Source organism: Hirundo rustica, chromosome 8 (genome assembly GCF_015227805.2).
Source record: "Hirundo rustica isolate bHirRus1 chromosome 8, bHirRus1.pri.v3, whole genome shotgun sequence".
NCBI lineage: Eukaryota > Metazoa > Chordata > Aves > Passeriformes > Hirundinidae > Hirundo > Hirundo rustica.
The window spans coordinates 16,960,972-17,032,591 of NC_053457.1; the positions used below are offsets into that span (position 1 = coordinate 16,960,972).

Sequence of the window (71,620 nt, forward strand, 5' to 3'; positions counted from 1 at the left end):
TTTCCCGAACCCACGACGAATGTAAAAAAGACGCTTAGAAGGAGGAGAACATCCTCAAACTACTCCGTTGTCATCGTCATCATCATCATGTCCGTTTGATTTAAAAACAGCACGATAGGGAGCACGCTCTCTCTGAACGCTGTCTCCTCAGCTTTCTTTTTTTTCCTCCCAACCACACGGCTCTGTACCCTCAGATATGCAGGCTACTGCTGCCGGTTTGAGTTGCCCTACACGTTTTGCGTGTCTCCAGCGAGAGGGGGAACGCTGGGTGAAGAGAGGGCTGCGAGCGGGGGAACACGGGGGCTACGGGGCTGAACTTCGGGAAGGAATGAAGTAAAAAGAAGAGAGAGAATGAGAGAGTCTCCCAGGCAGCTCGATCCCATTAGCTCCGTCCTTGGGTTGCATATTTATACGGTCTAGGAGGTGAACAGATGGACTATCAATTTAATTCCATCTTCAACACCATCAGAGATTGATTTTCTACTCGCTTTTAATTTTGCCATAATTAATTAGATCATTACAACTGTTTTCTATTGATCTCCCTATTTAAACCTCAGATGCAAAGGGACTTCGGCAGATCCTTTAAAAACACAGAAGGGAAAAGGAACAGAGGTGTTTGCAAACTTTCTGAAGGTTTTGTTTGGTTTTTTTTAGGTTTTGACTTAGAAAATTTTAGGTGCAGAGTAGCAAAAAACTGCCTCCGTGGTTTTTTCGTTTAGGAGGCCTTTTTCGTTGCCTTTGTAATTTTCTCTTACGTTTTGGCGAATCTTTGTCATATTTATATGTAGTATACAGCATATATAATAGATTTAATTGGTTCGATTATGAAAACATAAGCTTGCACGTGTATATGCATATATATATTCACACGCAGCGTGTTTAATATTGAGATTTACAGAGGTGGTGAACACACATTTATATATGGGGAAACTATCGACAGAAGAGATGTGGTTTTCTGAAGGGCGAATATTTTTATTTGCCTCCCGTACGTGTCTCTCTGTTTGTGCACTTGAAGCCCTCTCTAGGTGGGGGATATCTCACCCTGCGACTCCATCAGAAATGACAAAGGAAAACCAGCGCTATTAGCTCCGGTTCCTAGCCTCGGTTCCCAGCGCCCGCCGCAGCCTTTCTTTTCCAAGCCTCCCCTGCAGCAAACAACTGGCAGCCGGGGCAACAGCACGGCTCCGTGCTGGCAGTCGGCGAGGTTTGTATTTTGAACCTCCGCATCCTTCTCCCCCCACCAAAAAAAAAAAAAAAAAAAAAAAAAAAAAAAAAAAAAAAAAAAAATCCCTAAATTAAAAGCTCTGTTTATATACTTAATTTGAGGGAACCAAACCGCGTAATTGTGCTTTTACCGCGAGCGGCAGCGCCGAGGAAAACCTCTCCGGCGGGGTTTGTTTGAAGCTTTGTTTGCAAATCATAAAATTGCTGACTGGGAGACGGGGGCGATCCGGAGACGCGTCCGTCGGCGGAGCAGGTTTGGGGGGCTCAGAGGCAGTCCCGGCCCCCGCCCGCCTCAGCCCCGCGCTTGGTGCCCGCAAGGCGCTGGGCTGCCCGAGGGGCCCGAGGCGGGGACAGCGCAGATCCAGAGCCGGCACGGCGAGCGAAGTTTCCCGAGGTGGGGAGGGAGTCGGTGCAGGAAGAGTTTAAGCGATGCCCTGAACTTTCTGCGGACGGGGGGGAGCTCCGGGACTGGGGCAAATAGACAAAGGCCGATGGAGGGGCTGGTTCGGCCGCCCGGGGCGCCTGGAGGGCGGCGAGGCAAAGCGCCCGAGGCCGCTGGCGGTCGGAGCGGGCCGGGAGGGAAGGGAAGGGAAGGGAAGGGGCCGCGGCTTGGCCCGGCTCTCGCTCGCGTCTGCGGGTTCCGCTGCGGGTCCTTGCGAAGCTCCCACGGTAAACGCGTTGGGAACACAGCCTTTCAAGGGGTGCTGGAGCGGACACCCGTAAGGAAAAGGGGTATTTAGCAGGTGAGATAGCTAAGTGTTAGAGGGGGATCTGGCAAGGCGAGGAGGGTGTGCGTGGAGGAGAGCAGAAGCAGGCTGCCTCCTGCCAAAGGAGGGAGTTGGGGGTGACGGTCTCATCCCTCCCTGCTGAATATTCAGCGCCCCCCCGCCTTACCTGCTCTCCCTGAGCTCTGAGCCATGGCTCCTCTGCCTAATGGCCCGTCTCCCCGGGACGGCTGCAAGCCAGTAGATCCGCCGCGGCCTTTTCTTCGTTTCTCTCCTCCCCGCTTGGGTGTCTTGCTTTCCCCCGCTGACTTTCGAGATCTAGGCGCAACCACCCAAAACTAAACGGTTTAGATAACAACACACACACACCAGAGCACCACCACCACCACCAGGAAAAAAAAAAAAAAAAAATAGCCAGCCACAGAGAAAGAAACGCCGCTCTACTGAGCCGGGACAGGCTAAAAGGAGGAGAAAATAAATAACAATCAAAGCAAATACAGCGCTGCTGCTTATAAAATTGGAGAGGGGCTCACCTGCTCCAGTCTACCAGGGCTGTGCAGCCAGGGAGGAGAGGGGTGCGGGGGGTCCCGCGGGGATCCTGCGGGAGGGGGGACAACGCCTGGACTTTGAATCTGCTTCCCCTTGCCCCCTCCCTCAAGCTGGCTACCTGTAGGGAAGTCTTGTTGCAACAGCAGATTAATTTGTTGTCTTATTACCATAAAAATGTTCTCGGAGAGAGGCTGGCAAGGGAGAGGGGACGCGGGACAGAGGAGGAACTTCCTCCAAGTTGAAAAGGGAGGCGGTGGGTTCAGGCTGAGGCGGGGGAGCGCGTCGGGGACGGGCGGGGGATTGGTCTGGATGGTGGCGCAGCCCACCCGGGAGCTGGTAGCTCTCAGTTCGGGGTCCGGACAGACTCCAGGTGGGGTGGCGGGGGACGGGGATTCCGCCGTTTACTTTGGAGGAGACAGAAGCAATCCTGTGAAGTATACCTCTGTGAGCGCCTAGCTTTTCCCCTCTGAGAGATTATTTATCCATCCGTCCATCCATCCATCCATCCATCCATCCATCCATCCATCCATCCATCCATCCATCCATTTATCTGTCCACTTGTCTCTTTTCTTGATATCACGACCATGTTTTGATAAAGGCTTTGTGACCGAAAAGAAATAAATAATAAATAGAACAAAGATCTAAAGAAAAGAAGAAAAATTTCCAATGCTAAAGACATCACTGAACGAATATTTTTCTTTCTCTCTTTCTACTCCCCCCCTTCTATCTCCCCATTGATTGAAAGTCTCTCTCAGCTCCAACAAGGAGTCCCAGGAAAAATGAACCATTCTGCTATCGATTCTTCATTAAAATTACATTTCTGCATTTGCTAAATTGGTTTTAAAAAGCTTCCCCTGTTATTATTGTCTTGTCAGAGCCGGCGGTGCTGGGCAAACAGTATTTAAAAGCTTGGGACCTCTCCAAGATGAGGCTGTTGGGGGTTATGTGTGTGCATGTGTTTTTCTGAAGTGTTTAGGAAAATGTTAACAACGCGGACTGGTGAAAAGCACGCCCCAGACAAGTGGAGAACTGTAAAAATAAGGAAGGCGGAGGGAACGCTTTCCTTCATATCACTTAAAAATCATCGATTGCCTCTTCAAGCAAAGACAGAGAAAAAAGTTTCATTTTAAATATTAAAATGGGGCACCAAAAGTCAATAATTGCAGCAATGAGTATTAGCCTCAGACGCCGTCTCCAGCCCTGTCTGCAGCAGCCGCCGAATCTGTCTGGAGTGGATCCTCACCTCCCTGCAGCCCGACCCCTGCTCGCAGCCGCGCTCAAATGCTTCCTCGGTGCGATGTTTAAATAAGTCCAGCTAGCCCTGACACATGCACCGGATACCTCCGACCTTACCCCAACAAACCCCACGGAATCCCCGTCCTCCCTCCCCAGACTGGTGCGGGAGAAACCCAGAAGGGACTCTGGGAGATTTACTTTGAATTCTGCAAATCTCTCTCGAAAGAGCAGGGAAGCAGAAATGTCTTCCTGATGTGTTTATCCCCTAATCAGTTCATTAGTTATAAACAACATGACATTAGAAGTTAGGAGGCAGTTGATATTAATTTTTATTTAACTAGTTGATGTTTAATCCGTCACGCCAGACTGCTTAGAGAGAGCTGCCTGACACAAACCAGTTAGAACTTCATACACCGCGATGATCGGCCGGGCATTGGGACAAACAAGCGGCGGTGGGGGGGCGAGGGGCAAGGAAGCAGAAGGGAAGGGAGCAATGGGGAGAGGGATAAACCCAGGAAAAGGGAGGGGGGGGAAGCAGGAAAAGAGACCGGGAAATTCCCCCTTCCCTGTATAAAATGTTTGTGTGAATCGTCAGAGAAGGGAAGGGGCGGAGGGGGGGAGGCGGGCGAAGCATGAAAAATATCGTCAGGAGGCTGAGCCGAGCGGGCCGAGAAGGGCAGGTGCCCATGCCAGCCGCCCCTGCGGGCTATGGGGCGGCCCGGGGGCTTGGGGCGGGCTGGGCGACAGGGCCGGGGCTGCCCGGGGGTTCAGCCCCTGGAGGGGCGGCTGTGCGCCGTCGGGCAGAGCGGGGGGCACCGCCGAGACAGTCCTCTCTTAATTAAAAGGGGCACAGGTTAATTAGCACGAGGCTAGCCGAAGGAGAACAGCAACACATGGTGGAGCCGAGATAAACGGGAACCGGACTTTTTTCCGGTTTCCCGGTGTGTACGAGTCCTCTTCGGTGCCAGTCCTTCTCGGTGCGACCCTTAACCAAAGAGCGCAGGTGCTGCTGCAGATAAAGAGTGAACAACTATGGGTACCTCAGCGGATACACGACTCTTCCTGCCTTAAATCTGTGTTGAAGTATAATCTAAGGCGAGTCTAGAATTACAGACTTCCCTGTTAAAATTTCTTGTTTCTTCCCTTGCAGCAAACTGGTGCTCCACGAATGGTTATAGCGTAGCTGATTGGCTCCCCGCAATCTCTGTATACGCGCTCTTTACCCTGCCGACACGTTGGTCGCCCACTCTCGCCTTTGCTCCCGAGGGAAGCGCCAAGCTTTATCCCAACACCTTCCCCTTCTGTGGCGGGACCCCCGGCGTTTCTTCCCCTGCGTGAGTGCTGCTGTGCGCCCTTTCACTCAGCGCTGTTTAGATGTATTGATGCCAGCTATTGTGACCGTGTCTGCACCTATTTCACAATTAAAACATTTCTTGGCCAACCAGGAAAAGCCTCGGCAGCAGCTCGGTGCGTTCTTGCCCCGGACACCCGTTCCTCCGTGCGGCAGCAGCCGTGCGACTGTGACTACGGGGAAAGTGTTCTACGACACATATTTTAATATCAATTTCCATATTAATCAATCACCTCAAACATCTATCTGCTGGATAAAGGAAATAGTTCGCATTCCGAAGAAAATTGCCTGCTTTCCTGCAGTTAATAGTTAACTCCGTAACAGAAAGTTCCCAGGGAAATGCGGAGGCAGAGGGAGCGCGGTTCTCCCTGCTCCTGGCCAGCACCGGCCGCCGCTTCCCCCGGCCGCGGCCACTCGTACCACTCGGGAAAATCCCCCCGCTCCTCCACTGCGGGCTCGGGCTCCGGCTGCCTGCACCTTCAGGGAAGAAAGCAGGACGGAGTATTGCAAGGACTCCTGATGGGGCTGTGGTGGGCAAAAGGGAGACAGGCAGGCTCTTTCTCCCTAGTCCGAGACAGAAAGTGGTGCAACAGGTAATAGGGCAGACACTAGCCACACGGGGAACAGGGACGATTGCTTGGCTGTTCGGCTTGAGAGCATTGTAAGGATATGGATGCCTTTCCCTTTGTCCAGCGTTTCCTCTCCCTCTCTCTGAGGCAGGGTGTGCTTTGAAGGGTGGAGAGGATATTAAAAAGAGGACCTATGGAGGAACGGGCAAGGGAGACGCAAGGACAGAGGCTGGACCCCGGCCGGGGGCTTCGGCACTCGGAGGCCGCTCCCTGCGGTTCGTCCGGCCGGCAGCCGTGCACAGGCAGATCCGGCCCTTTCCCGAGACTTTCGGAGTGACTTCAGAGTTGCGGGTTGTTCGCGCCGCTGCCACTCTGCCCCGCACTGTTGCCTCAGTGTTGGGCTGGCCACCTGGTGCTTTTTCATGGTGATGGCGGAACGGGGGAGGACAAAGGGAACGGTGAGAGGAGCAGGGCAAGGAATGAGCCTCTCCCCTGTTCCGGGGCTGTCCGTGGAGGTTGCCAGATGAGCGGGAGTACTTTGAGCTACCAAAGTTGCAGGGATGCTGCTGGCACGGGGAAAAGCTGCCTTTGCCGTGGCTGAGCTGGTGTCAGAGCAGCGGATTGGGAAGGGGTTTGCGAGAAGTTTGGGGTGGGTGGGGTGAATTCCTGGAGGGGTGGGTTAGGGCTGTCGTGGGATGGGATCCGCCCGGCCGCCCGCGGGACGCAACCACAGGAGCTATCGTTGCCTTCGGGTTTCTCCGACGGGGTGTCCCGGTGGTGGGAGGTGGGCGGGAGGGACGGAACCAGGGGTAGCTGCGCCAGGCGACGTCGGCGCAGGGGCCTTGGCGTGAAGTTGCCGACCGGGATGCGGCGCAGGGACGAACGGGCTGGGCGTGCGTGCCGGTGGCGCCCCGACGCACGAAGCCAGGCCGGCTGCGGGAAGCCAGATCCCCCGCCAAGATCTGGCCGGGAACTCCTGCACAGGCTCGAGGGCAGCCGGCAGGAGGGCGCAGTTTCGTTGGCTCGGGGCTCCCGACGCCCCAGCTGCGGGGCGGCCCCGGCCCCGTTCCCTTTCCCTGCCGGGCGGCCCGGTTCCCTTTCCCGTCCCCGTCCCCGTCCCGGTTCCCGGCCGGGCCGCGCGTCCCGCCACAGGGGGCAGTGCAGATCGGCGGTGCCGGGCACGGGGCCCCGGCCGGGGGGTGCTGCCCCAGCCCCGGAGCCGGGGAGTGTTAATCCCTCGCTGCCCTGTGGTGACGTTTAGATTAAAAAACGCTTCCCAGAGTGTTTCCATTGCCCCGGCTGGTGGTCCGGCTCGGAGGCGGTGGCTGACAAAACCAGGAGAAGTCTCCCGGGGTCGGGGCTACCGCACCCCCTACCCGGGGCTGGGGGCGAGCGGGCGGCAATGCTCTCCCGAGAGTCGGGGAGACGTCGGTGTGATCTCTTATTCCTTCTCCAGGTAGTTCAGCACAAGTTTCTATCTCGAGGAAGGGGACCCGGCAGCCAGACGGCCTGCGGGCGCACCGTGCTTAGGGACAGCCTGGTTCCTCAGGGCCCGGGCAATCTGGAGGGTTTGGGGAATCTGGAGAGTCCCAGCGTGGATTAAGATAGAAATGAGGGAGATGGACACGTAGGCGCGGGGCTTCTTCTCGCCGTTGCCAGAATTGGAGAAAAGGAAAGGAAAAATGGAAGATCACGTAAAAACCATGACAGGGTGCGGCAGCGGAACACTGGAATACTCCCTGTGCCAATGTGCCAAAGAAGGTGAAAATAAAAAGCATAGAACTAAATGAGAAGATGAAAATTAGGATAAATGGGTAGACAGAGAGACAGACATTGACCTTTACTAATATTAGAAAAAAAGGTCTGAATAAAGAAAGGGATGTTTAATTTGATAATGAAAGGAGGATGGATGGATGGATGGATGGATGGATGGATGGATGGATGGATGGATGGATAAATGGACAGGATGGGCGAAACAAAAAATATGAGAAGGGGGAAACAACCCCCATCTTTCTAGCGTTTGTGGACAAAAATAGTGAATGAGGGGGCAAAGGAAGAGAAAGGATAAGAGAGAGAAGGATAAAAGGAAAAGGAAAAGAAAAAGAAAAGGAAATAAGTAAAGAATAAAGAGGCTTTTAAGAGCCGTCAAACACTCGGTAGACATGAAAATTAGAACAGAAAAGCTGAAACATTTACGGCAGCCTGCGCCGAGGTGATTTCCCCATTGGCATTTTATGGAGCTCCTAAATCTCAGCTTTACGCTGTTTTGAGCTGTAAGAATTATTTTCCGCCGCCTTTTTCTTTTTTAGGTTCACTTCCAGTTTCCATTGCGAGTGCCCCGGAGCAGCCGTCCCCCGAGCAGGCGCCTCCGCACCGGGCCGACGGGCAGCGGGCAGCGGGCGCTGGCCCCTCCGCACCGTGGGGGACGCGGCAACCCCCGGCTCTCCAGCCCCGGTCACCCTCGGCAGCCCGGGGGTCCCGGGGGTCGCAGCAGGAGCGGCTCGCAGCTGCCTCGCAGGCGCCGGTGTGGGCCGGTGCGCAGAAGCAACAGTTCCCGGCACGTCGAGGGAAGAAGGGAAGAACCAGCTTTTCCCCGGGACACAGCTTTCCCCAGGTTGGGGAGGGAGCAAGCGGCGGCGCGGTTGGGCTGCCTTCTTCCGCAGCTCTTGCCGGGCGCGGGGCGAGTGTTGGGGAACGGCTAAGGGAAGGACAAAAAATAGACCTCGAGGTGCAAGGAGTGAGGGAGCACTCCCTTCCCCGACAGCCTGCCCTTACACCCCGTTTCCACGTCGGTGGAAAACTCCAAACCTCGGTGGAAAACGCCAATACTCCAGGCGCTAGTAATGATAAGAGGAACAATAATGACAACAATGATAATATGCTTCCGTATATTAAAGCACAGAAAATAAATATTCTCCTACATCCGCTGCCTCCCTGGTCCCCGGATCTTTTGAACGCGCTGAGTTTTCAGTATTTTGGAGGCTGGAGTAGGTTTGAGAGAGGAACATTGAGTGTAAGAGTAAAAGCCGGGGTAGATGTAACTCGTGTGCCTTTCACCTTTTCCCGGGAACAAAACCATTGTCCTTGTGACAAGAATCTCTGTTATGGTCTGGGAGCTGTAGAGAAAAGGGAACTTTGCGGGTCTGTCTCCTAACTCTGCTGCCGGCAGCTCCCTCCGCCTCCCCTCCTTGTCCCGCAACCCCGGCAGCCCCCGGGCTCTGAACCAGTTGATATAAAAGTGTGTGTGAGGGGGATAAAAGTTCCAGTCTCTCATGAGGGGAGAAGGCTGCAGGGGCAGAAGCAAGTTAATTTCCAGCCGATTTCTCATTACTCTTCTTAACGCCTGTAAGGGAGAGAAAATTAGGCACACAGCACACGTTTTGGCCACTTCATAAAAAATGCAGATTTGAGAGATGATGTGAAATGTGCCCTCGAGTCAATGATTAAAGATAGCTGACTACATTTTTTTTTTTTTTTTTTCTTTTTTCTCTTTGGAGTTGAGATGAGAAATGCCCCTGGGCTCTGTAGGTCCAGGAAGGGTCCTTTAATAACTGATAAATTGGCCCAAGAACTCCCTCTTCCCTTCTTCCTCTCTTTCCCTCCGCCCCTCTCCCCCGGTCCCCCCCCAGTCCCCTCCCCGCCCTGTACCCTCCACCGTCACACGTCGTCGACCGTCAGGGGAGAGATGCAATCCGCTGCCCTTCGCCCGGCGATCAATAGGAATCGCTCTCGGGGGATTATTTCCCGAGCGGTCCATGTGTGTCTGGACAGGGCCAGGCTTGACACCCCAGCGAGAGAGTGCGGAGGGGCGCGGCCACTCCTCCTTGTCCCACTCGAGTCAGTAACTTTCGCTCCCCACCATCCCCTTAGCTTGTCAACTTTGCCTGCGAGCCAGCCAAGAGACAGAGGTTCTGATTCAACAGCGTTAAAGATTTGCACTTAAGAATACTCGATAGAGGAGATGGCCATTCTGAAAAGACGGGTTTTCCCGTCTGTTTTGAAAGCAGAGAAAGTTAAAGCTAGATCTCCACGGGCGTCTCTGGCAGTTGTCATCTCTCCCCGTTGTCAGAAGTCGAGTCTTTTCTCCAAGTTTTTCTAAGAAACTTTTGGCATCGATGGATGTCCCTGTAAAGGGGGAGCACTCGCCTCCTCCTGCCACGGCCACTCCTAAGAGGACAATGAAGCGTTTGCCGAGCCCTGCCAGGAGGAGGTTTAAAAGCACAATGAAGGGAAACTGTCAGGAAGAGCCCTGATCTGTCTCTTCCCTGCCTGGCGTCGGAGGTGACAGAACGCCCGGGCTGCTGGCTTCTAGGGCTGGCATTGTCGGTAAAAACAGGAGCTGGGACTGCTGAGGGTGGGGCGAAGGAGAGCAGTGCCCTCCAAAAAGGCACTTCAATTTCTTGCTCAAAAGCATCCTTCCCTGCGGTCCCCATCACAAACTTGAGAGGAAGAAAAAATAGAAAGGGAAGGAAAGATAAGAGAGAAGGCATGGGGGGGGATAAAATCAAAGCTTTCCAGCCCGCTGGAAGAAGAAATGTGTATTTCTTTTTTCTAAACACTTCTAATTTTTCAAACCAATTGAAAATAATAAAATGTATAAAGAAAGCAGGGATGCAGTTTTCCAGAGCTCAGCTGCTGAATAACTCCTCATCAGCCGAACCTATTTCTTTGATTAATCCCGAGGTCTGAAGTGGAAGCAGTTCCAGTGTGATACCTTACACGCCAATATGCTTCTGCTTCCCTACTTTGTTAGACTCATTTATGCGCATTTTTAAACAATAATTTCGACTTCTTTCCCCTTTAATAAATCCATTTTTTGAAGCGGTACCTGCTTTCTAATTGCCCTGAATAAATACTTTTCCCCCCATCTCCGGTTTCCTATGTCCAATGGCACCCCAGTGGGAAGGAGGTCGCAGGCACCAGGCCGGGGGACTGGACCACCCCAGCTCCTGACAATTTCCCCCTGCTCGTTAGTCAAGAACTTGTAATTGTAATTTTGTGTGCGAAACGGTGCGGACCGACATTCACTGTCTTAATGGGACTTAATGTAACTGCACGCGATCCTTTATGCAACCATATATATAACGAGTGCTCTCATCGCTAGACGTATTGCCAACTCTCAGATTCCCTGTGTAACTATAAGTATATACGTTATGTTCACAACTGCGCACACATACCCGAAATAGATTCGTCTGTGGAGAGGAATATGTGGCAATATATAAGAAATGTGTAATATAAGCCCGAATCTTTATATCAGAACGAAGAGACTTGATTTTTTATATATTTTATTGCATATAACTATTTCTTTTGGAGACAGCTAGGGAGCATTTAGTACACGGCGAGATGCACCTGTGTGGGGATCCGAACGGGAATGTTCCCTTGCGCTTGCATAGCCTGTGCTTATGAACATATTTCTCATGTATCTCTCTCTCCCTCCTCCATTTATAAAATATCAATGTGATGCTTTAGAAAAGCTGCGAGCTCTGCACAGTTCTTTACCCTTTTGCCAGATGATGCCGTTGTTTATAAAATCGCACTTCTCTGCCAGGCGGCTTGCACCGTCCGTACTAATTCACACTACCGAGTCATTTATCCAGCTTTCATTTCTCCCTGAATTACCCGTCTCGGAGTCAAACACAAGCACCAAATTCCTGCCTTTCTGATGAATGGACAATATTGTCCGCTCTTTTCAGGGCGAGAGAAAAATAGCTCGGGCAAACGCGAGCGAAGCCGGGGCTTTCTCGGCGGCCGCCCCGCAGGGAGCCGAGCGGGGCCGGTCCCCGCTCCTCGGCCGAGCCAGCCCCGCGCCGCGCGTGGGTGAGCCGCGGGTGCGGCCGCGGGTGGGAGACGCACCGGGGAAGGCTCGGACGGGGGCCAGGCTACCCCCGGCACCGGGAGCCGCTGCCCCCGGCACCGAGAGCCGCAGCCCCGCCGAGGACGCGCCTGCCTCCGCTCCCTGGCGTGCGGTGCCTGCGTGCGGTTTTCCTGGGCTGGCTTTGGGCTGCTTCGCAGGAGGCGCTAATTAGAGTGTAACTGCCAGGTCATTGATTTCGTGTTACCAGAGTTGTTGTTGTTTTTTCCTTTTTTTTTTTTTTTTTTTTTTTTTTTTTTTTTTTTTTTTTTTTTTTTCCCACACATGAAATATCAGCCCAGCTCACAGGCAGTAAGAGCTGGGTTGGGGATAGTCTCAGAGATCCCCCAGACCCAAAAACCCAATTAACCTAATACACGCACAGTGCTGGCTGGGGAGTTTCAAGCTCCAGACCCGCGGATCTGTCTGTTTTCCCTTTGTTGCTTTGTTGTAAGTCTCCTTCTGAAGACGGTATCTGAATGCAGGGAGCATTATCAATGACTTTTAAATAATAACAAAGGGGGAAAAAAATAAAAATAATCAGCCCCGCCTCTTCTAGTTTCAATTACTCTAATTAAAAACCCGAAAGGCAATTCCTAGGCAATACCTAATAATAGAATTAGCAATCGGATCCATCATTTCACACGGGGATTTACTTGCAGGGGTTCTCTGCGAGCTCTATTAATAATAATAAAAAATCCTGCTAACCCTCTTTTTAAAATTAATAACTCTGTAATTATAATAATTTTATGTGCCTTTTTATAAGAAGAGGTTAATGTTGCCACAGTCTGGGGATGGGAAGGATGAAGTGAAGCGAAATACTGCTGCTTAAACTGACACCTTCCTATTTTATTAGGAGACATTATTATTATCAGACATCTGCAGGTAGAGAATTAAAATTAAAATCGCTTTCAACAATTCAATACACTTTTTATCAGCCATCTATCTGAAAATCATGAACATTCATCATCGGAGGCATTCTCCCTGAAAACAAGAACCCATTCAAATTTTATACAAATTATCATATTTATCATAGTCTGAAACTCTGGAGTAACATCTCCACAAACTGTCTGCTAACTCCCCAGGGAACTGAATTCCACTCCGCAGTCGCTCAGAGCAATTCTCGCTCCCTCTCCCTCTCTCCCGGCCCTTTCACACTATCTGCTTCCCGCGACTCCGCAGCCCCCAGAACAGAGGGAGCGAGGACGCAGAGGGAAGGGGGTGGGGGGAGAAGGATGCGGCGACAAACAACATTAAAATAACACACAACAAGGGGAAATGCCTCCCTACGTCTTGCAAGAGAAGGAAGTTTCGCCTGATGTAGGAGACTCTAAAGATAAAAACCCTCTCTGCTGATTTTGGGAGAATGGCATCCGTTTATCTTTGAGGTTGAGGTCTTGGGATGAGACCAGTTTTAGGAGCAGAATATTAGTAATAATAGCAATAGCAATAGCAATAGCAATAGCAATAGCAATAACAACAACAACAACAACAACAATAATAATAATAATAATAATAATAATAATAATAATAATAATAATAATAATAATATCTGATCCTTGCCAGTTTGGTTGGAGTTTTTGGGTTTTTTTTTCCTGGGCTTTGGTTGTTTTGGATTTTGTGGGGTTCTTTGTGGGGTCGTTTTTTGTGTGGTTGGTGGGGTTTTTTTGGTTTTTGTTTTTTTTTTTTTAATCCCCCTTGTAGAATTCCATCAGCGCGGGGAAAGACATTGGCTGTTATTTGTGTGGGCACTAGGTGCTGGTGACAAATGACACGAATCCGTGCTTCCTGTTTGCGGGTTTGGACGAGACAAATCACTTCCCACGCTTTGCTAATGACATAAAGTTCATCAGTGCTGAATCAGGGGCTGGAGCCGCGCCGGCTCCACGCCTTCCTGCACCCCCTCCGCAGATGCGCTGCTCGAGCCGAGGGACCGGCGGCGCGGAGCGGCTCTGCCCCGGCCCCGGGCCCCGGCCCCGGCCCCGCCGCCCCCGGCCCCGCGCATCTCAGCACCGCGGAAAGAAAGTAGTTCCAATACAATGTTTGTTAACTAGGTTATCTAGGCTGTAGAAGATTTTAATGTTGAATTTTATAGCTTTACCACGCTCTACCGTCCTTGTGAATATTGTAATATTGCATTTTTTACAAGTTACTCTTCTGTTAATGTTCCAGCTAGTAACTTTTATAATCCTCCTCAATGAAATTTTTTTGTATTCTTCCGCACCGTTAACCTCAATGGCGGCACCTCAGCCCCTGGCAGGAGGCAAAGATGAAATGAATTCCTCTTTAATCAGAAATAATAATAATAAAAACACACACAAGGCTCCCTCTGCCTTTTATTTCAGTTTTTCTTTTCGGGGAGGGGGCGATGCCTTGGGAGTCCCCCAGGCCCTGTCCCCTGCCGCGCTCCCTGGGTGTGCCTCTGGCCGAGCTGGAGGTGGGCCGGGGGTGGTGATGGCCCAGCCCTGGTCACTGCTCTGGGCGTGGGCGCTACAGCCCGCCCAGCTCTGGTCCCTCTGCCCCCCACCCCGTCCTTTGCCGCTCTATTCTGCTGGCAGCCTGGAAGCTGGCAGTGCAGCAGGTGTGAGCAGGAGGCCTTCTCAGGGCTGTCCACAAGAAGGGAAAGTTAGGCACTTATTTTCCCTGGTTTTCGGTAATTCTGTTTGTGGGTTGATTGAGATGTTCCACAGAGCAGCAGCTTTAGAGCAAGTCCTGCTGGTGTCAGTCAGCTGAGCTCGACTGGCTCTCTGGTTTCTGTTGGTCGCAGCTGGCCTGGGGGTGCCCAAGTCCTAGCTGTTTGTTTTGCTGAGTAGTCTGAGATGCATCTAGAAGAGGTACATGTTCAGAAAATGCACTCGGATGGTCTTCTAATGAAATAAATCCCTTTGGATGAAATAAACCTGGAAATCACTTCCCCCTCGCCCCCACAAGCTCTCCAACTTCTAGATGCCCATAAAAATTAATCAGACTTGCAAGCAGAAATGATCATCAACCAGCAGAAAAAGGAATCATGAAGTAGCAATGAACTGAGTGCCTGTTAGCTGAGGGGCTGCATTTTGAACAAGGATTGGATGCAGTTATTTCCCTCGGTTGCTAGCATTTAAGAACTTCGGTTCAGCCCGAGTCTTGTGTCAGTGAAGTACTGGAGGGGTTTCTGTATTCGTTGCAGGGCCTATGTGAGGGCTGCCTCAGCCTTATCTACCATCTGCCTTCAGAAGCTGCCCTGACAGCTCTTGGAATACTGTCCCCAAAATCACCCTGACAGTAATTTTGCTCAGTCCCATCTCCTGGAATCAAGTGATTAAACCCAACTCCCAGCTTTGGTGTATTTTCAACTAATACCGTTGTGAGGAAAAGTCTAGCTCAAACCTTAGCAATAAAATGAGAAGGATGTAAAGTTTGTAAATTTGTTTGTATCTCAAGCTATAACTGATTTGTGAACCGATACAGGGTTTGGGGATGACAATGGGAATCTTGTGTACTTTATGAATGAAAACATTTTCCTTTTTTAAAAACACACAAGATTACTAGTAATTTCTGAATATAATTTTTCTCTTAGAAGTCTATAGCGGGGTAATCACATAAATTCTTATGGTCCAGTGTTAAAGAATAACCTGAAACCAAAACACACAAATAAAAAGCCCTTAATTTTAAAAAAATATTTTTAGTTATACTATTCCTTTTTAAATTTATTTTTAAAGGTGAACAAGTCCAATAACTAAAAGTTTCTCTTCAAAAATAAAATGGTTCATGTAGGCTGGATTATTTTAACAGAAATGTCATCATTTAGGTAGTTAATACTCTGGTGTCACCTCGGAAGGCAAAGATACAGACTAGTCTTTGCTCTAAAATCTTCATTTTGGAAAAAATTTATCTTCAGAGCACACATCTGAGAACCTTGTGGGGTGCTTTTCAGAAATGCTTTTCAAAACACAGACCAGATAAGTAGGAAAAATGTACAGTGTTTATGTGTTATTGGTAAGAAGCAAAGGCAAAAAATGATGGAAGGTGCAGAGAAAAAGAATAGCAGATCTGGGAACCAGGTTATTGCTAATGTGGTAAAGAACTATTAAACAAAATGTTTAAGTTGTCTCCTCAGGCTTGGACAAAATCAAGAGCAGGTTTGATCTTCTCTTGCCTAGAGACCAACAGGTCACACCAGGTTTCCTGAATCCCACAGAGAAGCAGCTCCTCTTGGCAGAAGCACTCTGGCAGTTCCTGAGTGCTGTTTCTTGGGATGTCTGTGCAGTGGCACAGGCTATAGAGCGCTCTGTTCTGAGCAAGGCTTGGATGTCAGGCTGCTTGCACCCTACTGGGACAAAGTGCCTTCTCCTGAGAAATGGTGTCAAATGTCCCTGTGGACTTCGATGCTCTGACCAACCTCACCTGTGGCCTCCACGTGCCTCACACCCTCCCTCCCATGGGCTGGGTCTATTTAAGCTCAGACCTGAGCCTTGCCCTGTTTATGTGGTAGGTGGACCTGTTTTCCTGACCCTTTGGGTAGACTGTGACCTTGCCTTGTAGGTAGCTTGTTTCCTGGCTGTCCCCCTTACACATCTTACAGTTTACCTGCAGTTATGTCTGTTAGCTGTGACTTCTGCGTGGTCTTTAGGCCCATGTTGCAGCATTTTTTCCAGTCCTGTCTGACCCTGTCGATGGAGCCTGCTGGCAGCTCCTGGCTGTGCCCAGGCACTGTGCAATGCTCCCCACCACTGTGTGCCTGTGCTGGGGCTGCCCTGGGACCCTGGCTTGCACTCCCTGAGTGCTCAGCTGGCCCTTGTTCTTCCCTCACAGATGTCCTTGCTTATCCCACAGAGTTACTGCAGCCCTCTTGAGGTCTGCCTTTTTTTGAGAGTTGATGCTGCAAACAGAGGCCTGAACGCTCCATCAGGGGATTACTTCAGGTTCTTGATACTGTTTGTTTGTATCCTGGCTGCAGTCAAGAATTAGAAAGATAATCTAAAAGCCTATACTCCTCAGTGTTTTTCACCATGAGAGCTCAATAAATGCAAGGTAAGAGTTTAATATTTTGGGGAATGTTTGCAGTTAAGATGTGTCCCTCTTCTGTTGTCTGTGAAATCAATATTTAAAACCTTTTCCTAGGATCAGTGAAGGATTCCTGGTCAGACAAAATTTGATGGAGAGATTAAGAACATTCCTTTTCCCTTCTTCTTCCCTTTCTTCCCTTTACAGTTTGTATAATTTTTTTTCAGCTCAACACCTTTGTAGTCTCTGATTCTTCTTTACAGAGACTTTAAACTTCTTTTTACTACCTCTTCTCATACTTAACATCGGTGTTAGGATATCTTAGTGCCAGTACCTTTTTTTCCTGAAGCTTTTGAAAATACTCCAAGAATGCATTGCTAGATGCTTTTCTGGTATGACCATGTTTGCTCTTGTATGAGCCCTTATGGCCAAAAAACCCATATGAAAATTTGCAAGCCTTGACTTTAATTTGGTGTTCTCTTAGTCTGGGACAGTACCCCCCCCCCCACATGTTTGCTGTGGATGTGAAACAAAGTTAACTTGAATATTTTTTCATTTCAACAATAAAAATACAGCAGAGTTTTTTTTCTCATAATTATTTTATTTTTCCTGAAACTCACTGCTCCTCTTCTGAAAAAAATTATAGGCAATTTGAAGCTAGCTTATGACTGCTGAAGAGATTTGGATACAGATATGCCAAAGTGTCTTGTGTGTAAGTGCTAGCAGTTTTGCACTTAGCACTTCATACGTCTTGGGGCTAGAGTTAGGGAAAAGAGAACGAAAGACATAATTCCAAAACAAGTAAGTTCATACGTGTAGCTTTTCCGTAACTAGCAGATCACTGACTGGTGAAGAAAATATACTTTCAAAAAAGTATGAAAAATTCCCATTGAAAAGATCAGCGGTGAACTAGCACCTTTGGAGAGAGGAAAACCTTCTTCCGGGCAGGTGAGAATTCAAATTCACATCAGTGATTGTGTTGATGGTGTAAATGTGTGAGTCAGAGACCATGATGTCCTCACCCTGTCTCAGTTGCCTGGCCGCCTGTGCTAGCGCTTGCACAGATCTGCGCCGTCACTTTGGCGGAGGCTGGCAAGAACTGGGTGCCTGCTGGTGCGTCCTGAGAGGAAAACTGTGTGTGTTTGCCAGGAAGCTGGAGGCACAGAGCTGTGCAGGGTGGGAAAGGGGAGAGAGTGCAAGCAGGTACTGCTCATCCGGGCAAAGCAAGCCTTACCGCTGTCCTCATCTGTCGTGCCGTGAATTCAGATACTGGCTGTAAGGTCACTCTGCACAGCTCACTGTGGGCTCCTGATCCCTTGCCTGGGACCTGGTACTGCTCTAGTACAAGTAGCAGTGGTGGGCACTGGGAGTAGGGCAGAATTTTGTCTCTTAAACTGGTTTGTGTGGAATCTTTAATGTTAATTATAGTAACAGATACCTGCAGTTTAGGACTGTTCCACATTGCTAACCTAGTGATGAACAGCAAAGAGAAAAAGAGTTTAATCTTTAGTAAAGAGCAACTCTTCCCCTTATAGAAATGTCAGCAATTCATTTCTCAGTAAGGTTGCTTTGCACACACATAAATTAACATGACTTAAAAGTAATTTCTGTAGGTTTGCAGTGTATTTGCAGTCTCCGTAAGCATGTTCAAATATGCACGTTGCATGCATGTCTTGTACATGAGTAAGTATTAATTTGCCTTAGCATGTCTACAGGGCTTTGCATATGGTATCTGTGCTGTGGTGCATGTGAATGCTTGGGTGGTGAATGAATAGGAGAAGGAATGCATCTCTGCAAATGAAGGCATCATCAAACATGCACACATGCCTGAGAGTGAGGTGAGAAAATGTGTGTGCCTATGTGATAAGTTCCTCTGTGTATCCTGGGACACTTGGTGGATGCCCAAATGTAGGCAGCCTGGGGATTCTTATATGTGGACACATTTGCAGGTGTCTGAGTCATGAGTAGGAATGTGTGGGGCACATGTGAATATAAGCCTGCACATGGATGTGTGGGTAAGGGAGCAGAAGCAAGCTGCACATCTCCTCCTTTTGAGTACAAAGAGAAAACTACAGTATGGGGAGGACCTTGGCTGACAGTCTGGCAGAACCAGGCATGTTTGCAGAAGATGAAGCAGAATAGACAACATGAAAGTTATTTTTGTCTATCAGCTGAAGCTTTATAGAGACATCAACAAACTCTTGTCTCATGCCAGCTTAATTCCTAGTTAATCAGCAGTCTGCTTGGGCAAAGGAAGGAACTCGCATCAGGGGCTGATGATGAGCCAAACTTCCCAATACTGTTTCGGGAGCCTGCAAGGAGCCCTCAGTATTGCTCTGCCTGCATTTGGCTAAATTGCTAACCACTGGGTAATGCTCTGGGATAGCTGAATGCTTCACCAGTTGTGTTCTGGTGGAAACCACTCCTGCATAGGGAATATGGGTTGGTCCTTTGGGTATCCCTCCTCAGGTGGTAAGCGGAGGTTTTTCTTTACTGTGTGTGATTGGATTCCTTATCCAGGAAAGTTTTGAGTGACCTAAATAATCCCAAGGCTTTCATCCTCTCTCGGGGCACTTTCATACGATATGCAAGCTGACTTTTGCTTGCTTCATTTCTATTACATTTAGTGAGATCTTCCTCTATCTGTGGTGCTCTATAGAAATACTGCTTCTTCCTTCCCTCATTCATGAACAAAACCACTCTTTTGCTTATGAGCTTTGTATATTGCAGCTGAGGGCCAGCTCACTGTCTTTTCTAACACGATTTTCCCATCTGCTTTGCTGAAAAACCACCTTTCTCTTTTTTTTTTTTTTCCCTAGCTGGTTTCTCTAATGCCACCAGAGTGGTGTGGGAAAGTATCTGCCTGCTCTGTGACTGGCATGTGTTTACCACAGACCTATAGCCAAACTAACTAAAGTGCTGATTGCACAGATCCTGGCCACCAGCCTGATAGTTACTTTCTGAGTGCAACTGCCACCATGTTCAAATGTCCTCAGAGAGTAACAGGAATCAGGAAATTCTCATCTTTGGCTGCTTGAGATTCAGCCAAACTGGTTACCATGGGGTGCAATGTCCTTGGGAATGCCTTGACCATTGGGGTATTTCAGGCAGATTCTGTGCATGTCCTTGTCCTGCAGTACTCCATATGAGGGCCAAGTCATCCAGGGCAAACATTCCTCATTTCTTAATGCTTCCCACAAAAAAAAAAAAAAAAAAACAACAAAACCCAAAAAACGCCCCCACCCAAACACACCAAAAAAACAAACAAACCCCCCCCCCCAAAACAAACAAAAAAAATCCCCCACAAAAACCAAAATGAACAAACAAACAAAAAACCCCAACAAACCTCAAAACAAACAAAAAAAGACTAAGGTGCTATGAATTTCTTAGGTCTTGGAAAGTACCCATGGGTAGTTGTTTTATATGGCTGGTGTTCATGTCTTGTCTGTTTTCATACTGGGTTTTTATCATAATGAAGTACTGTGTGATTCAACCGTCAAGAATTCAGGTAACCTTCAGCACATCAGCTTGCCTCCAGCTTTGCTAGGCAGAGTGATCCCCTTTGCTTTTGGATGCTGAGCAGGGTGGAGTTTATTTCATTCTTACAAGGGAAGTGATCATCACAGGCTGGGTGCTGTGACCATAACTGTGGCAGAAGAACTTGTGTTAGACCATAGACATAACACAAGAGTCTTCACTTGGCCCTGTCTTCATTGCTGAGCTGACAAAGCAGAACATTTGGTATCATCTACTAAATTTGATATCCTTTGCTCTGTGTTATTAACAAACCTGTGAATTGGCCTGACACGAAATTCTACTATTCCCTTCCCCATGCTGATGATTATTATGTTACCTTACCTTTGTTTTACGGGCCATCAGCCAGGTTTCTGCCCACGTGATGGTGCTCTGTGCAAGCCCATCTGGTGTTGCTTTCCTACCAGGGTTTTGCCAGGCCGTTTTCTCAAGGCTACGACAATACTGCTGGACTTCCACTCTCTTTTCCTGTATTGGTACAAGTTCATTTGTGTCCCAGATCTTTCCCAGCTTCCCCAGTAGACTGTCTGCCAATGGAGTTTGTCACTGTTACCACAGTTCGGCCAACAGCTGTGTGCAAGGTGCTGTAGAGACTGAGCACGTGTCTAAAAGCACTGAGTGGAAGTGGCTTGTATTGCTTCCCCTAACACACTCTGATTAAGAGTTTCTCATTTCTGTTTGCTAGAAGGCCAGGGTAAATACTTCTACCTTGCTTCTTTTCAGTCAAGTACTCCAGAATTAAACACCTCCATTGCTTTCTGAAGTTCTTTAACAATATGTTGTCTACTCTGGGGTCTTTCTATGTAATTTCAGCTTCTTTGGCCTAGGGAAAATGGAAAGCAGATCGTGAGAATACTTTGATGGAAAGCACCTGGCCAAAGCCTGACAATAGGAGAACAGCTGATGTTGGCAGGAGGAATGGAAGAAATTATCTGGAAATGGGCTCCTGTTCTCTTCAACAGAGCAGTATTCCTGCTGGGTTGCTGGCCTTGGGCAGGTATTCCTCCTGATGGAGCCAGGCTAGCCAAGTTGTTTCCATGGCAGTCATCTGGACTGCATGTCCACGCAATCTCCTAAAGTCTCCACCTCTCCTTGCAGACTGCTCTGTGAGTATTACTGGGCAATATACTAAGAGGAGGCAGTATTATTTCACATGATCTTTTACTATGCTGGAGGGGAGGGTATAGATGCACAGTGACCTGCAAGTCTGAAAGACTGCAGTTACCTCCTGGAATCAAACAGGATGTGACATACTTTCCGGTTTGGCTTGGAGAATCTGGTGGCAGTACAGATGAAGCTGCAGCACTGTGACCAGTATATGTCGATTACTGACTCTCTGAAGTTTGGCAGTATTTATTTATATCTCCTGTGTCATTATTTATCCCCCTAAGTACAGTGCCTTTATATTCTGCAGCACTCACTCCCACTCCTTTTTTATTCTGCCTGCCCATCTGCAGCTCTTTGCCCCACCCCAGCAAAATGTCCTGTTGGACCTTTTCAGCCAAAATGCTGGATATTTGAGGCTCTTTCTATTGCTAGCAGAGCCAGAGATGTAGTCAGGGAACCTAAGATCTGACCTAGGATTCAAGTTACTTTCTGGAGCAGTTCTTGTTCTTACAGGCTGACTGCGTGCCAGTGAAGTCCCTAGGCTAGATGTGTGAAAGAGCTGCAGAAGACTTAAGGGGAGACGTGTCAGTGAGTCAGACATAGTTGTGGTGGGGAGCACAGACCATGAGTAATCAGATCTCTCTCCTAGAAACTGCTCACTGATCTCCCTGCTAATTGCACAGTGGTCAGTGCTGAGCAAGTGCGTATCCCATCTCTGTTCTGTCCTGCCTGGGGTCTCTGGTATTGAACAGTGCCATGCAGAGAAGTGTGCCACAGAGGAACAACAGACTGTGGCCATAACCACTGGAGAAGGGTGTCTCTGTTTCTGCCTCTCTAGCCTATTATCAAGACTTGGCAAATGCTCCACGTATTGTGGTTTGCTCATCTCTTCTTAAACCCATCATCTTCATTATAAGTGACCTAGGGAGATGTTTATCACCAAGATGTGGGTGGGGAGGGCAGAAGAGATGTTTCTTGATCAAAGTGGCAGGTGGAAAGTGCCCTGGTATGTCTGCTTTGGTCCTGTCCATCTTCATGTCAGATTGAAGAGTAGCTGTAAACATATTCCAGCTTCTCTGATTGCATCTGAGTAATTTTGGGCCTTGCCTCCGGGGCCTTGTTTACTGTTTGGGAAGTGGTCTTTCCAGTTCTCCTTCCTGTATCCAGATATGGTCCAGGACTTGCTTCCTCCTTGTGAGCCCTAACAGTGATTAATAAGGACACACATTTCCTGGGTTTTTCACCCATTTTTTCTTAAAGAGTTGCTTGCCAGTAGCAAGGAGACTGAGGTAATAAACCGCGGCAGGCATGTGAAGAGCCTGGGGGCAGCAAGTCTTGAAGAAGCTGTGATGCAGTTCCAAGCACATGGAGAGCACAGGGCAGCTTACAGAGACAATTTCTGCTGTAGGTGAAACACTGGAATCTGGTTCATAGTTATCCATGCTGATACCTTCTTGGAGGTGACAATCCCAACGATAGCTGCTGTGGTACTTCTGGCTCTTGTGAAGCATTTCTTTGCTGTCTCAAAAATCAAGGAAAGCCAACAAGGGAGCATCTTGGTAGATTTCTCATCGAACTTTTGACTTTTTGCCTTTCATATGGCTTATATGAGATGCAATGTGCCATGAATCTAAGTGTTTAAGTGGATGTTCTTTTGCTCACCTTTCTCAAAGGGATCATGGTCAAGTCTTCCCTTGTAATCAGTTAGTCTGACCTAAGTACAAAGCTCAAGGCCAGCCCCCTGTAAAAAAATAAATACTGACAGATGAGTGGCAGGGAGGTTTCCTGGGACTGCTGTCCTGCCTGCCTGCAGTAATGTCATGTTGCCTGAGCTCTTATCACCCAGTTCCATTATAAAAGCCATGTCTGGACCACATGTGTTTTGCAGTCAATCCTTTCTTCCCTGTTCCATCTCACAGGAGAGAAACTGCCAGCAGTTCCCTTTCCCACTCTACACTCCCATCTTTAATGAATCCTGTCTTTAATGACTCCTTTAAACAATTTGGTCACATATTTAATATGTAGACTTAAATCTAGGATGGGATCCAAATCTCCTGCATATTCCTGTTTGTGGCTTAACTGAGTGTTGTAGGAGATACTGGCTGAATTTATTCTGTGTTTTCACCCTGTCTTTAAGACAGCAATAACGGTCCTGGAGATACTGTGTAAGGATCTCCAAAATGTCTTGGTACTGAAATACTAGAACAATCAAATCCATGAAAGTGATTCGGGAAAAAATACTGTAAAGCTTCCAGACAAACACAGCCCTCTGTTGAAGAGAGAGTGGCACAGCGCTGTTACAGATGTAGATGGCAGCCCTATGGGACACTGAACTAGAAGATTCAATCTTTGTAGTACCACAGCCAAACCAGAATAAAAGTCTGATTGCAGCCAGAAATATAGCCTGGAGAACCATCTCGATCCGAAAGACTAGAACCAAGTGTGAATGGACATCACATTCTCACAGCGGCTGAGTCTTAAATTTTTCTTGACTGCAAGGATGGGGTGTCCATTATAATTCAAGTGAAGTTTTAGGCTGAGGAGGCCAAAATAAATATGTTCTTTAGGGTTGTCATCCTTAGGGAGATGTTTGGTTCTCATCAGGATTTTGTTCTCTCTTACTGCCAGATGGCTGTTCTGGCTATCACTTGTTTGAGTGAACACTTTTTTTTCTTTTTTTTTTTTTAATCATCAGAATCTGCAGGGCCTTTACAACAAGGAAGAGATCTGGTGCTTTTGGACTTCTGTGTCCTTCATTCTACTTTAATGTAGAGATGGGTGACTTGACCCTTAAGCTTGGGGTTTGGGCTAGGGTTAAGACCAGGTCTTGGTAATCATGGGCAACAAAGTTCTCTGCTCTCTGAGAACAAAGCTTAGAGTAATGTGAGAGGGAGTAAATAGTTTTCTTGATATGATGCTGAGTTGTTCTAATGGCATGTTACAATGATATTGAGGATTATGGCTAATAGGAACAGTGTCTGAAAGTAGCCCCACCCTGAGAAATCTGAAACAATTTATACATTTAAAATAAGGCACTGAAAACTTTTTTTTTTTTAAATTGCTTCATTCAAAGAGAAAGAAGAGAGATAATTCTGTACCTGTTTTTCAGTTGTCTGAAGTACTGTGAAAATTTCTAAGGTCTGTGTTTCAATCTGTCACACTTTGAGAGGGTCTGGGCACCTGGCACTGGGAGGGGAGTGCATCCCCTTCCCATTTTCCCTCCTACCTTCCTCCTCTTCCTCACCCAGCACAGCTGTACCTTCAGCTTAGACACCCATCAGCTGGATCCCGTGCTAAAATGCCTTGATGAACTGGAGCTCCCTGGTGCTGCCCCACATCCCCTGGGGACTTGCTGAAAGACATTGTTTTCAAGAACAGCCAGTGCTCAGCTTTTTGATGAATTTAATTCCAGCTGCCGTGGGGTAAGCTCAGTCTCTGGTGCAGGGAGGCAGGAGAGAAGGATCACTGTGTGGCTGCTGCACCCCACACATACAGGTAGGAAAGATGGAGGAAAAAATTAAGTGAAGGCAGAAAATGGAGAGGATACCATTTAGTAACCTCTGAAAGTGGGGTTAACCATGTTGCTTCCAGTGAGGGCCACATCCTGCTTAGAGCCAGACTTGTGTGAAGCTGGTGATAGCAGCCAGAATGCACCAGCTCACAAACAAACAAGCAGAGAGAGAAATAAAGGAAGGCAGGAAGACAGATGCCCCTTGGGCAAACACTTGTTAAATTGACAAACTTGTAGAAAATGATTAAGGCTCTGGCTGTTCCTAGTCCAGAGGGGCCCTGAGCTGCTGCCTCAAGCTAAGATACAAAGGTAGTTCCTTGGGAGCCTACAGTGGACAGGGCACAGAGGGAGGTGAAACAATTACTGCCTGTCTCTAAGGTGCAGTCTCTTGTCAACTGTTATTTATGTTTCCCCAAATGTTGCAGTCTTCTTACAGGGAAAGCAGTCCCTGCCAATCTATGGCAAAATAATTGCAGCAACGTTTTCCTCCCTTCCTCCCTCCCTCCCTTCTTGCCATGTCTTACTCTCTCCAGCTCTGATTTACCTTGGACTCCTTTGATAATGAATTGTGATTTAACCTCCTCTGAGAATTCAGATCTCTCACAGATTAGTAGGGTTGAGTGGTCGCTCATGCTTGGGACCCTGCCGTGAGCCCTGCTGGAAGCCACCCTAAGACAAGAGACCCAGGCCAGCACAGCAGATTGTGCTGAAAACATTTATGCCATATTTTGTCTTTTCTCCATAAGCTTGTATCTGAGGCAATATAAAGTTCTTCCTTGTCCTTCACAGCTGGCACATACTTCCAGGAAGGGTGATTACACACCTACTCTTAGCTCCTCTTGAGGGATTGCCTGTGCTTCTCTATCTATTCTATATCTGCCTGTTGTCCTATATCTATTCTGTATCTGCCTGTTGTCCTTGCACTTGATTTTCTTTAGAGATCTCCATTGGAGCAGCAAAGAATCAGACCAAGAACCTCAGGCTGGGACAGTTTGTGCTAATAAACAACTTAAAGCCGGGGCTGAGGCTGCAATTGCTTAATATGAAAGTGTGGTGCAGGGTTATAGTTGTGGTGAGCAGGTCCTTTACCAGGAACCTCAAGTCTTCAAGTAGCCTGAGGGGTTTGTTTAACAGAGGAGCCTGTGCTCCCCTCTGTCAGTGACACCACGCAGTCCACGTGGAAGGTAAATGGAAACAAGTAGAGCCCTTTGCCATCTCTTTTGGCCTCTTCTAGAGCAGGGGTATTTTCAAAGAAAGCCGTCAGCACTAGGACGTGGTTTCAAACTTTGGGCTTTCTTCTCGCTTACTGTTCTGTCCACCATCCCCCCCTTCCCTTCATTCCAGACATGCATAAAGCCTGTCAGGAAAGGGTTAAGTGCTGCTTACCCCAGCCAGCTTTGCGTATTTAAAGTGAGTAAAGGTTTAATTACCAAATGATGACAGTGTCATATGGTTTTGGTGATGGCGCGTGGCATTCGATGAATGCAGAAGAGGGGAGGATGTGAGAAAGACACTGAGTGGCAGTGGGGAAGCGAGGAAGCTAAAAATGCCAAAGACAGTAAAACATCTGTAATTTGCAATTCGCTAGTGTTCGCTGATTGCTCATGGATTAAAGATTAAAATCTATTCTCTGGCAGATGGGGGAGAGAGAGAGAGGAAATTCTTACGAGCATGTTTTGCATCTGCATTTCATTCTGCTCCTCTTTACAATAATCACGGATGAGGAAATAAACCCAGATCTGGGCTGGCAGGAGGCGGGGAAAGTGCACAATATAGGCAGGACTCAGCATGCTTCTCCTGTTTGAGAAATGCCAAGCACAGAGAAGGAGCTGACATCAGGATTGCTCTTCTCGATGCCTGGGACTCTGTTTTGGCTGCATGAGGATGAATGTTCCCGTGAGGCTCGGAAGTGCCAAGAGCCAGAGCAAAGTCTTTCTTCTGGTCACCCCAATTCTGCATTCTGGGGTTTCTTTGATAGGAAGGGGACGTTAGCCATCTGTCCCGTCTCAAGGGATGACTGAGTCTGGCTACAGTGTCCATGACGTGATGCTAACGCTTGCAGGCAAACAATACAAGTAGAAATAATGTTTGCAAGTATAAATCATTTTTATAACTTCAGCTAATCAGAATCTGTCCCTTTTATGGGCATGATGAGCTCTCTCTCTTTCTCCCTCTCTCATTCTGACTCTCACACAGGGTTTCTCAAGTGTGCAGGACATTAAAAGAAAAATGGATAATAAAACTGCAAATACAAGGCCTGCTCCTTAGAGGGGCTGGGTACTCATGGCTGTGGTTGGCTTCACTGGAGCCAGCTTTTGTGGCGAAGCCCACAATTTGAAAAGTATAAGGCAACCTTAGGACTTCCACACCCCAGCAGCCTTGTGGACATCAAGGCACTCTGCCCCTGCAGTGGAACAGAGCTGGTGGTCTCCTGCCTGGTCTGCAGAAATTCTGTCTCTGGAAGGAACAGGGATTAAGCAAATGATCAGGATAACACAAAGGGGCTCACAATTCCTGAATTTTACTCCTGGCCCTAGCTCAGTTCTTTAGGTAGTTGTGGTTGCCAGGAAGGGCAACTTCTCCCTGCAGCAGTATAAATCAGTGTTGGTGAGGAACTGTAGTTCCTTTCTGCTCCATCTGCCTCCCACTTCAAATACTGCTGGCTTAGCTCAACACGCACCAACAGGTTTTTTTCCCCATGGGAATAATATTTTGTTGAGTGTCTTTGGAAATGTTGCCTGAATATGAAGCTGCTGCAACCTATCAATGAAAGTGTTCATTCCACAAAAAACATGCATTGCCATAACATTTATTATATGAGCACACCTTTCTGTAAATTCATTCTCATATGCTCACCTCCATCTGTATGTACATTCAGAGATGCTCCTAAATCCCACTCCTCATTCAACAAACCTATGCACTCTGACTATTCAAATATTACCAAATATTTTTGGGTCATGGCAGTGACATGAACATGCCAAATGGAACTTAGACTGGGCTGGGCATGGTTCAAATGGTATTTGCTGTGGAATGGAAAAGAGCACTGGCCTAGGTGTCCTTGGAGTCCCTCTCATCACATCTCTATTGTGTTTCCATGCCCTACCTTAGCTGCCACCTCCCCATGCCATGTTGGTGCCTGGGCTTTGTGTGCCCCTGGAATAGCCCAATGTCAACCCAGAGTAAGCAAATTGTTTCACAGCCACAACTCAGGTCTTTGTAAAATGTAAATTCACACCTTGTGGTGGGGCAAGGGAATGCTCATGGACACTGTTCTGGCAGTCCTGTCTAGATATTGTGAAACTCTTAACTGGTGAATGTTGTGGTGCTCAGTCTTGGTTTATATTCTGTCATGAAGCAGCCCTGCTCTTCCTGCTCCTTGATGTTTTTCCACCCATTTTGACTGGAATGCTGGGCTTGTGCTTTCTACTGGTTGTTAGTTGGTGCTAACAGGAAAACTTAACTGGAAGATGTGTTTCTTCTGAGCAGTGCCCGGCAGAGCTTGCCTACAGGTTCAGAGAAAACTTACAGCTCAGTTTAGAGTTGAGAGAAGAAAAAAGCCGAGCTGTAATAAGAGGAGCTGGAAAGATTCTGATGAAGGGAAATGCATTGTGTCAAGATACATAATCTGATTTATATATATATATATATTTTGTCTGGTAAACAACTGGTAAGTGTTGGGATGTTGTTTAAATTTTTATTTTAAAAAAAATAATTTTGTATTTGAATTTAATAAGTGGAGAGGAAAGTGTCAGAGGGAGAAAAGAATGTGCACACAAGAAGAAAAAACCTCACATGTGTGGGCAAAAAAGAGCCCAACATTTGATTAAGAAGAGGAAAGTGATCTCTTTGAATTGGGTCGCTGCTGTTGGACCACTGGGAAAGCTGTGTCTCTGTTTGCAAGTGATCTGTTTCACCAAGCGAAAAAGATGAGGCAGAGCAGAAGAAAAGCTGAAGAAAGATCAATGGGAGGAGGGGGACAGCATGGCAGATTTAATTAATTACTGCATATTAAAATGTTTGTTTACAGTAACAAACAGCTACAAGAGGTCTGATGTTAATTAATTTACAGCATTTTTCACCAGTCCCTTTGCCGTTGCTGGCAGTCAAGGAGGTAACACTGTGGCAGGTAAGATAATCTCTCTTTGGATTTACAGCAGCACCTTGGAGGTGAGCTGAGGAGGCAGGGCAGCTCTGACTGGCTGTCTCTGCACAGCACAGGACTGAGGGGATCTTGTCCAGCCAGTAGAAGGGACATCCTTGGGTAGCCTGGCCAAATGGTGCTCCTGTGTAACGTGGGAGCTGGGCAGCGTAACGCCAGGTCCAAGGTTTGGATAAGAGCACCAGGCTTTTGGGATGGGATTTTGGTGTCATCTTGGTTATGTTGCAGAGGCAGGTGTGCTGTCGGGTTGCAGTTAACTTCCCTGTGGGTCCTGCAGCTCCAATGAAATCAGGGCAGCTTCTGTGGTATTTAGGACTGTGTAATTTGATCTTTCTAGGATTGGTGTGCAGAGAATCATTGTCTTCTCCACGTGTGAAAGACTCTGGAGTGATGTGTTCTGCCCCAAAGGTGGATGTGGTCAGTCTCTGTAGGCTCTACGAAATTTTGTTCCAGGCTGGGATCATTGAGGTATTGGTGGGTTGATACAAGGGGAGAGCAAACCTGGAACAGAGTTTTGCAGTAGGAACATGCCTGAACGAAGGCATCTTTCCTCGAACAAATCAAAGTTCAAGCTCTAGGAAAATCTACACATATGTTCCTCCAGCCCAGTGTGGCTTCTCTACCTGCCCACCTTATGCTCTGGCCTCAGTCCTCACCTAGATGGCTTTGGAGGGCTAAGGAGCGATGGCATTTTTATATCCCTGTCCTGATTGTGCAGTAGCTGTGTCTAGATGCCTTCAGAGGGGGTATGAAAGTTTGTGAGCTCAGAATATGGACCAGGTCCTAACTGTAATGTGGGCATTCTGCAAACAGGACACAAAAAAAATCTCTAAAGTTATTCATAAAGCTCTGTCTGTTGCTCTGAAATGACTGGAGTGCTCAGTAGAAGTCTGAGGAGCCCTTTCACACCTTACATAATGTGCTTGTGGATGGACAGTTAATTAAGTACAGAAAGAGCAAGAGCAAGTTTAAAACCTCTGATCCCAGATTCACTGGTGTCAACATTAGCAAAGAAGCAGTACAGGAGGTCTGGTTTTCACACGTGGCTGGTTCCTTAGGCTGATAGGGCTGTACTCTTCTTCCAGTGAGCCCTTTGTAAAGACATCTGTCTCCTGCCCCTCTCGGTAGGTCTTTTACAACTGTAAGGCACTTAACACCATGAAGAAGATAAGTCATATCTTACTCCTACCACCAGTAAAGGCCTCACAGCTGAACCCCCAGCTGGAGTAAATTAGTATTGTTTCCTGAACTTCCCTGAACCTCAGTTGTGAGAGACTGAGGCTCTGTCTTTCAGCTGCCTTAAGGCAAAAAAAAGTCTTCTCCCACTTTTGGAAGCTCCTCATCTGAGTTTCTCTGTGTGGCTGCAGGTGGGCTTTGTTCTTATGTACTTGTAGACCTTTGCTGTAATCCCATAATTGATCTTTGTAGTGGCCCTGATATTGGCCCCGTCATTTTAATTGGCAGTTAACACTTGTAATTTGTCCTGACTGTGTCCTGCTGGCAATTAGGTCTTGTCGCTGTGGTTCACTTCCAAGCCCTTGATACCTGGTGTTAAGAGGTCCTAACACTGGCCTTCTTAAACTGCCCTTTGCTGTTTGTAATTTGACAGGCTGTAACTTTGGACATGAGCCACTCTGCCCCGCCCTGATCTCCACCATACTCTAATCTCAACATTAACACTCCTTGTAATCTTCCTTTCACTGACCTCTGTAATCAATCCCTGTAACAGAGAATCATAACAGTAATTGAATGATAGTCAGCAGAAGAAACCACTCTAGCAGGGAGACATGCTGAAGCACAGGATTTAGAAAAACTGGGTCAACTTTTTAAATTCATGAAACATTCGGATTAACCTTTGTGAGTGCGTGCAGTTAGTCTTTGCTGGGTGGGGGCTTCTTCACGTCTCTGTCCGTCAAGGCAACAAATAATTCCTACAACCCAAAGAGAGACCAGAGAGTGTGCTGGGTCAAGAAATGACAAGGGGCTTTTAGGTGCTTAGTGTGGCAGGGTGAGAGTGAGTTTTTCTGTAAGTACCATGTTGTTTCAGAGATAAGCCTGCAAGGCAGCAAAACCTTTGCTGACAAATGATTTCTCAAACTGTTAACCGGCTGAACATAGCTGAACATCTGGGGAAGACACCGGAGCAGCTGTTGCTGCTCTTTAACGTTCTCTCAGCTTTGCCTTTAACCAGAAAAGTGCTTGCAAAAGGCAACAAATGTGAATAGTGGTGCTTCTCGGAGCAGGTGTATCCCTGCCCTGGATAGAGAAGTTGCACAGCCCTACAATGAGATAAGACCATGGCACACGGGGTATGTGTTTGCATCTGGCACTTTTAATGAGAAGACCTATGGCCTTCTAAGAGGCCTATAGACATATATATGTGGGTCTTGGTCCATCAGAAAATTCCTGCTTTGTGGCTATTTACTCCTTCCATGGTTAATATATGTTGCAGTAGTAAGGGCAGATATCTTTAGTGACCTCAGATGTCTTATATAAGAATGAAAGTTCTTCTGAAGGGGAATCGCTGCAATTGAGATTTGAGCATGTTCCTTATATATGGAATACTCAAACAAGGAACTGTCTTCTAGAAAGCCTTTTTTTGGATCTATGATCAGGAGAAGGTAAAGGCTAAACTTGTAACAGCTTGTACTTGCTATGAAAAATGTCACCAATGCTGGTTGTGAAGCAGAACTTAAATGCTTTAATGTGGGTATGTTAGCATGGTTCATATTAGCATGGTTCTCCTGATGCTGTGAAGTGAACAGAGGATTCAGAAACCCTATGTTTAGTCCTGCCTATTGTATGAGCTGAGCTGAACCATGCCACTTTTCTATATCCTGTTTCTTCTCTCTTTCTGTGTCTGGTCTGTTCATGCTGTGACAGATGTAACATGTGGGCTCCTGAACTCCAGCTGGGCTCCAAGTGCTAGTGCAGTAGGTTTCTTACACTACTAGGAACGTGCTGACAAGGGACAGTGGAGTTATTTTAACTGATTTCTAATGCACGGTGAACAAAACAGGTTAGGAGGTGGCTGAATATCTCCACATGTAGGCCATGTACTGATAATTGCTATAGGGTGGTCAAACACTGGAATAGGTTTCACAGAGAGCTTGTGGGATCTCCATCTGTGGAGATATTTAAAAGCTGACTGGCCACAGCCCTGAGCAACCTCCTCTTGTTGAGCTTGGTTTGGACAATACGGTCGAATACGACAATCTCTGTAACTCCTGACCTTATCCAGTCAGTGATTTCATGCTAAGGTGGAAAAAGGTCCCAAAGGGGATCTTTCTTCTGGTACAGGCACGGTGGGACATGGTCCTGAAGTAGTCTTCCATAACTTCCTGAAAGTCTTTTGATGCAGGGAGCTTGGCAGTGCTGTGGAGTTGTGAATGTCTCTGGGACCAGTAGGACGGTCCAGGAAGGACACTGTACTTTATAGAGAGGCCTTTGGGCTGTCTGCTAACAGCCCTGGCTTTCCTCCCATCTGGACTGCGGGTGCTGTGCTCTCTGGAGGGTTAGCACATTCTCTTATCCTTTGTGGCTTTTTTGTCATTTTTTATTTTGTCAGTAACTCTATGTATGGGTAGGAGCAGCAGCTGCTCTTTGGGTTGGGAGACTTGGGTTACTCCCTTTAACTAAAATAACACAGCACAGAACTCACCAGGGCAGGGAGGAGCCACACTGTTTCTTATGAGGGTCGTGGCTGCCAGCTCTCCATAGCTCCCACAACAATCTTGGAGCAGTGGATTGGTGTGTTTATTTCTTTCCTAGTGTGTCTTGGTATTTCACTTTTTTTTTTTTTTTTTTTTTTTTTTTTTGACAGAGATAAATTATTTCTTTAGATCTGAATAATAAGTAAGTAAAATCAATATGCAGGTTGGATTGGAAATTTTGACTCAAGTTCAGGCACATTGAAAAATCAGTTTGGAAAGTTTGTGTCAGTTTTGACTCACAAGTGTTGTAGTGGCATTTATTAACTGCTTTCTTTCCCATTGTTTTGTTCTTTGGACATCTCTTTCCTTCTAGACTGATACAGCATAAATAGAATTGAGAGCAAACTCAGCCATGCACTGAAGATACAGGTGGAAATCAGAAATGGGCAGAAAGGCCAGCCTGAAGGTCTGAGTTGTGAGGTTTCTCTAGGTAAAAGAGTAGCCTTTTTCTCTAAGTTCTCATGAACTCACTAGACTGGGAGCTGAGGCTTGAAGAAAAATTGTGACTTGTATGGGCTCACCATGTAATTGCAAGACTTGGCAGTATTTTCATCATCTGAGAATGTATCCAGAATATACCTGGTTTCTGTCTCCTTTCATCGCAAATTGTTGAAGCAGGTGCTGTATGTTATTACTGATCAGTGCAGAATGTAGTGGAGGGGACTTTGGCCTTCCTAGGAGCCCCTAGGCACTGAGATCATACTTTGTAATGAATAACAGCCTATGGACATGGGGTGATCTCGGACTGGGTCTGATTGCGCTCTCTCCCTGTCTAATGTCTGTGGGGTTTTTATATGAAATCAGTGAACTGCACTGATGTGTATTAGTGGAGTGTCTGGAGCATTGCTCCTGATTTACATCACTACAAAAGTGATCTTAGACTAAGCAGGTGCACATATACGTATCTGATGCAGACCTCTGCTTTCTTGGAGTGCTTTTGGAGTAACTTGCCAGTATATTTTTGCCTGTAAAGCCTCTAATTCTACTGTGAAGAGCAAAGCAAATGTTATTTCACAAGGAGAGTACAACATCTCTCTTGATAGAGAGATCATGATAGAAATATGAATCTGGAGTAATAATACCAATGATCATTATTATTATTGGGTAATCTCCTGTTCAGGATTCTGACTGTGCAGGCAGTTACTCTGCATTTTGACAGCCTTGTGGCCAGCAAGAAAGCATTAAAAATGATGCAAGCTTTTAGCATTTGTGAACTTAACTCTATAAACTTGATGGAGTGAAGAGAATCTTTTTGTTCTGTGCTGAGCTGAGAAATACTCTGGCACTCTGGACACCTGCCATCTTCCTCCTACTGCCTCTTTTATGTCCTGCTGTGAATCTGCAGTATCTTCTGCAGTGGCAGCAGCTGGCAGGACTCCGGTGCCTTTACCCCTCCAACAGCTTTCTGTATTTGTACATCACCTTGTGCTACATGGCCCAAGTTCCTGTGCAGGGCTCCTTAGGGCTCCTGCAGTGAGCGTGATAAATAATGACAATAAAATATGTCAACAATGAACAACGTGACCCTGTAAATCATTGACAGCTAGAGCAAGTGTTTCCTCTTTGGAAAATAGTCACCCTCATGTCTGTATTATTCTTTCATCTCTTTATTGTCTTTCCCAAGCTAACACTGGGCAGCAGCCATACAAATCTGCAGGGTGAATACGCCAGGGCACATCCACAGCTGAGTTGGGGTGTTGGTAGATGCCACTGTGAAGCCCCCTTGTCCCTAGGACACCCTCCTGTAGCACTAAACTGGGTGTATTATTCCTGTAATCACTCAGTAGGCATATTTCTGAGAATGAGACCTGAGCCAAGAGCAGAAATCTAATTCAGGATCTCCGACGATCTTTCTTTCTTCTAACTGGTGGCCTTGGGCTCAGAGTGACTGACTCACACAAGGAAATGAGTATGACCTGTACGTTGCTACTGCTGTGTGTGCACGTAAGGGCAATTGAGTTGGTTGATATCTGATGAAATCACTGATGACTTTTTGGTGACCTCTGATGCAAAGGTCATGTTTGAGACCAGGAGATTTTTTTCTGCACAGTGGTCTGTCATAAACAACAGCACCTAATTTCCACATGCTGGCTCTGCAGGGAACAGCAGCATCCAGCATTTTCAAACTTTCCTGCATAGAACTTAGGGTCTGAACATTTAGTCAGCTTAAATCAGCGTAGCTCCCTGGGAACTGAGGGAGTTGTACTTGTCTCCCCAAGCTGGTTCTTAAACAGGATGCACTGAATACTGTGGGGTGCCCAGGTTTCCTATCCCATTCCCTGAATGGGTGTGGTACTTACACTAACTTTTGAGCAGCAGAGCATTCTTAGTAGTAAAGGATGTACAACTAAGAATCAAACCTTTATTTTCAAGGCTTGGAAATGTTGGTCAGCGAACAACACACATGATTTCTTGTAGGTCCCTGGAACTAGCACATATCTGATTTGTCCGCAATTTGGTAGCAAGTGAAGAGAGAACTGGGTCACTTACTGTCTGGTTCATATATAATCACTGATGTTTAGGAATAGTCAGGGAGTAGTCAGAGAGATGAATTAGAGGAAGACTGAAACCTCTCCCTGCTGGTTGTCCTGAAGAGGGATGGTGTGCACACTTGAAGGCTGTGGATCCCACAATGTAGAAAATTGGTGATGGCTAGGAATGTCAGCCTGAGCTGTGAGGTGAGGAGCCAGACAGACCAGAACACATAACCTGCAGCCTATGGCCCCAGTGTCATTTTTCTTCACCAGTGAGCAGTCCTGCCCTGTCTTTGCTTGTCATGGAGCTGGCCCATCTTTCACTTGGAAACTTTGTACTGACAGTGTATAAAAATCTCTTTTTTGGGAGATGTCCTGCCAGTATTGTTTTCCACTCATCTCACTGGAGCCTAAACCCCACTCTCCCTCTGCTCTGCTGTCAGCCAGGGTCCTGTTCTCCATACTGCTTTGCAGTGTGTGATTATTGCGTTGGGGCTATTTGTTGTACCTCAGGCTGCTCTCTGGCCCTCACTGAGGCTTCTGTCTGCATGCACTAAAGTTAGAGAAGAGGTAAGGAAGTGTGCTGATATCTTGATCATAAGGGATGAGCCTATGGTTGAGGGAAGGGGCTGGGCTCAATTGGTTTCACAACTGCTGTGGTCACTGGTGTCAGCAGAGGGTTTGCTTAATTTCCTTACATGATTTGAGCTGTATCATCATATCTTAGAGGCTAATTGAAGTAGCATATGACTTTCCACCAGCTAAGAATTGGCCCTCACCTCATGCTGCTCCTCTGCACAACACTGCTGCCATTGTACATTCTTCCACTTCTCTGCACCTTCCCTTGCTGCCCAGGACAGATTGGCAGGATTGAATGTGTCTCCCTTTCCTACTTGGACACTGTGTAGTGAGCAATCACAAAACCTCCAGTGGTGAAATGCGCTTGGAAGAGTCAGAGAATAGGTCTGGAAGGCCCCTTTTGCATCCTGCACTAACAAATTAAGCTCCTTGTGCCTTCAAAGTAAGATTGATAACTCCTCTGACATTTCATATTCAATATTCTGAATATTGAGAGGTGTGGGTTTCCCTTGAGATACCAATCTTTCTGCTTCTCTCCCCCTTTATCTCCAGAGAGCCTGCTGGGAGACTGAGGGGGTAGAGAGGGGGGAAGACATATAAAAGACTTGGGGTGGGGAGAAGGAGAAAAATGACACAGAGCAGCATTTTCCTTTTTTGACTTCATCAGCAGTGTCTCTCATTTCAGAGCCTGGCAAATGGAATTCTACTGCTCAGCCACGATGAATGATCTTGTTTCCTTACCACCCCCCCACCCCCAGCTCCTCATCCCCCCCTGCCCTCAGCAGGGTCATTCAAATAGGCTTCAAAACTAAAATAAAAATGTTCCTGTTTTTATGGACACTGGAATCTGTGATCTGTTTCAGTTGAGAACTTTAGAGAGGTCAGAGTTGGGAGGAGATGAGAGAGAGTGAAATAAAGGGAGGTCAGCAATCTGAAACATACTTTTTGTTTTTAATTTGCCATGAGTGGGCAGTCCAGGTATTTGTCTATCCAGGTACCCAGGGACTGTTTAAAGAATGAGAAACAGAAAAAAAAAAATAGTTTGATTGCAATTCTCCCATCCCTACTCCTTCTTATTTCTTGAGGTCATGCAAGGAAAAAGTAGTGGCACCTGGAGCAATTGTTTATACCCAGAAACATAGTTCTGGACTTATCTTTTCCAGGTGGGATTTGTCCTAGCTCAGTTCACTCTAAAGAGGTTGGCCCAGATTGGTTTTCTGATCCAGCTTGTTAGATGCTGAATGGAAGATCCTAGATGCAGCTTTGTATTACTGTTTTCTGTCTCATTATGCCTGGAAAGGAAATAGTCTGCAGCTCCTGCTGTGGCATGTTAATGTCTCAACTGATGTCACCCTTTGTGACCTCTGCGTCTCATCAAATCCACTTCAGGCAGAACACAGATGAAAAAGCTTCATGTTACCTTGCTCTGTCTCATCTGCTTCCTCAGCCAGTCAGATGAGGTGGTCTAAATTCCAGCTAGTCAAGCTGGAACAGGTGGACAGTTGTTAAATTTTTTTATTTCCCAAAGGAAGAGTGTGTAGCAATGAAGTTATAGTCTGGCTGCATCTGGCTGTGGTACTGTTTTGGTCCATGTTTTGCCAATGGATTCACAGTATGTCAGTAGATGGACCCTGTGCCACTGAAGTCTACGATGGGCTTGTGTCCAAACTGCTGCCTGTCCTCCTCCATCCCCGGGGGGCCCTACACAGGTGCATGTGCTGGCAGTCCAGAGGGCACACCTGTGAGCAGGGAAACGGGCAGCCATGGCAGTGGCACCCTGGGGCAAGAAGTGCTCTGTTGGCAGCTCAGCTTTGCTGGTGAGAATTTCCAGTCTGCAGCTGTAAAGCTGTGTGGTGCCGAGTGTCTCCTGTGCCGCTGAGAGGTGTTCTACAGATGTGGTACAACTGGCTTCCCTTGCTGTAGCTTGGGGGTGGCCTATCCCCTGTAGCATAGAAGAAATACACTGTCCAGTGAAGGGGGGGTGGGTTGCAGCCTCGTGTGTAAGAAAAAACCCTCTCTGCAGGCTGTAGCCCAGGGCAGACATTCTTTGCTCACTCACAGTAATTCACCATCTCTCAAGGGACCCATTGAGCTTATTTAACAAAGGTCAGCTAAATTTTCTAGTATCCTGCTGTGAAAGCAGGATTAGCAGAAATCTTATTTATCCTTGGTATCCAGCTACTTGACTGTTTCACTTCAAACTGCCATGCTGGCACAGTCTGAGTTTGGTGTGGTTGTGGTGGATAAAATCTTAGAGAACCCGCTGGGTGCTGTCTTGCAAGAGGTAGCAGCTGCACCAGGAGGGCTTGATTTGCTTCCTGACTTTCCCTGCCCTGATTTTCCATGGCTGAGATTCCTTAGGTTTTGAGTCACTCAGGCTTTTCATCAGTTTGTACAATTATAGGCGATTTGGGCCAATTCTGACCTTAAAGGGGACTTGCTTTCAGATTCCCTAGAAGCATTTCTGGCTCACTGTGTGTGCTTCCTGCTTGAGGGATGTTCCATGAATTGAGTTTGTCTGTTCTATTTTCATTGCTGCTCTTCATGGCCTGGTGGCCCTGTCTCAGCTGGGGTTTGCGATGGTGGGTGCTGCTTAAAGCACAGTGGGAGACGACGGCTGCTCTGAAGGCTGTTTAGTCTAAAAGGACATGGCTGCCAGGTTTGCAAGAAGGGTTCTGGTTTTCTCAAGTGGGGGCCTGTTACAGCCTCTTCCTGCTCGCTCCTATGAGATGTCTAATTTGCCTCTCCCTTTCTCTTTCTTTCATTGAGCTGTTGAATCTGTGTATCCCGCTTCTGGGATTCCCCATGTCACACCAGCAAACAGCATGTGTTTCTAGCCTGTGGTGCGAGACATCCACCCCTTGTCCCTCCTGGCCCGGATTTCACCAATGCCCCTGTCAGCAGTTGCTGGAGCACTCAGCCAGTCTGCAGCACCACACACCACCTGCCTCACCAGCTAGGTTATGGTAGCTTCTCTGGCTAGCTGAGAGGAAGTCAACATCAAAAGACTGTGGAGTTTTTAGAACCTCCCCAGGACATGGTCAGGGAGCTTCCAGCGGACTTGAACTCCTGTTCTTCCAGGCAGCACCAGTGTCTCAAGCATAAGGTCACCCTTCCCTTCACAGCAATGGGTTCAGCCTCTGACTACAGATGCCTAAATGGTTTGTGGAGCAGACAGAGAAAGCAGAGCGGACTGTGGGTCAAGGCAAAGCAAAGGGTGACAACAGTGGGAGCTGAAAGTCTCCCAGCCCTTTCGAGCTGAGGCTGGAACAACTCCATCCTTCCCAGACTTCTACCTGTAGTCCCTGAGTGAGTGTAGCAGTAGCTGTCTGTTCTGTTGATGGGAATTAAAAGCAACAAGGCAAATTGTGTTTTCTAGATGCTGTAATTATCTCTTGAGAAGGAAACAAGCAGCAGCATTTGGCACAGCTCTGATCAGTTGTTTTGGACAGGAAGGGCAATTGCAACTTCACATGTTGGGCCTCCTTTTGTTGATGTGCCATAATACGCGGAGCAAGTGAGGCTGAGCACCATAAAACTTGATTCTGGCACAGAAAAGAGCTAGATGGGGAGTCAAATTTCTGCCTTTGGGGAGAATCCAAGTACTGATCACTTCCAAAGTTAGATTTCAGCCTTCTCTTCAACTCTGGGACCAATTTCCACTTTAAATAGACATTGATGAGGTTTCTACCAGAGAGGAAGGAGTAAAGCTTTTATTCTGAATTTCTGCCTGTGTCAGGAGTTAAAATAAGTCAATCTGTGTGGCTTGGACTCATGGACACAGTGTCATGTAGGCTGTGAAATGCTGTGTAGGTTCTGAGCCAAATGTGCTTTGTCTTTTAAAGGAAAGAGCTTCATGGTAGATAGCACCCTGCTGGTGATATCACCCTGCGTCTTGTCCTGCTGGTATGTCCCAAGTGGTGCCTGGACTAAATGTAAAATCCTGGCTTGCTGTGACTTTTGGTAATCAAGTATGTTCTGCGTGTTTATGCTTGTCACCCATTCTATTTCTCCTCCAGAGCTCTCCCTTCCTCCCTCCCTACAGGTGACTTGTATCACATAAGGTCTTATTTACAAGCCAGACTCTTCCAAGGGTGTGTATTTTCTGAAGGTGCAGGTTGTACAATGATATGATGGTCTGGTTCTACCATAGTAAAAATTAGTCCTGTGTAATAAATACTGTTGTTTCTTGGCCTTTGGGCCATCAGAGCAATGGCTTCTCCTTCCTATCGTCTCACATACCTCCTTCAAAAGATCACCTGTTCTGGAAAACCTATCCCTCAGTGGGAGAGGAAGATGGGGAAAATGCAGCTCTGAAGTTACAACACACATTCCACTATCTCTAACTCTCATTGATCTAATGTTTATCTAGGAGGATGAGTGTTGTCTCCAAAGGTAGGTGTCATACTGTGCACTCGCTTCTCCCTAGACACTTAGCCAGGATGACTTTTGCTTAGTGAAGGACATCAAAATTTCAGGATGGGCAGAAACTACCTGGATTTCAGAGTCCAGTCTCCTTAGTGACAGTGTCAGTCTGTGATTCAGATGTACAACGCAGAAGGGGCTGCAGAAATCTCTGTCTGTGTGCCTTGACTTCTCAAAAACCCCCAGTACTCTGTGAAGCCTCCTGTGGGTCTGGCTTGAAGCCACAGTGAGAGGAGAAGGAAGGATCAAAGACAGAGGCACGCATGTAGTGGGTAAAAACACACTGATGGTTCCAGGCCACCTTTAACTCTACAAAATCAGATGAATGAAAGCATCTCCTCAGCAAAGATGACCTAAAAATGTAAATATTGTGTGGATATAAATCGTTGCCAGCCTTATCTTCTTCACTGATGTTCCTTACCTGTTCCAAGCCTCCCTGCCAGTGTGGGCAACCAGGACAGGGAACCAGCATGCTGCAGGTGTTGTGGGGGTTTAAAGTAAGACAGGTTTAATGTACCCTTCTCTATGTAGTCTTTCCTCCAGGATGAGTTAGTCTCTTTCATGGCTTGAGTTGGGATGTCTGCTGCAGCCCATGGACTGTCTTCATCTGTCCAGCTGCAGACAGAGGAAAGGAGACACGCAGCTCAAGGAAAGGGAGGTAGCCAAAGGAATAACAAAAAGGAGAATACGAGGCAGACAGAAAAATCTTCCTTTTTTTTTTTTATTTTTTTTTTTTTTCTCTTTCTTTCTTTATTTTTTTTTTTTTCTTTTTCTTTTTTTTTTTTTTCCTTTTTTTATTCTTCCTGTGCTCTGCCTGTTCCTGTCAGAGCTGCTGGAAATTGTTACCGACAGATCGAGTGTCTTCCAGTTTCTGTGTCAGGGAGTTTTGCCGATTCTATGAACCATGCAAAAGAGGGGTCAGGCAAGAGAAGGAGAGAGCAAGAGAATGACCAATTCAGCAGAGCTCTGGCTTTATCACTGATCTGGTCAGGTTCACTGGGTTTTAACTCCATGAGCCAGTCAGGCTTAGAAACTCACACCTTTGTTATCACCTTTCAAGAGGAGGGAGCAGGGCGGTGTGAATTCTCTGGGGTCATCAAGAGAGGCAGGCCAGAGATCATCTCCTATAGCAGAAGCTGCCTTGCCCTCACTCTCCATAGCATGCCAGACACTTGGATGCTCTCTGTCAAGATTTATCACTATTTATTACTTCACAGATCAGAGTGGGGACAAGAGTGGTCTGCTTTTGGTTCTGCCATGTGTTCTCATGGTGGTAATAGAGGCTGTATCTGTACAGGCCTAAAAGGACAGACCACCTCCTGACTGTCCCTCTAAATGCCTTGTGTGTGGGCTGCATACAGCTTGTCTTGGTCTGCGTGGCCATGACCTGCTGTGCCTGGTGCTCTTGGGTACCCTGTGCTCAAAAAGACGTGATGCAGGCTATGCGCTTCCAGGGAGTGACCTTGGAGTCTTGTACCTGACTGTATGAACATATCCAAGGATTCTAATGCTCACCGTTGCTGTACCTGCATGTGAAGATTATATTGGACCTGACAGTATTGTCAGTCATGCTACAGGTGACAGCTGAAAGGTGAATGAGGGTCACAGGCTAAACAGACATGCCAGATTGGTGTAAGAAACTGGGAAAATATAATTGAAAACTTTGCCAAATCCTTTACTGGGAACAAAATCAGGAACAGGAAGCCTTACAGCAGTGAGATGCTTGGGCAATTTTTTCTGCTAGAAGCTGGAACCCAGTAGCTATGACAAATGGAGTGTCTTGTGGGGAATATATTACTGCAATGGCAAGTCACTTTTCTGGGAGCTTAGGACTGACTGAGCTTGAGTGGAGATTTTGAAGGTCTTAGTTGTAATAAAGTCTCTGCTTGTCTAGATTAGTTTATTAAATCTGGCTATCTTGTTACTTCTCACTGCTAAAGTTTTGCTTTGGTAGCATAGGTGTTGGATGTGCAGGCCCTGAAAAGAGACCTTTTCTGGCAGAAGTAGTTCTGTATTGTCACAACTGCCTGCAGAGTGGAGGTACAGAAACTGAAATAGCATTGCTCAGGGGAAGACAGCAGCTGTAAGCCAATGGGCCTTTGGGATTCTGTTCTTTTCCTGGCTGACAGGGACCACTAAGCTGCTTGAGTGTCTCTATTTCCCTTTCCAGAAAGGGTCTGTGGTGACTCCCCTGTTCCAGAAAGGCTACAAGAGATGTTCTCCTGCTGCAGCCAAGTTGGGCTACCAGCTCAGGAAGGATGTCCACAAGGGGCCCTCCAAATCATGTGCCAAAGGCCTGGGATCTCCCCAAGACTGCAGTGCTCTGCATAACTATTTAGCTGTCCAAGCAGGCTGGCAGAACGAGCAGCCAGTGCCAGCTCTGGGGACAGTGAGGTTAGGGAATGATGTGCACATTTTCGTGGTGGCTTTGGCAAGAACAGTGCTGAATGAGGAGATTCCAGAGGACATGTACAAATAGCAGTGGGGCTGGTGCTTCTCTGCAGGCCAGTGGGAACTGCCTTTTCTGCTGATCACTGGCCTGTGCTATTCCATCATCTTGCAGAGAGAGCAAGATGTTGGCTAGGTGTAAGTCAGTAAACTCCCACCCATGTTGCTTCAGCAAGAGGTTTCTAGAATTTGGAAAGTGGAGGGATACTGAGAATAATGTCAGCTGACCTTGCTTTCACCAGCCACAGAAGGCACAGAGGGGTAGCGAGCATCTCTGTGTGTGTGCTGGAGCTGTATGGGCTGCTGCTGCTTCCTGTGGTGGTATAGAGGCCTGGGCATGTGGTAGGCTTTGTACAGAGCTTCCCCTTGCCCAAAGAACTAACACTCTGAGGTGGCATTGGATTGATGACACTGGTGTCATTGAGTAGGAGAATAGCGAGTTTATGCCCCCTGGGCTCTAAATAGTTAATTGACAAAACTGAGCAACTAGAGATCACCTCTGGCAAAGGGCATCTCTGGGTCTCTCAGCTCCCTCCCTTAGGGCAGCACACTATCTGTAAAGAGTATGGGAAACGGGGGAGTGATGGTGGTGGTGCTGCTTTCAAAAGGTTTAAATGGATCTGATCTGCACTGCAGAGGGGAAGTGATAATCTGATAGCTGGTGTTTTTGCTTTCCCTGAGTAACTTGGGTTTATGGCTTCTGACGTAGTGGCAACAAGGCAGGAATATGCTGGGTGCTGGTAGATTTTTGGAAATGTTATTGCTGAGGTAGATTATAGTTTCAGCTCAGGGTGGGATGTTGTTGCTGTAGTTGCTGAACAGCAGCCTGGATCCTGTACTGCAGAGCTCTTGAGCAGAAAAGGGGGGGAAAAAAGACACAGCAGAGTGGGTGTGATTTGGTCCAGGTCAGTAATAGAGTTTGGAAACAATCCCAGACCTCCTGACTCTAAGCTTCTCATCTTTCTTCAGGTTCATCTCCTTTCGTGATTAGTCACTCAGCTGTGGCTGCTTGAGAGTATCCTGTACCGGAATCCCCACTGAGGAATTGTAGCTCTGAATGTTCTTAGGTTCTGTCATCTAAATAGCAGTTAACTGCATTATGTGTGAGAGGGGTGGCCTAAAATATCAGCAAGAAGTATAATAGTGATGGGCTGTCTGCCCATCTGAATATTTTTTTCTCCAGTTCTGCTTCTTTCACCTTCGTATTCCTTAAACCACCCCAGGAGGTGACAGACTAATATTTCTTGCTAAATGAAAGATTGTAGGGTTTTTGGAAGAGGTCTTATGTCTTCTCTCTGGCATTGCCTAGGCTGGCCACTGACAGCAGGAGAAAAGAGCTGGGTTCACTACTTGGAAGGGAAAGAAGCAAGTGTTTGACTCGGTTGTTAAATCCTCGGACGATTTGTTGGACCCAGGCTTAGAGAAGTTTCAGGCAGTTTGTTCCCCTTCCTGCAGTGATGTCGACTATGCTGTGTACTGTTTTCTGACGGCTTCTGTGGTGCACTCCTGATTCCCAGCTGTACTGCAGTTTCAGGTGTCCAACACCCTGGCTACAAAATATGTAGAAACCAAGGAGCCAGCTCTTGAATTTGTGTGGTTGTGGGCAGCACCACAACCAAAGGTAATTTGATATGCAAATGGGTCCTTTTATATTGGTGTTTATTTCAGAACAACTTGCATTTTATCTATCAGCTTTTTCTTCACCATGAGAAGAGCACAAAGTGAAAGCCGAGGTTTTAGTTTATTTACTTGTCTCCAGTGCTCTTCATAATGACTGCATGTGAGATGTGGTAACTCCGAAGGGAAAAAGAGACTGTGTCAGCAAACATCCTAAACCAGATAAACCTTAAGCAGTTGAGATTCAGTGCAAAGCACAGAGATGCCAGTTCAATTCCATTGTGATCAGCTCTGCATTTTACGTGCTTTCTGCTCATGTTCTGGTGCTCACAGGGTTGCCCAAAAATTTGGACTTGATTTTAGAAATGCAGGCTTTGGATTTCAGAAGGTGCTGGTGAGGAATACAGGGATGGAGACAAGCAGCCTTTGGTGGGAGTTGCCCAAGTTTGGGTACTGAAGATGGCCCTCAAGGGTGTAGTGTCTTCCGAGTGTGAAATCATGAGCAACAGTGACATTATACATGGAAAAGGTGCATGTGGATGGCCTGGAACACCTACAGTCTGAACCAGCTCTTAAGGGTCTGGAAGGAGTGTGTGCAGAGCAGTTATGAAGAGAAGGAGAGACCTATGGTCTGTACTTATAAGCCGGGGGAACCTGTGTTATAGGGGGATTACAATTAGTAGAGGGGGTGTTTGTCCAGAAAGTGTGTGTGAGAGGAGCGGGGGAGTCAGGGAGGGGAGAGAGCTGGCAGTGATGGGAAGGAAGGGAGGGTGCCCTGACCTCTCCTCATAGCCCTGACTGTGTCCCCATCTGAAGGTCTGGCATATCCACTCTCACTACTTAATGATAGTGACATTACCCATCCGCCCAGCATCGCGGGGCTTTTGTCTTCATTCAGGCAGAAATGAAGTTCTCCTGGGCGCACTTATCAATCACTGCAAAGCTCCAGCTGTTCCGGAGCCTTTGGATCGACTTCAACAGCCGTGCTTACAAATTGTCTCTGAATAGCACCGAGCTGAGACCCCCTTTTTTGTCATTGTCTTCCGACAAATGTTTTTTTTCGGCAGCCTTTCGCAGACGTTGCCGGCTGCCTTCTGCCGCGGTGATTGAAAACAGGCCTGTTTTGCATTCTCCTGTCGGAGTCCTGGGTTCAGGGAGCTGTCCCTGAGTGCCACTCCAGCGAGTGCTGTGCCAAAGACAATTACATGCATAGTTTTGCTGATTGCATTAAAATCATTAGAATGAAAGATTCTGAAATCGTACATTAAGGGGGGAAATTAGAAAAAGCTTCAGAGACAGACAGCAACGTCCCCAAAGTGAGGGCAATACAATTAGCTCAAATTGTGTTACATACACACAGACTAGGAGTAGCTCCTGTAACAAATGACCTTATTATTGCTGCTCCCTCTCTCCCTCCATTCCTTTTTCTTTCCTTCACTCTCTTCTCATTCCATTTTCTTTTCTCTCCTCTGAAACTTCTTTGGCCAGCACCACTGTTCTTCTCAATCTTCAGTTCAGCTTTCTCTCTTTCTTTTGTTTTGAGGAGTGCCTGGGAAAAGGCAGTCGTGGGATCCCAGGAATGCAATACTTGGCTTTCAGAGCTACTTTGCAGGCCATTTAAGAGGAAGTGAGCAAGTACAAACTCCAGAAGTTAATTTTCAGCTGAGCAAGAAACTTTGCTCTCCTGGGGAACAAGGAAGTACACGACTCCAAAAGCTTTGTATGCACACCAGCCATCAAGAAGATCAAAGCATTCAGCTGTCTAGCTATACTCCATATCCAGTGCCAAGAAGGAGACTAGTAACTGTGCCTGAGGTGGGAAATGTTCCTGCATACCACAAGTACCAGCATGGCAGGAGGTGCAGAAAGGCAAATTCTTGAGGGGAGAGCGTGATACTTATCCAGCATGAATTCTGAGTTGTTGAAAAAAAATCACATTATGGCTCATGGGCCATCACTGTTATCATCCTATAAATATGTGAACCGAGAGAAGTTGGCCAACTAAAAGTGCCTTTCCTGTGTCAGTCAGTGGCTGAAATCCATCCTCCTCAGCTGGTAGTCAATGTCTTTAACTGGAAAAGCAGTTCTGTGTTACTCTGCACTGTGATACTCTCCAGCTTCTCTGCTGGAACTTGGGGTAGTTATGGCACAGGCTGTTTCCAGTGTACAGCTTGCAGCAACCTGTGTCAGCTATGCCTGTGCATCAGCTTGCCCTGCTTTGGTGCTGGTACTTTTGTTCACACATGATCTGTGTCCTGCTATAAGATTACTCACTGTAGACCTCATCTTTGCATCCACTTGCTGCTTCCAAAGAGCCTGGACATATTATGCAGGTTCTGTTGAAAGGCACATTGAGGTATGGAGCACAATGGTGCACATGTGGCAGTGAAGCAGCATCACTGGTCCAGGCTTTGCCTTCTGCTGTGCTATTTTCATTGCTCAGTGGCATCCAGGGCTGTATTCAGCTGGCCTAAATGCTGCCCACATTTCTGTGCCAGACTCTTGTCAACTGACTTTGGGTCTTCAGAGGAGCAGATATCAGTAGGCACCTCTGCACTAAGGGATTTGAAGACGTCTGTGCAATGTCCTGGGTATTTATTGTCGTCAGGGTGGATTTTCCTGCTATCCCTGTGAACACCTGACTTTAGGCTCCAGTTCTGGTCTTTGGGATCTAGGGCATTGTCTTTCCTCTCAGTTTACACTCTAGCCCAGGATCTTGTTTCTGACAAGAACTGCTGGGGCAGACTTAGGGGAAAACTGTAACAAAGGGGAAAGCAGCCCTAATAGTACCCTGATGTACTTAAATGCTTGGAGAAATCTGTTTTTTGGGGATACCTGACCCCAAGGTGGTGTCTTTGTATTACTAATGTATTAATAATAGTCATTCAAAGCACTGCACATTGACAAGACACAGTATAAATGTCACATAAGATGTGTCTACTTCTCTTAAGAGATTACGATCTCAGGTTAGAAGTGATGAAGAGGGAAATAGGTTGTGTACTCTTGCAAAAGTTTGTGGGGCAGAGGGAGCAGAGTAGGTTGGTGAGACAATGGGTCAGGGACCACAGTAAGTATGAAAAACAATAATAAGGGAAAATGAAGGTAAGAGTGGGAAAAGATAGAAGGGAGCAGAGGATGTATCAGCAGAGTGAAGCTGGTGGAAGATTTAAGTTGCTTTACTAATGTGAATCAAAAGTGTGGATAGACAACATGGGACAAGTGGGGGAGTCCAGGAGGTGAGACAGGGGGTGTGAAAAAGAGAATGTATTTGTTACAGTAGGGCAGCCAAAACGGGAGACCAATGTGACAGAGGTGGAGAAACCAGGCAGCAAAGGAAATGAAGCTAAAAAGACCTGTTACAGACAGAGGAAATGAAGTGCTGAGTTTAGTGGCTTTAAGGAAGAAAGGGGGGTATATGGTAGATAAGGAGCATTGAGTATTGGAAAGACAAGCAGAGATACAGGCTTGAGCAGTAAGAAGAAAGTGAGGGAAGGGGGACAGATGAGGAGAGGAGAGGAGTCTGGCTTGCTCCAAAGTCCAAAGGGAATATGAAGATGCTAAGTAGAGGAACGGTGAGCTGTAGTCCAAAGATAACCTTAAAAACAGGGAAGTCAGATGCCAGAAAAGTGCAGGTCTTCAAGGACATATCAGCAGGACAAACCTGACTTGAAACAACTGTCCCTTATGGGGATTTCCCCTGCATTTTTTTAAACTTAACACACAGGAGGAATAACCAGGAGTCAGTGGGATTTGTCTCAGTTACCCGTACTCCCTTCGAAGCACCATCCTCCTTACCTCCTTATGTGGCCAGTTTTCCACTTTCTCCCTAGCAACTGTTAGGCTGTAAGGGAAGTTGTCAGACCTCAGCATTGCAAATGCCAGCAGACCCCTTTTCATATTGGAGGTGAAGAATAACCTTGACTTTTTCAGGGCATGGTAGGAGACATTCATTCACACCAGACTCTCCCTGCTGGATGGAGAGTTGTGTGCAGTCTACTTGCATATGCCATGTCTAAAAATGGTCGAGCTGTATTCAGCCTCTGAGGGGAAGCAGCTGGAAAATCAGGTTGCAAGGTATTTAAGACAGATACTAGATTCCAAGACAAATGAATATTCAATAAATGATGCAAAGCAAAACTTAAAACAGTGCCATCAGAAAATGCTCTTTGACTCTTCTTCACCGTTTGGCCTATGTCTTCTCTGTACACTTATCATAATGTGCCCTCCAAATTCAGAGGTCCTATCTTGCTCTCATCCAGTGCAGGCAGACTTCTCTGAGAGAATAAGTACCTTTGTGTAAATCACCTTCTTTCCAGAAACATGAAAGAAGATCTGAAAAGATCACTCTCCCAGGGTAAAGTTAGCCTGTCTGCACACCTGTCTATTCTGCCAGAAATCCCACTTTTAATATGGCTTGTGAAGGTTGCTGACTCCTTGTTTGCTCAGAAATGAGGTGCAAGTATGGAAGGGCATGGACTGGAATGCACTGGGGCCAACAAGGGCCTGACTTGATTGACTTCAGCAGGCTTTGGATCAGGCCTTTAGTGACTGTTTGCATGAGGGCTGGTTTGAGTAGGCTGAGAAGGGATGTGGTCTATGGCAGGATCACTGCAGAGAAAGGATGGTGCTTTACTGGGGGTGGAAAATGGAATTGTCACCGTGGAATGAATGAATTGTACAGTTTCTCTTTTGTAACCCAGGGAATAATTAAGATAGATGGGTAGATGAATTAGCTGTCCTGCAAGGTCAAAAGTGGATTGCCTTATTACTCTATTATTTCACTGTTGTGGAACTATCACCACTAACGCCTTTTTCATGATATTTTGTACATCGCACAAAAAAAAAAAAAAAAAAGGGGGAAAAAAGAAAAAAAAGGGGGGGAGATACAAATTGATCGTTTGCCGGTGAAATCAGTCTTCGTCATCGCCAGCAGTGCTTGGATTAATGGGATTGAAGGCTGCTGGAGGTTCAGCCAGAGAGACGGGCGGAAAAACAAGAGAAATTGGTTTGCACCCCTGGGAATGGAATTGATGTGACTTGCACAGGGCTGCTGAAGCAGTGGTGGCTGCTATGCTGTGATGCTGTTTTTTAAAAAAAACACAGAAGGGAGATGGGAGAACAAAATAAATCCCTAGCTGGAATACTGGGTTGTTACAAACATGGATGATAATCTTCTAGCATGTTTGAGAGATCCAGAAGAGTGTGTTTGCTGGAAGCCTTTAGGAAACAATAGAGTACAGTCTTTGAAAAACACAGCTGCTTTCTGGTGGTCTTCTCATCTTTTCTGTGGGGCTTCAAAGATGAGGTTTGGGACAAACACTGGAAGCTGGACATTATTCTCGTTATTGGCAAATACTCTCAAATCTACACAGCTGACCATAGAAATCTTCCAAATAGGTAAAAAGCCATTGTGTGGGCATAGTAGAAGTAGAGGACTCCAATGATAGACATGGTTGTAGTTGTAGAATGACAGAAATGATGGAACCAGGTTGATTTAGGTTACTGTGTCGTTGGTCTGACAGTCACAGAAAGAAATACGGTAGAAAGGAAAACTTGTAGTTAGTCTTTCCATTTCCAGTGCCAAGAGATGACACAGAGACACTTGTTTGCTTCTGATTTTTTTTTTTTTTTTTTGCTTGAATTCTAGTAAATAAGGATTTTGAGAGGTCTGAACTTCTGAAGGGGAAACAGCTAATTTGCTCACAAGAAGTTCTTCTTATACTTGGCATTGTGCTTACAGCTGGTCACATTTTCCTCAAGCACCATGAGCAACAGCGGAGAGAACCCATGTCCATGCAGTCAGTGTCAAGGGTCTTCCCTGTGGACAGGCACTGTGTGTTTGCCCAGTGCTAGCAGGCGATGGGGCAGGGCAGGTAGCACAAAATTCCAAAGTTCATGTTATGCTTGACTGCTCTTAAGCTGCAGCATGCACAGTGTTCATCTGATTAGCTTAAAAGCAATGCTATTAAAAATGGCTTTCCAAATGTGGGTCTGGGTCTGAGGGAGATGAAATCAACACAAGATTTTTTTGTGTGTGTGTGAGCTAGAGATCTTGCTTCTTCAGAAATATTTTCCTTTTATGCTGCTGCCTTTTAGTCAACACTGATGCCAGTTTTGAGGAAATATATCTTTGAGATTGAAAGAGGGAAGCCCAGATTATTTTGGAAATATTTTGCATGTGGTTTAAGATTGAATGTATCAAACTCACAGCTGTGTCCCATCCATGGAGAGTCAAACCCAGACTGGATGTGATTTTCCAATTCATGACTGGCTCTGGGAGCATTTCCCATAAATAAGACCATCTACAATGTAATAGTGTGTAGGGCAGATTTCCTCTTTTCTTTACCTTGCCTTGGTTCCTGGGCTACACTCTTGATTATGCAAGATGATGTTTTTAAAATTGGCTATGAACTCTAGGCCATTTATATGTCTTTTACTCTTGGAGAGCCCTCTTCTATTGATGTTAAGGTTTTTTTTCCAGGCTTGTAAATCCAGAATAGCCCAAAAGTAGAATGATGATTTCTAATGTATAACATAGCTGTGAATTGTTTTCACCTCAAAGACACATTCATTCTGAAGTATAAAGAAGACAATTTTTATCTCAGACAACTAACAGGTGATGTCTGGACAGGTGGAAAGCCTGACCTCCCCATTCAAGATGTCACTTGACAAAGGGAGAATTTAAAAGAAAATACATAAAGTGGTGTATGCATCCCAAAATTTCTCTCAGCATCTTTTACTCTGTTTTCCTCTGTGCTTAACGCACAGATAGAAAAGACTAGAGGGGAACTGGAAAGCTCCTTTTCCAGCACTGTGAACAGTACAGAAGCAAGACCTTAATGCAAAACATTACGGTGTTTGCATCAGGCAACTGGTTCTGAAGATAGTCAGGGTGAGCTGAGCCCATTTACTAGCGGGAAGAACAGCTGCCGCACAGGGCCACTGCTGTTTTCTTCTCTCAGATCTGCACTATGGATCTTGCCTTCTGCTTTCCTGATGAGAGGTCCTTGCGTGTCTGAGGGGGCAAGTCTGTCTCTTGGAGCATGCTTTCTGAACTGTGAGCTTCTATGCTGGGTAAAGAAATTCTTTAACCCTTCTCTGCTTTAGATGAGCCTCTTATTTTTGCCAATAGGATTTTCCAGAGCATCTCTTACTCCTGGATTTGGCCCAAACTACCTCTTCTTTTCCTGCATTGCAAAGACAAAGTGCTAAAGGATTTCTGAACTACAGCTGTAGCTTGTAGTTGTAGCTATAACTAACTCAAACGTGAAACCAGTGAGGAAGATCTGCTGCATGATGTGAGGCTGAGTCCTGGCTCAGAGCTCTTGGTCCTTGTGATCAGAAAGAGGGAGACATGTAAATGTGGTGGATGATCACCTGACCATAGGCTGTGTTATGTACCATGCTCCATGGTGTTATGGACTGCCATCTGCCAGGAAGGAGCAATCAGCAGGAAAGGCTGTGCTCTAGCACTGCAGGTCCACGGGACGGTGATGTGGCCTGAGCAGGCCACCACCATGAGCTTCTACCGTGCCCTTTACTGCAGGTACCTGCAGGGTGGGTTGGCCAGTTCTGGAGAACTCCCCACCGTCAACGTCCCTGTCTCTGCTTTATTTTGCATGATGGAAGAAGACAGCTGGTTTGTCTCCCAATGAGGAAATGACATGCATTGGTACCACATGGATCTCTGTGTGCCCTTCAGGTGCAATTATGAACGCCAGAGGAAGAATTTTGAGACAGCTCTGTGAGTGTTTCACACTCAGTTCCACATATATAGCAAAAGAAAGGAGCAGTTCCCATTGCTGGTTTTACAGCTCTGCTGTATGATTCCTTCTTTTGCCTCTTACCACTGACTCCGTGACTGTCATCATTGGTAAATTGTGTTTTGGCTGAAAACTAAATTTTTAACAAAAAACAGGGTTTTGGTTAAAAAAAAAAACAGCTTTGGTTGTGTGATGCAGGGAAACTCTAGATGTTTTTTTCCCTAATATTTAGAAGCAAAACAAGCTTTCATTTTCCTCGTTATATTGATTATTCTTAAATTTAAATGCAGCTCTAAAGAGTAGTAGAAAGAAAAATCTAATACTGTATCACAAGGACTAGCTTGGAGTGAAACTGTGCATTCTGGTTGCTGTGAAACACTTCACTTTTTCATTTTGCCAAGACAAAACTTGTCAGACTGATCCTTCTTCCTTTTTCTCCCCCTTTCCAGGATACTTTTTTTTGGATAATTGCGTGGTTTTACAGTTGAAACTTATGGGGGGAGACAGCCAGTACCATTAAGAAATAGACCTGAGTGAATCTAACGAGGTGTTTCTTTACATTCCTGTCCTCACGGCTGATAGAAGTTCAGTGTTGGACATTCATAGCTTTTAAAACTGTTTCTATGAGGAATAAAGCTTTTCTTTGAAGTTGAGGCTTTCATTATGTTAGCTGAATGTGATCAGGTATGCTTGACCTCTGGTAAAAATCAGTGTATGGGTACCATAATTTTTCTTCTTTAACACAAGCCCCAAGTTTTCATCCTTTCATGTGCCCTTCCTCCTACAGTATTTGCACACCCTACTGCATGTCTAAATTTGACCTGTTGGTGATGGCAGCCGTTGTTATGATTTTTATGGTTCTGCTTAATAAATTGGTATTAATTACGTTAAAACTGCATGAGTAGGAAAAAAGTGAACAGAAAAGGTACTGAAAATACAGCTGCGCCTTTGATAGCTGAAGTAGGCACTTTGTCTGCTAGGTTACAGACTCTGGTTATCATCTGTGGGAAGTGAAAGGTATTATTTTTAGCACCGGGGGGGGCTCCCATATTTTTCCATTAATGCACCAGAAACATATTGGAAATGACCAATACTCAAATGAATTTCAGACAAACTATATTCCCTACTGCACAGCAAGAACTCTATGCACAGGACCTTTGAGAAAAATAAGAGTAATTGTTGTATTTCTATTTTGACAAAAAAAAATACAGGGCAGACCATGTGATGAGCAGACTCTTATTTGGTGATGATAGCAACGAAGCAGTATTACAGATGTGGAATTCTTGTCACTGGATGGAAAGCTCCAGATCTGTAGTTTGGGGGGCGGGGAGATGGGATTGCAGCTCAACAGGGCTTTGGGAGGATAATGTGAAGACACCAAGTTACATGAGGTAAGAATGTGGCCCAGCAGAGACAGTTGGTCCTACACAGAAGCAAAGTTTAACCTGCATAAGTCCCATTTGCAGAGGAGCATATATGTTGTGTTAGGATGAATGTGTGTGCATTTCACCCTTTGAAAGGAGGCTGTCAGTTTAATGACTCAGTTTATGTAATTTCTCCCTATGCCACTGGCAGTCCACCATAGACCATTGCTCATGATCTGATGGAAGAATCTGGGTGGACTCTGTCCATGCTCTGAAACAATTATCCTGGTTACAGTCTTGGGAAATAGCCACGTAGATTTGTGCATATTATACCAGCTGCATACAATAAATAAAATCTGTCAATGTAACAGGAATGTACAGAACTGGCAGTGTGAGTGAAAAACAATGGATCCCACTAAATGCTACCAGCAAAGACTTTGGCCCTATGAGAGAAGGATAAACAGGTTTTGCAATTTCAGGTGGTGAAGAAACTAATTTTGTAATGTGTGACTCTGCAAGTGGAGTGACAGAGAGCGAGCACAGGGGTGGGATCTGCCAAGCATCATACAAAGTACACTGCTATGTAAAGGTGTTATTGTTATATAAGGAATCACTTCAGCAGGATGTGTTGGGGCAGTGAGGTGTCCAGGCCCCTTCACCCAAACATGGCTCTGCACATGCAGTTCAGGAGTTATGCTGTTATGGGAAAGCAGCACAGGGACCTGCTTTGAGAAAGTATCAGAGACAAACCCCAGGCTAACAAGGCAAACTTCCTAATCACCAGTGTTGCTGCTCCTTGACCAAAAAGTCATCAAGACCATTGACACTCTATCTCTCTACATATCTGAGGAACCTCAGATTCTTGCTGCTAACTTCCAGAAGAGAGCAACATAAATGTGCTTCAATTGATTATGAAGTCTGGACTCAAAAATGCCAAAGCGGGGAAGCAGTTTGCTTAAAACATTTTGTTTTTCTTTCTGAAGAGAAGATAGATATAGAATGACCTGAAAAACATTTGCCTTTCATTGCATTTTCTCAAGGAAAAAAGTTCTGAACAAGTCTAAATACTGTACTTCTCTTATTTTTTAACAAAATGCCTGTATTACTTAATAAAAAGTATGATAATGTTAATGCTTACCATTAACCCACCACCAAACTTAAAGAAGAAAAAATATTCCAATTTTAATAGAGAATTTTTCTACTTATGGAAATATACTTATTACAGCCTTTTGGTTAGGCTATTTTGGTAATATTTTTCGACACTGAGGAAGGGAAATCACAGTAAATTACCCTTCTCCCCATTTACTTCTCAAATTTTTTTGCAGCTAGTATTGAAGGGAATGTCACTGATGTGCATATACCAGTCACTGGTGATCCTAATACTCTCTTGCTACTGGTCTAATACACGGTATTGGACGTATCAATCAGCTTCACTGTGAATTAGTTTCTTTAATTTGAATATGATTATTAGAAAAAATAAGCCTGGATTAGCATTGTGAGATGATCCAATCCATCTCCCTACCCTAGGGCAAGACGCATTCTACCTCAGAGGAGTATTTTATGACTTTCTAGCTAATTTTCTGTCTTTAAAAGCTTTCAGTGATGGAGATATCACAGCTTCCCTTCAGCAATCTGTTTCAGTACTTCACTAGCCTGTAGCACTAGTTCACAGCACTAGACACTTGGTCCGCTTGTCTAATCTGGATCTCACTGGAGTTTGTCTTGTTCTCTATTCCATGCTGGCATGAAAAATGACTAATTACATTCCTTTTTGTTGAGTATTTTACCTACCAGAAAGATGTTTCTCCTACGCCTTCACACCTCTAGACTGAACATTTTAATTTCTTTTCACCTTTACAGGTCGTGCCTTCTAGGTCTTGAATTGTCATACTTCTCTTCATGAAGGGCTCTTATTTGCCGCCATCTCTCTTGGATCTGGGATCCAGGCCTAAATTTAATGTTCCAGCTGAAACCCCATGAACACAGAGACATCTGACATACCTGATCATCTGTGCTTCTCTTTGAAAGTGTCCATGAGTGGATTTGGATTGCTTTACGCTGATGACTCTGGTTCAACTCGAGCTTTTTCTGCAGAATTTCTGCCTCACTTATTATTCTTGATCTCATATTTGTGCCATTGATTATTCTGCCAAAGCGAGGCAACTTGTTTGTGTCTGCATTTATTTTCACCCAAGGAAATGTTAAATAACTCCTTTCCACTGGAATTGAAGATGACACTTCTGCTGCCCAGTTGGAATTTAAACAGGGAGGAACTGTCTGTGCAGGAACTTGGAAATGTTGGAAAGTGTGACCGGTCCTTCCAATACAAAGTGTTGTGACTGTAAAATACTATTTGAGCTTAGGGCTCACCTGATCAGCTCTCACTAGAACAGCTCAGGGTCCATCTGTTGTGAATAGCATCAGCACTCCACTGCAGCCATGCCATTTCTGCCAACATTGCATGGTCTTTGCAGGTCTCCTGTCAAAAAAGGAACCTAATATGAGCCTCTTGAGCTAATAAAATCATAGAAGGTTGCAGAACATGGTAGTTTGCCTGTAAGCTGGGTAGCATGATTAACAGCAGGCATTTAATTGTTTCTGGTGTCTTCAGTGATCAGCATCGGAATGGGCTAGTGCCTTCCAGCCCAGATTTACTGTTGACAGTGTACCATGTCACACCACTAAACTGTCTTGAAGGTGATTTCTGATCAGCACAATATCATGCAATTGCATTGCAATGATATTTTGTGATAAATAAAAAATCAACGGCATGCCTTAACTCACCAGCCATATACCTGCAGCGTGTCTTGGAAGGTGGTGGCCCTTCGCAGCAGCGCAGACCTAAAGCTATTGCAGGTTGGTGTAACTATGCACCAGTTGTGGGGAAATGAATGAGATAGCTTTTATTTCATTTTTCATCTTAGTAAAGAAGGGGGATGTTGTGAAACAGACACAATCTTTCATGTAGAAAAATCCCTTATGCTTTTCTTTGCTCTTCCCTTTTTAAAAATGTTTTTTATTAAATGAGGAAAAAACTTAAAGAATTTTCTTCTGTTATTATCTCTTTCATTCTTTTCCTTCCTCATTAAAATGTCATTTTGGGACAATCCAAGCCTTTGTATTTAACCAAAAAATGACATATTTTGTTTTAGCCGTGTTCAGCCCTTTTGATAGCATTGGTCCTTTTTTACACAAAAGAAATAGTTTTGACTGATAGCCCTCATGTAGTGTTTGGAGGACAATGAACTTGGGTCCTCCAGCATTTTTAGAGCTGTTTCAGAGCTACCTGTATTTTCCAGCTGAAATGATCTGTCAAATTGATTGGAGGGTTTATGGAATTTTCTTCTTATTCCTAAATATCACCTAGTAGGGGTAGTGGGAAGAAATACCTCCCTTGAATTCAGCAGGAGAGAAATCAAGGCACTTTACAGCCCCTTGGCTCTCTACTTCACTACTCAGAGTAACTTACTGTTGTGGTTCACTGTCCACCAGCTTTTATTACACAGGACTTTGTCATGTTGGTTCTTGTGGGGTGAAGGAATATGAAGGCCCTGTGCTGAGGATATTCCTTTCTGTGCCTTGGCTTCCCAAGTCTCCATGGCCAGTTTACTACCAGGGAAGTCTGGAGCTTACAGACCTTGATTGGCAGTGGCTGACAGATAAAGTTTAAGGTTGACTTCGATGCAAATCCAATTTTCCCTCTTTATTAGTGCTTCTTGAGTACTGTCTTGCAACGGTGAAGCTGGTGTGATTTACTGAGTGAATTTACACTTCAGTGGTGTGGCAAGAACTATGGTAATGAGGGAAAGCCAGCTTAGGTGAGCAGCAGTGCTGCTGCTGCCACTGTGACACCCTCCCAGCTGGCTCCAACGCCACGAGGGCCACACGCTGTTGTGGCACATCAGAAAGGCTCTGTGCTCTTCTCTCCAGGACTGGCACCTCTCAGTGAGTATCTGTGACACTGATGTGCCACTGGTAGCTTTGTGTGCATTGTTTGACCTCATTGGGTTGAGTTTTGGGGTTCCCACCATTTTACTGTGTGGTGTTGCTGAGCTGGGGTCATCCCTTACAACCAGAGGAAAAGAAGTAGCAGAATGAAATTTTCCTTTCTGTTTTCCTTTTTTTCCCAATACGAGGGCTGAGAGTCAAGCTAATGTGCTTGTGGGTTTTGATCATGTTTTCCAGTATTTATAAAAAATAAAATAAATTTTGAGTAAAATTTCTGGTTTCTTAAGACTTTTCTTCAAATTGGTTGCTTTTTATTTTCAAGGGACTTGCTAAAATTGTTTTAACCAATGCATTTTCAAAACATAGATGTACTTGTTCCTGTGTTTATTAGCCAAAAATAGCCTTTATAGCCTGGGAGTGATCTCTGAAATTGTTTTTACAAAAAGTGTTTTTAAATCAGTTTTTTTTTTTTTTCTTTTGAGGAAAAAAACCCCAACCCTTTGCTTAGTGCACATATTACCTTTGAGTGGTGTTCTGTTGTTTGTCACATCTTGTGCTGAAGTGTAAGGAGTCTACTCCTGCCGTATGTCAGAGTTGCTTGGAGTGGGAGAAGTAAAGACAACAAAGACCTCAGCTGTGGCTCTTGAGACCTCAAACTTGTTGGTTGAACCTCTGAATTCAATGCTGTGCAGAACAGCAGGTCATGACAAAAATGGACAAAAATCCAACATGTAGTTCCCCTTAGCCCTCCAAGCACAGTGTAAAGCAGGGGGCTGGGAAGACTGGACTGTCAGGAGTACTTTTTGTGAATCTTTTTCCTTGAAACACAAGTAGTTTCAGTGACATCAAAATGCTTGGTGGGAGCACAGGAGAGTCTCCAACCATATTACGAGAATTTCCTGAGTGGAAGTTGAGCAGCCTGATTTAAACTAGCAGGACAGAATGTGACCTGGTGTGGTTAATAAATCTATGCTCTGGGCACTTAGAGGCCAAGGGCAGAGTCAAACTCAAGTTTTTGCATAGAGTGATTCAGAAGATGAACAAGGATGTACCTCCTCCATCCCAAGTGGACACTTTAGCCAGTGTGGAGGTACAGATCACTTCTGTTAGACTTGTTCCAGTCTGTGTCAGTGACTAGTAGCTGGCCCAAGATGAGGTTGGAATATTTGCCTTGTGCAGGTCCCTTGTCCAGAAGTCATGCTGAACATGAGGCTACAGCTGGGCCTTTGACCCAGTAATGGCTACCTGTGGTGCTCTGCACTGAAAAGACTATGAAATGTTTTGCTTTTATCCGAATCTTGGAACATTTTGTAAACCTGGTAGTCTGTTTTCCTCAGAAGTAGTTTGGGAGTTCAGGACACAGTCTGCTGGGACCTGATGTTTTGTCATGCCTTTCTTGTTCTTTCTTCTTGTAGACCTGTTGAAACTGCTTTCCAAACAGTGCTGGGGACCCTTCCTTGTCCCGTGACTGAATGAATCTCAAGCAGATCTGAGACATTCAGCCCTTCTGTCTTATTGAATCTCATTTCCTGGTTTACTGAGGTCTTGCCTTTCTCATTTGTTGTAGTGCATTAATTTGGTTTATATTGTGTTTCATCGGATTTGTGATCACATAGTTTGTCCTTGCTCAGCTGAACCCAACCCTGTTCCCCTCCCACTTTATCCCTGATTGCGTGGTGTCGTGTCCCTGCCTCTGGCCATGCCCCCTGGGGAAAAAGCCCCGACATGGGCGCGGAAAGCTCTCTCTGGCCCCAGTGAGCCACGGGGGTGAACTGCAGCCAAGCAGGGCGGGACTCGAGAATAAAGCTGTTAAATCCCACCCGGTGAGAGAGAGCAGACTCTTTCCTTTTGCCATTGGCGGTCATCTAGTCTCATAAAGAAATACCACACTCATTGTTTTGAATTTTCCCTTAATCCACCCTTCAGTGTGATGTCAAATAACTTTTAAAACCCAAACATGCCACTTTAGCCTACCTTCAAATTTGGTCTGTAAAAACTGTAGGTATTTGCTGTGACTTCTTGCATGTGCATGATTCTATATGTACGTGCAAAACTTCCTTTGATGAAGAAACAAGGTTGCTTGAGGATTTTGTGCATAGTAGGTGGGTTGTCAGTAGCCACTATGCACATGGTAAAGAAAATTTGTATACGAAGGTAGCATTCTTCCTCAGACCCAGACCTCTTGCAGGGCTTAAACTTACATTTGAGGAACAGCTACCTGGCTTGTTTGGTTTGAACATCCTCCATCTACTCATGCAGGCAGATGGCCCTGATTTGTGAACCGATGACTTTTTTTTTACCTTTGGATAGTACAGCATAGAGGTTATTTACCTCCTCCTCTGTCTTCAAAGTGTTCCATATTGCTCACCTAAATTTACCCTCCTCTTCTTCATGCCAGTCTAGTCTTGGCTTACGTTTAGAGAATTTCCTTGGAGATTGGTCCATCCTATCTTTTATTCAGTACACATCATTGTTTTCGTGTCCAATTATATTCAACAGTGTCAATGTTGTATTAGATGTCAACCAATACATATTTTTCTTGAACACACTGGGCCACACTCCTATTGCTCATGGTAAAGCAAGACAGGACTTTCCCTGAGTGCTCTCTGTCCTAAGCAATCTCCATGGCTGCAGTGGCAAGTAGAACCCATGTCATTGGATCCAGTGCCTTGATTGTTGTGAGCTTCTCTGCACCTCTCTTTTGGGGAGGTTTATTTGCTCCCCAGCTGATCTTAAGATATCATGAAACTGTCCCCTCTGCAAGTCCTTTGTTTCAGGATGCTTGTACTGCATTTTTCTGCTCTTTATTCCTTTATTACCTCTTGCTGCAAAGTCCTTGCCTCACCTAATTGCAATATGGCTTGGATCCATCTGTATTCTTTCTCTGGGAACATTCCAGCTTGCTGCTCTCCTACCTTTCTTGGTTTGAGGCTTCACGCTTTTGTAACTTTTCATGAGCTTTGTGCAGCAGAGGTGAGTTGGAGTCTCAGCCCTTCCTCATCCCTCCCCACCTGTCCTAAGGTTGCATCTTGGGCTGCCCACCAGGCTTAAATATCTACTGCATGTGGTCATTGGTTTGTTTTTTTTTTAATTCAGTGCTTTAGACAAGATTATTTGGGCCATTAATGAGGTGACTTAGCTTAGCATTTCTGTCAAGCTGGCTTCTTTCCTGTTGCTGTTTTATCATCTTCACCCCACAGGTCTGTGTGGAACGGGTGCAGGACATTGTCCAGGGAGGTGACTGAGAAGTGTTTTGGCCTCTGGGGTGATGCTAGTGAAGACCACTTGAGTACCCTTCTCCACAAATGTGTGCCAGGCAGTGTTGGCAGGTCCTCTTGTTTGGTTTCATTTGTTTGCTTTTTGGGGATTTTTTTTTTTTTTTCCAAAAGCCAACAGTAACAGCAGCAGCTGTACGGGAATGGCACAGCCGCTCTATTCCTGGCCAAGAACCCTGTGAAATTAATCCACATCTCGCTGAAATCCTACCCTGCTTTCGGGTCACTGCCTCGTTCCGGCACTGCGGAAGGCAGGGATCCCGCGATGATTTATTACCAGCCCCAACGCACATATTATTATGAAATGAGTTTATTACACTCTAAATCTCCTGTTAATGTGCTACTGTTTTAATCCCTTTATCCAATTTTCAGTCTCTCAGGCTTGGCTGCTGTTCACTTGCACAAAACTCTCCATTCTGAAGGTTTTATTGTACGATATCCATATCCATTTATCCTGCTTTAAGGCTGCAGTGCTGAAGCTCTGTTGAGGAGGGGGAGCATGAGAAAGGAATGGGAGAAGTAGAAGGGGATGGGCCAGAGTCTGTGTGTGGAGAGAGGAAGAGAACAGTCTGGCTTAGCCTGTAAGGGCATAAAAAAGGGTGGAAGTGGATAGAGGAAGACAGTGGGGGGAAGAAGAGAACTAATTTTAAGGGGAGCAGCAAGGATAGCTACTGTGTGAAGGAGTGGGGAACCAAATTGAAGGCACTTGGGTAAATAAATCATGTAAGTGGATAAGAGAAGAAGGGACCTTCTCCTGTGTTTTGAGAGCACCGTGAATCAAACAGGTCTAGTAGTGGAGAAGAGAAGGAAGAAACAGAGCAAAGACAGAAAATGAAGAGGAACTGCAAAAGAAAGAGAGTGTGGAGGGATGGGAGGTGAGGAACATGAGTCTGAGTGGGAGGGTGGGAAGGAGGACACCTGAGGGAAAGGGCTGTTTGAGATCCAGGGTGGAAAGAACATGCTGTGGGATGCACAACAAAATGGTTTACTGCACAAAACATGGCAGTAAGAGACAATCACATTGCTGATTTCTGCATCTGTCAGAAACCCATCCCAACATGGACAGAAGGAAGTGCTTCATGGATCTTTCTGTGGGTTGGATCTGTGTTGCCCTGGGGAGGTGCCCCACAAAGATCAAAGATCAACTTTTCCCTCCTATGCCAATGTACTCAACCTTACTTTTTATCCTGGCTCCTCCAGCCTGGTGACTGTCCCAGCTAACTGTCTGGACATGGCCTGCTGAAAGGATGAGTTGATTCTTGACATTTCAGATCACTGGTTGTAAAGAATTTGCTCTGCAACGATGTTGGTGTGGCAGGTGATGAGTGCTGGGTACTTCCAATCAGTGCTTAGACCAGAGACATGGCTGCAGTACACTTAAGATGAGTAGATGGGTCCCAGAACAGATCCCTAGAGACAGCGCTCCACTCCACTCCCAAGTGCTGTAGTAGCTGCTATTTTCCTTTACTCTAGCTAAGATCTGATCTAGAGCCACACCCAGCACTGTGCAAAAACCATTACACAGACCTATGCTTATCCAGCCCTGCTGTTAATGCCAGCTACACGTGCACCAGAGTACAGAAGTTGCTTGGGCTATAAAGCAGCATTGCATCCCCCAGCTGGTGGTGAGAGACTTCAGAGCTGTCTGCATGCGGTTGCCTGTAGAAACGAGGCAGGATGTTTGGGTCCCACGCCTGGATCTGCTGTTGGCTTTCTGTAGCACCCAAGGTACTTTCAGTGCCACTATGTCCTGCCACAGGATGAGCACAATCATCCTGACCTATCTTGTCCTTTATAGGTAGGAAGGAATAGGTTGATGTACATGGGCTGGTACTTTGTAGCTGCCAACTGTGGCTTGCAGAAACGTGTGAGGAGATTTTTTTGTATATAACTCCCTAGGTTGCATTAAAAAATCACAACCATGAAGCATGATGATAAGTGTCTGAACTAGAAGGTTCCTATGCTGTTTTATGCTTTCCTGTACAGATCTGTGACATACTACACTGTCCAGTAGACACTTGTGCAGAATTCTGTGTTATGTTTAGCACAGAAGAGTTCATGGTAGAGCACAAGGTCATTAATCTTGTTTTTGATGAAATGCAAATCTTTATGGCTTTCCCCCAATACACTTCATTGTACTTTTAAGACAAAATAAGAACAAAATTATGCACAAAGTTTGAAAATTTAGATATAGGACAAGGGAACCCTAGCTAAATAAAACTCTCCAAAACTTCTCTGAGAGGAGTGGAAAAATCCCCAAACTTAACCCAGAATAAAGAGGCAAAGAGATTTGCTTAAAATAGCACAAGCTCTTGTGATGGAACTGCTGAGTAGCTAATGTCCTTGGCTTTTTTAGCTAGCCAGTTATTTAAAATAGCTCCTGCCCATAGTGTTTGCTTTATGGTGTTCTTCTTCTTCCTTCCACCTACTCTTTCATTTTCTCCAGAGAGGTATTTTATCAGATCTCGCCACTGAGAGTAGAAGAGACAGATTAAATGAGATGGTTAGGAGGCTAATGTTTTTCGGTCAATGAGAGGGATTCAGAAGCTGAAGAGGCTTCTTGTAGTTCAGCCCATGCTGAAGAGCTGCTCTTGTTGCACTTCTGGTGTGCACAGTGGATTAGTTGGGAGAAGGGAGTGGAAGGTAAGAGTTGGAGCGGAAGGTCTGATCTCACCATCTTGGGCAAGTAAAAAAGCTGTTCTTATGCCACAGTTTGCCTTCTCTGCAAGGTGATAGTGATGTGGTGGAGAGTACTCAGTGGATCATCCTGGAGCACCTGAAGAGGATGAGGTCTGTTAACAGCCAGTGTTCATCTGGATCTTGTTGCCAAGATAGGCTTTAGGTTTAATTGGCAGCAAAAGCCTTCCTCTGATCTTGATCAGGATTTCTTCTGGGTCTTGCCCTGTGTTTCATGGGGGACTGGTGAGCTGGACAGGAGAAGAATTAGAGAAAGCCATCCACAAGAACCAGTGCCTTGGTATTCATCCAGTGCACACACAGAGCAATCCTGCCAGGTCAGGATTTCACCAGGCCACCGATTCTGCTTTCATAGTGACACCCAGCTGACTTCATGGTGGCACTTCCTGAGTTCTGCCACTGAGCTCAGCAGATGGCTCTACCTTGCCTTCCCGGCCCTCTTCTTTCTCATCCCTCCTGCACCTTTCTCCACCCTTTGCCCTGCCTGGCTGTCTGCCCTGCTCCTCTGCCTGCTTGCTGCATTTTCCCTCTCCTCCCACGGCCCACTCCTCCTTTTCTCCCTCTCTTCCTGTGAGTCCAGCTCCTGCTTCCTTTTTGTCTCACACGCTCCCCTTCTCCCACATCTTATAGCCTCCCCCCACACTCCTGCACTCTCCCTCTCATGTCGAGGACTTGCCTCTACTCTCTGACACAGAAGCCTGTATCACTTCCAAGGCTCCTGCTGTCAGCTGGGGAATAGATAAAGATAAATGATATTATGTTAAATTCCACTTAATGACAAATTTTTAATTTTCTGAACATGGTCATTTTCTGGCTAGTGAATCAAGTGTAGGGAGCTAATTACATGAAGATCTGAACAAAAATAACTCCTAATTTTCAAGGATAATGGAAGAGAAATGTTGGAGATTAATGGCACTATTTATCTTTTTTAAATTTCTATCTTTCTCTGTGATAGCACTGCTCCCCAAGGAAAATATTCATAAAATGAAATTGAAGTCGTAACTTAATAGGTTATTAAAATTTTTGAGTGCATATCACTTTCCTTCCGCCGCACTGTAAATTTAAATTGAAGTTTGCGGCTCCTCGAGTCACCAGCGGAGTTTTTTTTATGATGGCACAATAGAGGGAAACATGCATCTTTGTCAGGAGGTATTTGCTATTCTAATTTTATGGCAGGCCGGATTATCAGAAAGGAATGTCAGAGCACGGGGAAGCTGACAACACTACAGCCTTCAGCCATGTGTTTCCATTAACGCCCAAAGCCGTCCAGGGGTTTCTCTGGACTGTTATTTTCCATTTCAGTCTTTTATCTTGATTTAAAGTGAGGGCGCCGAAAATTCAGCTCCTGTCATTTTTCTCACTCTCTCTCTTTTTCTCACTTTCTCCCTTCCCACTCCTTTTTTTCTTTTTTTCTTTCTCTGTCTCTGCTCACAGCCTCTCTTCCATATTTTTTCTTTTCTTTTTTTTTTTTTAATCCTCCCCACACAGTTTCTGGTGGTAGATTGTCTCTCTGTGTCCCCATCCCTCCCTCATGTGGCTGTGGTCCTGGTGTAAAGCTCCAGGGAGTGATGTCTGGGGATGGGGGTAGGGGGGGTAATTTTGCTTGGTTCTCTAGGACAGAGGCTGCCTTAAGGCTCCATCTAGGAGTGTGGCACCCAGGGCCTCCTGGGCAGTGCATTGTACCATGGTTTAAGCTGAGTATAAATTTGATGCCCATTTTGGCTGTGTCAGGTGTCAATGCCAGGGATAAGGTGCTCGGTGGCATCAGATCCTGTTTCCTCAGTGGGAGGCATCTGGAGCAATGGGCGTGGGCAGCACGTGAGGGAATACTCAGTCCTTTTCCACCAGTCTGTTGGATGGCCTAAGCCACCTCACCTCACTTCATCTGCCTTTCACTGCCTCTTACACTGCGAGGCAGAGTGTTCTTGTACTGCTCTTCTGCTGGAGTTTCCCAGCCACTGCTCAAGTCCACTGCAGGTAAAGGCACTCTTCAGCAGGGTTTCAATACACCAAGTATGGGGCTGACAAAGTGGGCAGCTTTGTTGGCACAAATTGTCTCCTTGAAAGTTTCCCTCATCACTGTGTGGCAGGCTGGACCTGCTCCTCTTTGGCCTTATCTCTTCTTTTTTAGCAGCAAGAACATCTTCACCTCTGAGGCTCTAAAGTTTTTAAACCATAGACAGCACAAAGCCAAAAAGCCTCTTAAAAGAAGGTTTATCTTTCTCTGAATTGCCAGACTGGTAACTGAAGTATCTGAGCCTGAACTTGGTCTGCAGGGATTCACTTTGGGCTTGTTCTGAATGGGAAGGGGACAAGGTGTTTCCACTGTCCCTGTCCCTGGCCTCCCATCCCATAGATGGGATTTTTCATGCTCTTTGTGTACAGGTGGAAAATTTGGGTTGATTTTTTGATGGGAGGTTTTGTTCAGCATGTCTAGAGCCAAAGCCAGTAAATTATGTAATAAAACCCCATTGGCTTTGGTGTAATTGTTCTTTTAATTTTTTTTTGCCTTTTGAGGTTGTTGAATCTGTTTGGTTTTCTTCCACTAAAGAACAGCTAAACCTCTACCCTCCCACACCTTTCCCTTCAAACTCATATCCCGTAAAATGTTATGACTCCAGATGCTGAAGCTGGAAGAGAAGCAGCAAGTATCAAAAGGTCCAGAACAAAGCTAGGAAAGCAGGCATCTACAGACAGCAACCCAGCTTTTTCCCAGGTCTGAAGGGATGATTACAGCAGTCTCACTTGGGTCTCACGGCTGTGTGTACCTGTGCCTGGGAGACAGAGTGCTGTGGTGCCCAGCGAGGGCAGTGATGACCAGGAATGAAAACTGCCAGCACCTCTGGTCATGACTGCCTGTGCAAACTGCAGGGCACACATCAACTCTCTTTGCTTCCTCAGATGTGGTCATGCAGCCATAACCTCCTTGAGCTGCTACGTGGAAGGGAACTGGATATGTAGCAGGCCCTCCTGGAAAATGTATCATGGAGGCACAATCCCAGTGGGAGCAGTGTCTGATTGATGGATCCCACCATCATCTCTGATGCCCAGCCTGCATGGGATATATGTTGCTTCTCCCATCTGTTCCATTCCGCTCATGGACAACAACATTCACCCAGTCCATGCTTCCTTTACCAGATCAAATGTCCACCCACATCTCTCCTCTGTCCTGCATCCCTCCTCTGAAGTGAAACTTTTGATTGGTTCTAGGTGAGAAAATGAGTAAGTTTTTTGTAGGATCCCAGTGAGGAAAATCCTGCAGAAGAATGAGGGGTGTTCTGGAGTTCTGCCAAGATGCAGAAAGCTGGAAGTTTGGCACTGCTGGTAGCAGGGCACAGGTTTCCTTCCTGCCCTTGTGAAACTGGCCAGCTCCTGACACTGCTCCCTGGTGCATGATATACTGTTAAGGCAAGAGGAAAGACTTTGGGGTTCAGGCATTTTCTTGTCAGCTCAACTTTGCACCCAAGAGAGCTCTTGTGTTGTGACTGTCCAAGGAATGCACCAGCCCTGCTCTTCTGTGCACCTCTGGGCTGGAGAGGCTGGACTATCCGTGTTTCCATGCACTGCTACATGATGCTCTTTGCACAGCATTAGAAATGGGTTTTGACAAGGAGCTCTGAAGTGCATTCCTACAGATTCGGACTTCTACCAGAATCAGGGAACAGGAGAGGTTCTAGCAGGGCCCACTCCTGCCCTGTGACTCAATGTGCTTGGTCTATGCCTTCTACCAGAGGTCTCAGGTTTGTCTTGGAGGTGACTGGTGATTTGCAGTTTGGAGAGGGGATAATGTGTAGACTCTCCTGGGCTGAATTTCTGTGACACTTGTGAATAGTTTGCATTTGATGAGTTTCCTCTCTTCTGCTCCTGTGTTCCCCAGCTGATGGCATGTGTCACAGTGTACCAAGGAAGACAAGCAGCCTGCTTGGGGGACCGTGGTACACCTGTCTCCACTTCTCAGGCGCATCTCTGAGAGGTTTTGTAAATGGCTGCCAGGCTTCTCCCCTGCCTCAGTTTCCTTGCCTATGTGATGAGGATAAAGGATTCTTTCCAGAGGCACCTGAGACTTTTACCTCTTGATCTCTGTGTGACATTCAGAGTCCTGTGGACTGCGGTGGAGACATGCTAACCCGAAGTTAGACCTTGCACGTATCATTGTGTCCTCCTTTCTCTCACCCCCACCTTTTCTGCAAATGAAGTGGCTTTGGAAAGTAAGGGTCCTTAAGGGATGAGGAACAAAATAAATGGGTTTACATTTTTCCAGCTTCTCTTATTTTCTTTGCCCATAAGGACTCTGAGTAATAAATGAAACACGACTGCTATCTGTATGACTGATCTATTTGTATAATTCTGTCTATGGACTCAGACCCCAGAAGACACATCCAAAGAGGGAGTGTGTAGGTGGGAGGTATTTATCACCGATAGAAACTTCTCTGTTGGTGTTGATGACAGCTCTTTTCCTAACATGTGGGGAAGGCCAGGACTTGACTGCTGAAGATGTGAAATCTCCTGGGGAACAGTGGCGACAGAATGGAAGTGGGCCGTAGGAGAGAGTGGTTTTGGTCCCTGAGAAAGCACCAGTGACTGAGATGCTGCACTGGGTTGGCACAGGAAGATGCTGGTGGACAGGATGTGTGACGACAGGAGGTCCATGCTAATGTAAATCAAGACTCTCCATTGTGCCTGCAGCGTAAATCAGCAATGTGCCCTTTGTCATCGCTGGGCCGGCCGGTCTTGCCTAGGCAGGCGCTGGTGGCTTTCTGAGCTGCCTTCTTTCAGCTTTTCCTTTCGCTGCCTTCCTCCCCTCACACCTCGTACTTGATTTGCTCTTATTAAATTGATACATAGATGTGATCTGGCTGGGCCATAGTAAAGCAGCCCCGACCCTGGGAGGGAGAGGAACATCCTACCTCCCTTTGCCAGACAACGAGGCCAGTCAGCCTTGGGTAATTGAGCTTTAATAGACTCTGAGAGGGGTGTAGCTCTCCAGGGAGCAGCCTCAGCTGGCAGCCCAGGGGGGACGGTGCCTATTGAAAAAGGCTTTTGCCACAGTGAGGAATGGTCTCAACTCCGTGCCGACAGACGAGGCAGAAAAATTATCAACAGGAAACACTGAACTCAGACAGTGCTCCTGTGTGAGTGAGCAAGCTGGAAAACTTTCACGTGGAAGTCTCAGGTCTCTGAGTAAGAATGTACACTGGCATTATTCGATGCTTGATTTCTGCAGCCCTCTCCCCCTCCTCTCCGTTTCATGTGCACTTTCCATGTGGTCTGTTCACTTGTGTCTGCTTTTCTTTGTCTCCTGGGACATTCTCACTCTAGGATATTTTTATTTTGATATAAAGATATTTATTGAGGTCCCTCAATCTCAGTGAGAAAGCAAATCATCCCTGAAGACTGAACTTCGTGCCACAGGACTATTTTCCTGATGGGCAGATAAGAAATTCTCCAGCTGGAGATGTGAAGGAGGATGTGATGGACAAGCCAGACTCCAGCATTGCTGACTTCTCCCAGTCAAACTCACTATCTGATTAAGAGAAAAAGTCTTTGAAAGAAAAACAGCCTGCAGAATTTCAAATGAATGAAAGCCCAAACCAGAGGCACCTGGCTGCTACTCCTGTTTTCTGGTGGAGCTGGAGACCAAGTGCTGAAGATCAGCTAAGCACAGAACACAGCAACCCTACCTCTGGGTCCTTTGCCCCAGCAGAGAGTGACATCCTCATGTGAACATTGTCCCTTCTCTTCACAGGCTCTCTCATTAGAAGGATAACACTGCTTCATCCAAGTATTGGTAAGATCCAGGTAGGATAGAGATTTACCTCACCACTAAGATTGTTTGTCTATTAAGTTTATGAATTATTCTCAGATGTATTACCAGGTGATCTCCAGATGTGACTTCTGCTCATTAGACGTGGTTGTTGTTATCAGGTTTCAGGTGATGTTCCATGCACTAAGAGCACTTTCTCTGGTGTTTTGTGACTTAGCACACATGTGATACCTGTTCCATGAACAGCACCCCCTGTATCATGGCAGGTACCACTGTGCTCCTAAGCCAGTGTCATGCAAGTTCACCTTCATTTGTGGGGATGCCTTCACATATATTCTGCAAAAGTGTTTTTGTTGGCTTAGAGGTCACACACACTTTCCAGCTCATCTGATTTGTGTCTTTCACCTGGAAGCACATCCACTTCTGAGTAAATTCCACAGCCATTCTGACCAAGCCTGGGTTTAGATTGGAAAAAAGGGATGATGTGTGAGTGTTTGAACAGCACCGAGATGAAGGTATGTATGTGGATTATTTAGGCTGGGACATATTGGCAATGAATGAAATAAATACATAAATTAAGAATACTTAGCAAATACTATCTGCAGCCCTTAAAACACCTCCATGTAGATGGAATTGTATCTAGGCAGGATTTTTTTTTCCCCCAACGAGAATTTGTAAACTGCAGTTACTTCTGCTCCAAAATGGCATAAGAACTAAAAAAAAATACTATGTTTTCACAAAGGAATAATTTGATTCTCATCCTGAACCTATCTCCCTTTTCCTATACACTAGTCCCAAAATTTTGTATCGGATAAAATGAAATATTTTGTTCCCAGTGCAACTTTTTACCATTTGAAAGTCACTTTTAAGCCTAAATGGTCTAGAACTTTAAAATGAAAGTAGTTTTCAATCATAAAACAAATGTTTTTGTTTATAAAATGTTAGAGCTGGATGTTGCCATGATTCCACAGCTTTTTTGTTTGTTTGTTTGTTTGTTTTGTTTTTTGTTTTTGTGGTCCCCCCTGAAATTGCTTCACAGAGAGAAAGTTGTTAGAAATTGACCCCTCCCTTTTGTTTTAATGAACTTATACTTTTAGAAGTAAGAGGTTCTCATAGAAAATCTGAACACAGCAATAGGGGGGAAAAAATTATGTTACATAGTGTCAGCAGTTCTGAACTTTTTTTTTTCCCCCAACATTGTGTCCTGATGAATTGTGACCTTTAAGCTCTGGGGGAAAAAAATTAAACTCTCTCTAAATCTTTTTGGAAACTAGAGTGCAATAGATTGAGTTGTTCAAAGGTGTGTGAGTACGTGACCCTATCCTTCTAGAAGATGTCATTACTTTTTTTAAATCAATCTCATGATTTTGGAATGAGGGGATGGTCTTATTCATCATTTTTAAGTGCTCAGTTTTAACAATACTGCATTATTCCCAGATAGCAGATGGGAAAATGGAGAAATGTGGTGAATTGCCAGCAGCGGAGCCAGAAATAGAACCCAGATGTCCTGGTCTTGTGTCGAAGCTCCCTGGTCTCTCCAGGAGGGCAATGAGGAGGCTGCAGCGCCGGGGGATCTTCCAGTAAAAAGCCAAGCCCCGATGGGCAGGGCGAATCACCTCAGCTCACCGATGGGTTGTGAGGCACCGGAACCTTGTCCGTCTGTCTGTCAGCAGAGCCCAGAGGAGGCAGACAGCGTGCCAGGTTTGCGTGTCCCGTGCTGCGGCTGCGGCTCTGCCGGCTGCTCGCACGGAGCGGGCAGGTCAGCTCCTGTGTGCCTTTTCCAGCTCGCTGCGTGCACGGCACAGGTCAGCTCGCCTGTGGTTTAGCGTGGCTGTGGGAAGCTGCCGGCTCCCGTGTTTAGCTGCCTTCAGGCCTAGCTAAGCCGAGGCAGTGTCTGGCTCCCCAGCCACAATCTCTCGTTAGAAAGAAATTAAAAGCCACTCAATTTTGGCTAATATCCCTCTGTAGGCCTTTAACTCCACCTGTGACTAACCCATTCATAATAGCTCTGTTTTAGTGGCTTGGGTTGATGTATCCTCGATTAATTTGGGAGGAGAGCGGCAGGGCCATATCTCTTTGTCTCCCCCTCTCTTAATCCCTGTCCTACAGTCTGTCTTCTCTCACTATTTCATCTCTGCTGTCACTTCTCCATTCATTCACCCTCTTCTCGCCCCCTGACTGCTTTTGTCCCCCTCTCACTTTTTGGTGTTTTCTTCCCCAACTCCTGTTTGTCTGCCTTCTCCCTTTGTTCTCTTCGTGTCCTTTAACCTTGCTCTTTCCTCCTCCTTTTTTTTCCTTGGCCAGTATTGCTTCCTTTTCAACTTTCCTTTCCTTTCCTTTCCCATCTTTTTCTTCCCCTCATTTGGACTCCTTTTTCTCCCCCTCACCGCCTCTCCTCTCCCCCAGCTCTCCTCTTGTGTCCTCTTCCTCCTTCCCCAGGTTTCAGATGCTCATGCAATCTCTCTCCCTCTTTGTTTCAGTCACCCCCACCCCGCTCCCACTCTCGATTATTATTAATGATAAAGGCTAAAACATCACATCAGTAATTTCTGAGTGAGTTTTGCAATGAAGCTGGGGCCTTATCAGCCCCTCCCGAGTGCCACAAATTTTACTTTTGCAATTTCACGCCTTTGGTTATTATCACGCTGCTTCGTCCCTGCTCTGCCTCGCGCTTTCCCTCCCCCCCTCCTCTGGAGAGAGTACTTAAACTTGTTTTCATTCCCTTATTCTTTATTTTTTTAATGTCCACTC

At 46.0% G+C, this 71,620-nt stretch overlaps 1 long non-coding RNA gene across 1 annotated transcript; it reads left to right on the plus strand.

Annotated features, from left to right (window-relative positions):
• The first annotated feature begins 15,980 nt into the window (after window positions 1-15,980).
• On the plus strand, window positions 15,981-56,113 carry LOC120755987 (uncharacterized). Its single transcript, XR_005701972.2, has 3 exons — window positions 15,981-16,025; window positions 16,321-16,518; window positions 55,046-56,113. It is a non-coding gene; the product is annotated as an uncharacterized LOC120755987 (long non-coding RNA).
• Window positions 56,114-71,620: the final 15,507 nt, after the last annotated feature.